This window comes from Symsagittifera roscoffensis, chromosome 9, assembly GCF_963678635.1.
Source record: "Symsagittifera roscoffensis chromosome 9, txSymRosc1.1, whole genome shotgun sequence".
In the NCBI taxonomy this organism is placed as follows: Eukaryota; Metazoa; Xenacoelomorpha; order Acoela; family Convolutidae; genus Symsagittifera; species Symsagittifera roscoffensis.
Window position 1 is genome coordinate 49,853,643 of NC_087070.1, and position 71,767 is coordinate 49,925,409.

The 71,767-nt window shown below is 37.7% G+C and overlaps 3 protein-coding genes across 3 annotated transcripts; 2 read left to right on the forward strand and 1 right to left on the reverse strand.

The window, feature by feature from the left end:
• Positions 1-12,655: 12,655 nt before the first annotated feature.
• LOC134854523 (double zinc ribbon and ankyrin repeat-containing protein 1-like) lies at positions 12,656-15,395 on the forward strand. The gene is made up of 2 exons (XM_063870819.1): positions 12,656-14,567; positions 14,782-15,395. The coding sequence occupies exons 1-2, from the start codon at positions 12,657-12,659 to the stop codon at positions 15,049-15,051; spliced, it is 2,181 nt and encodes a 726-aa protein (XP_063726889.1). The 5' UTR covers position 12,656; the 3' UTR covers positions 15,052-15,395.
• A 4,374-nt stretch (positions 15,396-19,769) lies between these two features.
• On the forward strand, positions 19,770-46,646 carry LOC134854048 (multiple epidermal growth factor-like domains protein 11). The gene is made up of 12 exons (XM_063870118.1): positions 19,770-20,127; positions 20,515-20,616; positions 21,549-21,652; positions 22,069-22,161; positions 34,536-34,780; positions 38,658-38,786; positions 39,698-39,958; positions 40,545-40,698; positions 43,339-43,425; positions 44,784-45,043; positions 45,624-45,776; positions 46,046-46,646. Exons 1-12 carry the CDS (start codon positions 20,021-20,023, stop codon positions 46,535-46,537), a joined length of 2,187 nt encoding a protein of 728 aa, XP_063726188.1. The 5' UTR covers positions 19,770-20,020; the 3' UTR covers positions 46,538-46,646.
• An 8,745-nt stretch (positions 46,647-55,391) lies between these two features.
• LOC134854520 (uncharacterized) lies at positions 55,392-70,485 on the reverse strand. Its single transcript, XM_063870817.1, has 8 exons — positions 70,119-70,485; positions 69,623-69,773; positions 67,345-67,481; positions 66,715-66,880; positions 64,347-64,501; positions 57,123-57,272; positions 56,026-56,190; positions 55,392-55,662 (listed from the first exon to the last, which is right to left on the reverse strand). Exons 1-8 carry the CDS (start codon positions 70,278-70,280, stop codon positions 55,528-55,530), a joined length of 1,221 nt encoding a protein of 406 aa, XP_063726887.1. The 5' UTR covers positions 70,281-70,485; the 3' UTR covers positions 55,392-55,527.
• Positions 70,486-71,767: the final 1,282 nt, after the last annotated feature.

A 71,767-nucleotide genomic window follows, 5' to 3' on the forward strand; every position in this document is an offset into this window, starting at 1 on the left:
GAGGACTGGTGCCTACCAAAAGACATGGAAGGTCTTGAGTACCTGGTGGTGGAACCAGCGTGCGAAGTGAATGAGAAAGGCACTAGAGAGAAAAATGATGGTAATGAGAACTTGAGTTTGGACGACAACGAAAAGATAGAAGTGGAGTCGGATGCAGGTTCATTTGTAGAAGAAGACTGGAATGACCCAGAGCAAAACGAGGTACCGAAGTGGATGGAGCCGGATCGACCAACACCACCGGAAACCAGGACTGGCAATCGTAAACGAACAGGTATGAGGTACAATAGGTACGGGGATGACTTCTTGATCGATAAGATACAGCCAGACAAGTTGGGCGATGAACTACTAAGCGCAGGCGAACTGGAAGCCGAAGAGGAATGGCAGGTCATTGACGATGGTGGACATTATCTGCAGGATGATTACTCGACGCCAGAATTGGAGACGGATCTCGAACAGAGTGAAATAGAAAGGAGGGAGAACACGAACTTGAGGATTCTAGAGTGGATGCGTGATGTCAAAGACGAGAGCCGCGAAGGACAAAGCATTCAGCAAATCGATGTATCAGCAGCAAATTACATGAAGACAGAGGACCCTCTTTTCGGATGGACAGCAACAGACAGGCCACTGGACATCCCTAAGGACAATTCAGACCCGACTACATCGACGGGGACGTCGATAAATATTTTTGTCCGGGGAGTGGGGGTAGGACTTACCCACACCGAAAATTTGATGATAAAGAAGCTCAAGGAAGTGAGGGAAACAAGCGGATTGGAACTGGAGGAAGAAGAACCAGAGCCTACCATAGGAAGGAATTTCAAAACGAAGTTCGAAATACCAAATGAATACTCAGAGAACATCATGATAACGGATAGCGACTTCATCCTGTCAAACAGGACCAGCGCGATCTGCATCACGGCGGACATGAGTTTCAAATCAAGATTGGAGGCTGACTTCAAAAGAGAGTACCAGAACGTAGAGTTTCTGTTCAGACAAAGGCCAGGACTGGGAGGCATAGCAGCGCTTCCACCGTCAGTGGCACAAGTCCCGGGCAAATACCTCTGCTTCCTAGTAACGAGAGTCAACGACAGAAACACAATTGATCCCGAACACGTGATATTGGCACTGACAAGACTACGTGACTTCATGATTGAAAGAGGAATAGTGGAGGTCTCGATGCCGGTGTACGACCCAAACAGGGGCAAACTGAGCTCGAGGGAATTGTACGCTATCCTACATGTGGTCTTTGCAGAAACAGAGATAATGGTGCATCTTCACAAGAAGTACTACTTGAGCATCGCCTGAGTCGGGTACATGGAGGTATCAGGTCGGGTGTGAGGGAGGAGTCTTGAGTTAGGTACTGGGGTGCGGCGCAGGTAAAGGGATCTTAAGATGTGATTGGCATGACAATTGAATTTTAAAAGAAAGAATTGATGGTGCTAAAACATAAAATGAATCTGCATGTTCTTAAGGGAAATCCAATCGAATTGCTTTAAGTGATATGAGAATGATAAGATTTTAACCATATGGGTAGAAGGGGGGTCTCTAGGTTAGGAACGTGACATGCTAAGTTTTAATGAGCTTTCTGTTTTCAGATCAAGTTTGAAAAACAAAGTTGAAAATCCAACTACACTCAAGCGAGAAACAGAAAGAGAGAATCTTGATTGAACACGCGATAATCCGAATCTACAGCAAGTACTTGCAAGAGAACATTTCTAGGTAATTCTTGAGTTGGTAAGGTAATTCTTGAGTTGGTAAGGTAATTCTTGAGCTGGTTAACATCTACCTACATATATCCCGAAGTTACAAAGAATGGCAGACCGATTCTGGAACTCCGTGCCCGCGGCCCTGAGGAAGCCCACTCTTGATGAGCTGTACAGGCGCCTGAGGGACTTGGACTATACCCAAATAGACGAGAGAATGGCGGTGATGCTGAATGCCATCCTCCAGTTGGAGGACCAGGGTGAGTGCAGGGAGTCTGCAACGGAGGCTGTCTTGATGATCGGCTACACCACCGAGGGAATATCGAACCAAGAACAGACCAGATGGTTGTCTTGGAATGTGGATGGAGGAGTAAGGGGTTTTGACTTGGCAAGGAATCCTGGCCTGAATAACAATACCGAATATGGCGCAGGGGAATTCCCACTACCGACTAGGCCAACAGTAGGGTCCACCAGCCAGAGCTCGAGTAGGGTGCCATCGATGTCACGAATGCAACAGACGACCGAGGCATATCCGGATCCAGGTGTTCTAAAGAAAGAGCTCGAGAAGACGCAGAAGGAAAGGAATAAGGCGAACCTCGATCGGGATCAGGCAAATCTGGATCGGGAGAAGGTTCAGCTGGAAAGGGACCAGGCGGTCAATGAGCGAGACCAGGCTCTGAGGTTGCTCGAGATACAAAAAGCTGAGCACCAACAGGAGTTAAGGGTGCGGGAGAACGCCGCAAATCGTGATCAACTGAGGTCGGAATTAGACAGAATAGAACAACGACAACGCGAGCTTGATGTACAAAAGGGAGCCAGGCCGAAGGAGCGAGTGGTCGCCAGCTCGAGGCCAGAATCACGTATGGAGGTGGATGAGGCCCCCAGAGCAAGAGCACGGTTCAACCTTGACCGCGAGGCCCGTGAACACATGAGTGAAGGGTTGGAAGTGTGGATACCGAATGACGCAACGTCTTCCTTGCGTAGCCTAGAGACGCAACCCATACGCCCACTGATGGATGTGGAACTGCCGGGATATACCCCAACCTCGACCTCGAGTGACAGTCAGGTGAGCGGCGGCTCATCGCGTCTGAGAGAACTGGGCGAGAGATTGCGACAAAGAGTCGTGAGAGTTCGGCAAGACCGGAGCTTCCCCCGACGTGGAGGGAGCAGCCGGTTAGGAGTGTCGTGATCTTGAGTTATAAGAAGAATACAGAGGGGAGGTACCACAGGCACAATCGGCTGGACTGGAGTACGGAGCAGAAAGCTAGGAGAGACTGCTTTCATGATGCGGCCTGGGTGCAATACATGGCGCCACCCCGGGTACCAGAAGGTGCGGTTCATCTAATCGTAGGGGACAGCCTGGTGCGGGTGTTGACCCGGATCCGATCGCACTGGCAGACGGGAATCTTGAGTTTCGCTGGAGCTGCCACGCCACAGATGTTAGCAACGCTTGACATGCTGGGGATGACCAAAGTATACACGGTGACCCTGATGATCGGGACCAACGATGTATCAAGGGGTGAAGCGAGGAAAATAACAAGGCTGCACGATAAGGTGAGCTGCCTTCTTGAGGAACTGAGGATTCAGATGGACCCCATCCTGTTGACGATATGTACCGTCCCCTACAATATGATGTTTGATCAGCACGCCTTGGAGATGAACGAAAAGGTGCGGAACCTAAACAAGGGGATAAGAGACATCCACCGGAAGAGTGTGCTCCCTGTCAGACTGTTGGACGTGGCAGAGCGCATGGAGAAAGAGGGATTCCCTGAAGACACCTCCAGTGATGGAATCCATTTTGATAGACCGAGGGGAGCAGAGTGGCTAAACGACGTCTTCCAAGAACATATAAATGCGCTGGAGGCGGATCTGCTAGAGACAGCCCAATTCACTTTAGGACCACCTCCGAACCCACCATTCCTGGCCTCAAGGGCCTTGTCTGGTCGCTTGGGACCGAGAGTCGACACTAGAGACAGTTCAAGGAGCAGCCAGACCAGATTGCAGAGTGCCACGCCAATGGAGTCTGAGGAGGTGACGTCATCAACACCTCCAAGCTCGGCGATATCCTCAGTGGTAGTGGCAGAGAGCAAACGGGAAAATAAGTCTATGGAGACCGCTCGCTTGAGATATCCCGAGAAGGTGAAAGAACTGGATCTAGAGAGTTTGGAATGCAGGCAAGAATTGGCGGAAACCCTGGGGATCGAACGAGTATCACACGAGGACTTGAATAGGCATCATTGCGTGGACTGGTTGAGAGCTCATGAGGCGCACTTCTCGAGAGCGAAGTTGATGGAGACCACAGACCTGACGGGAATTCCCACAAAAACGATCATGGGACCCATTAATTACAGACCTCTCAAGCTGCTGGGGAGTCCGGGACTTATAGCAGAACCTCCCAAGCACCGAACTAACATCGCCAGGATCAGGTTGGCAACCCCGGCACAGTTGAAGGTGGTAGACAAGCTACTCAATCCGGGAGGAACGGGATTGCCAGATGCCGCTTACGAAGGCTCGAAATTGGCGGAAGATCCCAGGTACGGGAAGCCCTGTGGGAGTACCCAGCTGGCCAAAACCCTGGCAGTGTATGATAGAGCAGACCCAGCTGCTGCGAGAGTAGTCATTGTGGCGGGATCAGACTTCGAAGGAACGTCTCCCAAGTTGTTCTGGCCGGAGACTTTGATATACTCTTTGCCAGGAGCTGAATTGAATCAGATGTTAACTCTGGTAGTGGCAATAAAGTCGGAGATGCCCTGCGAACCTGAGCTGCTGTTGTTTGCAGGGATGAATGATCACCTGCACGCGATGGGACTTCTTGAGCAACTAAAGGGCGATGAAATTCCGACATCGAGGAAGATATGGGAAGCCATTCAAGCGTTGTTTGCGGCGATGAATGAAGTGCAAGAGAATGTTGTCTCGAGATTCGGGTCCAAGACGAAAGTGGTGTTTACCACATCCCCTGGATACGCGAATATGCCACCCGCCCTACAGTTCGTGTACGCGGTCTTGATCCTGATAGCAGAAGGGAGTGAATGGCGGATTCTAATGGCAGCCCCCAATCGGGAGTTGGAGCCATCGAACCTTCGCAAGTCAGAATTGGCGGCGGCATGGGCGGATATATCTCATGCACTGAGGGGCTTTTATGGACTAGCCGACATCCTGATCGTATTAGACGAGGTGCTCTTGCATGAGATATCGAACTTTGCCAGGCAGCTCAAGTTCAGCCCAGTCATCGGGGACGATCACCCGGCGATAAGCAAATTAACGGCCAGCCTGTGGTTTCGGAGTATGGATGTGAAGATCACGAACTCTACCAGCAAGTCTAGAGGTCCCAGTAACGAGAGAAGAAATGTGGCCGAGACGGAAAAGCAATTAGGATCGTTGAAATATCGTTTGACTCAAGAGAATGGCTGGTGGCCATTTTTGACACCAAGGTTGGAGAACGCCACGAATAAGACAAGGGAGGAAGCACCACTCCTTGTGAAGCAAGTCTGGAGTTTCCTAGAGAAGCAACTGGAGCTGGCCGAAGTGAGAGACATGACGGCCGCCAATGAAGTGACGATCGCAGGGTTCTGGAGAGAGCACGCCACAGGCGAATTGAAGACTCGGAGGGATTACGAGATTCTCAAGTTCTTGAGTCCTTGCTGGGAGAAGGAATTCTTGGCAGGAATATTCGGTACCACGGCGACTATCTTTGGAGCCTTCGTGCAGGAGATACTGGGCATGCCCATCAGCCTGCTCTTGGCCCTGTATTTGGTCTACCCCAGATACTTGTTCAACATGGGTCCAGCATACATGTTTAGTCGGGGAGTGGAGACACTTCGAGTTGATGGGTACCTGGCACTAGTGCTCTTGACCCATGGGGAATTGGTGTCGTTTCATCGATTAATGGAATATGGAGAGCCTCTGTCTATGGGGAGAGTCCACACGAGCATTGAAACCAGCTCCTACAAGTGTGCCGCAGGATTGAAGACGTTGCTAGTGCAATACCTCATGATGCAAAATCGGCACATGACGGGTGAAGATGAGAATCCAACTTCGAGAGAAGAATGGAAGAAGACGAACAGAGGGATGCCTCTGCTGACGGACCTATGCCTGGCAATGAGGTCGGACCCAATGGGGATAATCCGGGGCCTAGAGGAGGTGGTGACCTGCATTTATGGTCCAGCAGTGACGTACGCGTTCCCAGACCCCCTGGTGACAACGTATCGTCACTCTGTAACGCACTTGAGCCTTATCAGTATACTGGATGGGACGGCGTTAAATTGGTGTTAGCAGGAGGTGCTCAGAGGGCGAATGAGCAACACGGTACTCTTTGGAAAGGTGAAAGATGCCGAGCTGATAGTGTACAACTTCAGGGGGCAAATGCAATGTAGAATGGGAGGCAAGCGAGAGGGTCCCATTGAAATGTATCCCAAATTCTGGAACTTGAACCCATTGACGGCGGACGGACGAGAAATCTTGAGAATTCCTGCCTGGAAGGAGTGCTTCGCACTGGTGAAGAGGGAGCTGGAGACCATAATGGAGAAAGAAATCCTCCCGGCCACCATGCCTGAGTTCCCAATAGTCAGGAGGATGACCTTAGGAATGAATAGTCCCTTGGTAGTTCCCTCCATAATGGCGAGGATGACGACGGAGGAAATGCAGAAGGATTTCACTGATGGCTGGGACCCCCTGTTCATTGGCTACACGGCGGCGGTCTACTTCCATACCAGCGAGATGAAGGTAAACTCGTGGACGACGCAAGCGAAAAAGAGTAGAGGTTCGCAGCCCCCAGGGTATGAGGTGCGGAAGGTCTTGAGAACTCTTGAGAAGGAGGGACTTGAGAACATGTTACCCATATGGGATGATGGCAGGATGATCGTGATGGAGGGGCACGTCGCACTGGTGGACGACATGAAATTTGCCACGAGAAAATATAAGGCGCCCTATGGCTTGGAACAGGTGGAAATAAGACAGGAAGGAACAGAACTAGATGCAGCAGGTCAACTGCACGTAGCACTGACGGAATACAAAAAGCTGGATCCTACGACACCATCACCACTGTCCGTGGACACACCTGGAGACAAGAGGAGCGGACCCGTCGAGGACCGATTTAAGAAAATTCTCGAGAGAAGGAGACATGAGTCAGAAGAAGAGAGTATGGATGAAACTCTCAGTGAAGCCGGTGAAGACATGGAAGTGGGGAATACGCCTGAACCAGGGCCATCGGGGGAGGAGCTCACCACTCAAGAGCTGTTGAAAGATTTGAGCGAGGAGAATTGGGCAGATACTGCCACACCACCCCTGGTTCCGTCTCCCCGGAAGGATCTGGAATTGCCATTGGCAGGTGAGACCTTCAATATGGGGATGTTACTCTTGAGCTCGGAGGAAAGGGAGAAGAACACGTTCGAAGGGAACAGGGACATATTCTTGGGATCTCTCGAGGGTGATGCTTGGCAGGAATTCCTGGAGGAATTCAATCGAGAAGTGGGCAGCGAGACGACGCTGGACAAGTTCAAGAAGGAACTGTGGGACGCAGTAGTGAGATTCGGGGAACCGCTCCTGATAGGAACGGGCCTGGATGAGAAAGCAAGAAAAGAGCTGCTGAACAAGCTAGTGGAGCTGAGGAACGCACGATCGAAGACTAGAAAAGAGAAATGTGAGGACAGCTCTACTCTGAAACAAAAAACTGTGGATAAAATGGTTGATGATATAAAAAGGGATAAGGTTGGGACTAGTAATATGATTAAAAGTACTAATATCCTTAAGGCTCGAGCAGGGGGAGGCAAGAGTTGGAAGGAGTGGATGGAGAGGTCGAATCAGTGATGATAGCCACAACACCCTCGAGCAGAGATGTGAAGACTCGCAAGAGGAAGAGAGAAGTGGAAGGATGGGGTAGTCCTTCAGTGGATGCTGTTTCGGAAGGAAACTTGAGAGAGACGGCGCCCATCGTTTTGGCTCGATGCAAGACGGCGGCATACAAGAACAGCTCGGAGCTCAGGAAACCACTTGAAGTAGAAAAGGAAATGGAGGTTTCCGCCAGTTCGACGTCAGAAGAAGACTTCAAGCCTCAGAAGGTAAACGTGAAGAGAGGTTCAACGAACGGACAGGTAGGGGAAGTGGAGATCGGCAAAGAATGGATCTCGAAGGCACATCAGGACATGGGCAAACAAGTGACGAGTGATCCATTGGAGAGGAACAAGACGAGGAACACTTCCCGGACGTGGTGGGTGGCCCTCGAAACATTGAAGGAAATGGAGGACTGCTTGAAGAAGTTGGACAGTGGAATAGCTCGCAGACGACGCAATTGGGCCACCCAGCAAAAAGCCGAGGTTAATAAGATAGAGATGGCGAGTCATCTGAAGAGGTCCTGGCAGAGTTTGTTGAAGGATCATTTTGAAGAGGCGATGAGAACATCCTCATCAGCACCGCCACTAATGGCGAATCCCTTCGTTAGAACTGCGGGACAATTAATGTTCACCTGGAGTCTGGTGGGAATAGAGTTGGAGACATTGACCTCGTATGACAGGCTGAAGTTGGGAAGCAAAAAGCTAGAGGTGTATCAGGCACTGATGCAACACGTGGCCAGGGACAATTCAGGCTTGAGCCTGGCTAGAAGAAAAGATGCCACATGTTTCTTGAGATGGATAATGTCAATGATGTCTGATAGCACCATCCTGGCATGCCACCAGAGAGCAAGTGGAAGTAAAACCATGGAGAGAAGAGTCTCAACGATCATCTTGAACGTATATCAGAGTACAGGAATAGAGAAAGAAGATGATTCCAGACTATCCTTAGAGAACCATCGAAAGCTGGACGAGGTACGGAGGTTCTCTAATAAGAAGTTCGAGGAAGAACATGATGTTCACCGTAACCTGGCCTCGTCAGAACAGTACTCGAGACTCAGTGAGAAGGGGGAATACCAATATGTGTCTGGAGTAATGGGAATAGCCTACAATCCCTTCTTAGACTCGGAAGCTGGAGGAGCCCACAGAAACCATGAGGTAGCGGAGCTACTGAAGTTTTGTCAGAAAGAATAATGGAAATAGACGCGGTGGAAAAAGAGGGGCCGAGCCTGGGCCTGATTCTTGAGAAAACACCAGAGGTGATAAGCATACCGCGCTCAAACAAGAGAGTTGAAGTGAACATGGGCGGTGGAAATGGCTTGTTAACCACGAACTTGGGAGTGATATGGAAGCTACTAACACCCTCCTGGTGTCCACATCCCCATGCGAGTCTAATCGAGGAAACCACCGAGCGAGTGAGGTTAGCACCAACGGAAGATGAAGATCTGACGAAGTTGAGTGTGCTACATAAGCTAATCACGCCCCAGATGTAAGAGCCAAGCGAAAGGACGAGCGACCCCGGGTCAGCAAAGAAATTGGAGCCGGGTAGCTGTCTGGATTCGACGTGTGGGAACGGAGAGCACATCTGCGATGGACGGTCATGCGTCAGAATACTGTCGTTTCAAAAAGAAGACCTGGTCACTTGGTTCGAAGACATCACAGAAAGGGAGAAAAGTGAAGTGCAAATAATAGCGGAATGTTACGCGAGAACCACGGTGAATATAGCGACAGCTCTCGGATTCTTCTCGAGAATGTGTGGTCTGCAGGCACTGGAGAGACTGGAATCTGAACATCATTTAGTGACGGCGTTGAGCGTAGAATCATGGCCCGGGGTGTTGCAGGTGACTCAAAAACACATCCGGAGCTGGAAAGTTGGTCTTGAGGCGGAAATGGGATTTCCCATGAGCGAAGCTTATGGCTTGCCATTGAACGCGAAATCGCTGATAGGGTCAATGATGGCCAACTTGTGCGGAAGTCACTACCCGCTACACATGGCGATGGTGGAAGTGTCCAGCCAGAGAATACTGGTGGACAAGGCCTTCTCGGTGCCCAAGTGCGTGAGGTTGGCTCGGATGTCGCATCACTCGCACAAGTTGTTGAGAAAAATCAAAGGGACAGTACCAAAAGAATTGAGAGATGACTTAAGCGAAATTTGGGGAGAAGATCTTCTGAAGTTGGAAAGAGAAAACACAAGCGATCACGAGAGACAAAACGTGATCGGAAAACCTGTGGGAAGTACTCCGAACCTGGAGGATAACGACGCGATGCACGAGAAAATGATGGAGCTTGAGCCTCTCTTGGAAGCCTCAGGGGAGCGTAATCTCAGGAGCATTGAGATCTCTCATGGGGAATGCCCATGCCACTGTTTGGCACAAACGGTGTGGTATCCAGATCACAAGAACCTTTGCCTGGTGTGGGATGTGGAAGAGATTCGGTCGATCGGACTACTGGATCACCGGCAGAAGGTGACGCTCTTAGTAGTGAGTACGATGTTAGCTCTGAGATGGATAGAAGAGAATATAACGAAGTATCGGGAGGCGACGACGCCAACGGCTGAGTCAATATACGCGATAGACTACAGCAGGAGACTCGAGTTGTTTGAGACTGCGTGCAAAGTATTCGCCATACCGACGGAAGTCAGGCACGTATGGAGTCGCTTGAGGTACTTTCCATGGTTTCGGGCGACACTGACGTCTTGGTTGTACATGACAACGAAAGATCACATGAGAAAACATCAAAAAGAGTATCGACAGTTCCAGGCCGAGATTGGGCCGGAAGCTTTCAAGAGACCCCTGCTAACCCATCGTAATGCGATCACGGCAGGATGGAAAAGAGTGGGTAAGATGTCTAGAGACAATACCAAAGCGAGGGAGTCGATACTAGAGGAAGACCTGGCGAAGAACGTGAGCTTGAGCCTGCACAACTCCTTTTGCTTGAACCGAGAAGCTAGGGTGAAGGCACTACCCAACCAAGCAAAGAGGTTGCAGGAGCAGAGAGAATGGATGCGATCCTATGAACAGCTGAAGGCTTGGGAGGAGATTGTGATTAGTTCCGATGATGAAGAGGAACTGTTGAGACAGTTTGCCGCATCTAGCACTTCAGGATGCAATACCTCCAAGGCGAAGAGTACAAGATGAATGGGCAGATCGGATGGATCTTGAGTCTTGAGAGGGAAGGGGGGCTTGAGCGTGGATTCGAGTGAAACTTGGACTCACGAAAAAGAAATTTTAACAAAGCAAATATTGTTACTAATATACTATATTTATTATATAAATCGAAATGCTGCAATGACAATTTCCTGATTGAATAGGACAAAAGAGATTTTAAAATGATTGGCTTGAAAAGCGAAAGTTCAAGGGTGCAGGTGTATGCAGATTTTGGTTGCTGTTTAGCAATAGTGTGAAAATTTTAAATGGCTGTGAATTTTGGGGTGTAGATAAGCTTAAATCTGCTGCAAACTTCTGTAAATGACCACTGGCACTGTATCTTGAGCAACACTCGGTTTTTCTGGGACTCACTGGCAGAGGACAGCGCGCGATGAGGACATCGATCTCGAGTCCGGGGAGTATGTGCCAGTCGGTCATATTTGGAAGTTTGACCTTGAGAGGAGCAAAAAACACTTGATTTTGGAGTGAAATTTAATTTTTCAAAATTTCGAATGGAACCTGTCATGCACGATTTTCTCGCGAGAACTGAAAATCAGAAAAAGAGATCAGAACAATTTCAGAACAATTGAGTCGCATACGCGGGAAAGTTGCAAGAAAAAGCAGTAGGAAATTGCTATTCGCAATTTCCATCACTATAATAATCGAGAGTAGAGCTGTCCCATCTGTGACAGAGACGAGAGCATTCCCTCGAATTGGATTATAACGACTGGAGTATTATTCGGAACTGGACTAGAGTGAACCTTCGGTGGAAAGGTGGACAGCTTGAGTGTCCTAATGGTTCACAAGAAAACTATTGTCTAGAGAGTAAACTCGTTCTCATTGTTAAAACTATAAAACATTAGACTCATTTAGTTGCGTTATTTAATTCTTGAGTTAATTACCGACTGGATTATTTCCCACTTCTTGAGCGTGCTACTATGTGAGTACAAATTTAAATTCCTAGAGTGTGTTTTATAATTGTTATGTTGAGGTAAGGCGAGTTTGAGGTTGATCCATCTGAAATGGATCAAAGTTCCACTGTCTAATAAAAAAGTAACTTAACGGATTGTTCCAACCCGGTTTTTAACGGCGTTCATGTATTTTGGGTATCTAGAGACCTAAGTATGGGGACGTTTCTAATTCTAGAGTGGGGGGATATTTTAGTAGTAGCCTTTAAGCTGTAACGGGTCGTAGTCTCAATGTCACAAGCGAACCGAACTGGCTCCGACCGTTCTTGAGGTAGAAAAACACAAGAGATAGTGTCCCTGACCCTTGAGCCAGTGGTTATAGGGCCTATTTTTCTTAAGCCTCATGTGTGACTGCAGTAGACGAATGTTACATCCTTCAGCCTTCAGGATTTGTCCAATCGTTCAAATAACGTTCTTATTCCTTCTAAATCGCCAATTCGGAAGGTTCGCTGCTAAAAATTCGAAATCGCCAAATCTGCATTTTGGCACATTCTGGTAGAATGTCACACTCCGTCGCTGTGTAGTATTTGGGCGAATGTAATTTGAGCGTTCTGGTCGAAGCCGGAGAACAGTAACGTTTTTGTCGACCCGATGTTAGAAAGACCGCCAAAAGAACTGGCTTGGTAGAGACGGTGAAAAGCATGTAGAGCTCTGTTTAGACGTTGGCCAGTCGTCTTAGAACCTAGCTTTATTTTCCGTCGATATGTACTTCCGGGCGAATGTTACAAACGAGTAGAATTAAGGTAACTGACGCCTGCCAGTCGTTAATAGGTACTTTTTCTACGCTCCGTCGCTGTGTAGTATTTGGGCGAATGTTACAATGAATTTATCAGAAATTCGGGCTAACAAATTCTTCTATTACAGGCTAGATCTAATTTTTGATCACAGATGCTCGTAATTTTTCATCGCTTACATGCCAAAGTGCTAAAACTTGTTTGGAACTCTAGAACTGTTGTCGGTGGTAAGTTGCTGCGAAGTCATAATAATGATTGTATATTTTTTCGCCTTTCAGTGCTCATGGTAAGTGGAATACCTGTTCCCTTGATTGTGCCTCTTCGCGTGAGGGGAAATGTTTTGGATGATCAAAAATCTAAGTTTGACATTGACACCTCCAATCCAATTGAACTTAAATGCGATTACTCGAAATTCACCATTTATTATTCCACGAACGGGGCAACACCTGACCTTCCTGGAGGCGACCTCTCAAAATTTACAAACAAATATGATAAACCGTTTCATCTACCGGTTGGTAAATACCTTGTCAAGGCTTTCGCGGTTAACCCACAGGGGCAGAGAAGCTCAATCAACGCGAAGCTTTTCCGTGTCAGCCAGGGTCTGAAAAATTACCAAGATCGGTCGCAAGATGATGATTTCAAGTTCATTAAAGACCTACATAAATCTGAACTAATGACCAACAACGAAAACTGGAGTCCTGATATGTCCAAAAATTGTTTCTATGAGAAGCAAATTATGATTCCAGATGACTTGACTACTTCAAGGCAGAACTTCATTCCTCGAAGCCTGAATCAAGATCCTCAAGTTGGAGCCTTCTGCACTGCTTGTGGGTTCAACGAAATGCGAGGAAGTAAGTTTTGCAGCCGCTGTGGCAAAAATTTGGGTTCTGCTAATAATCTGACAGGCCGACAGTTAAGAAGGGAGATTGATTCTACTAGTTGTTTAAAATGCTATGCGTCGGTTGCTGATAACTCCAGTTTCTGTCAAGATTGTGGCTGCCAGATGCCTAGAGTTGATCCGAGAAATATTGTGAGAAGCATGTCTGGATGGCCAAATGATTGCATGAGCAAATTCTGTTCAACTTGCGGGCATGATAATTCGGCGCTTGATTTGTACTGCTTCAAATGTGGACTGGATTTGGATAGTTCGATACCTCCAGCGTCGATGATTCCATTCGTTAAGTGCACTCTATGCTCCAAGGAGAACGAACAGAAGTCAACTTTCTGCATCGCATGTGGTTCAGTTCTAGTTGTCGCTCCCAGCATGGCAACGGGTCTCAATTCATTTTGCAATCAACAGTACAGCAAATCTACCTTTCCACAGGGTAAAAACTGGGAGCCGGTTTCGATACCGATGGCCAAAATTACATTGAGAAATTCAGTGGCAACTCAGACTGTTGGCCTGCATTATCCAACTGGAACCGAAACTAAGAGGAATGAGTATCACGAAAAATGGACTCAAAGAGAGAAGTATGCCCAGCAGAAGAAACCGAAAGGAAAAACAACCCAATCCGAAAGTACAGGAAGCGGTTTTTGGGAAGCCAATGTAGAGTTTCTCAACACGGCTGTGAGATCTTACGTCGAGAAGAATGCCGAAGCTAGAGTCAAGTTAAGCCAAATGAAACTCAAGGACCTTCAATCTTTCGCCATTGAAACTGGTTCCAGAAGCACAGAATTTGTTCTTAAATTTGAAGTGCGCAATGAGAAATCGGACTCTGATGAAAAGAAGTCTAAAAAGAAGAATGGGAAAAAACAGAACAAAAAACGCGATAAGTCTCCCAGTAGCAGCAGAAGTAGTAGTAAAAGTAGTTCCAGTTCAAGCGATGAAGACGAAAAAGCTTCTAGGAAAAGCTCTAAAAGCAACAAGGATTCCAAGACAGACAGAAAGATATCCTCTAAGTCCAGAACAGAGGGATCGGTCAAATCTGAGCGAAGTCGCGCTTCGTCTGCGCAGTCCTTGTCGAAACTCCTCATAGCTGCAGTGAAGAATGAAGAGGATCCTGATTTCTTAAAACAGTACATAGTTGAAGGAGCAAACGTGAACTTGATTGACCCCGAAAGTGGAGACTCGCTGTTGGGCGTGGCTGTGAAGCATGGGAACGCGAAAGTGATTCCAATTCTGGTCAAATTAGGCGCCGAGGTTGATCAGATATCGGGCAAAGGGGAAACGCCTCTGCATGCAGCAGTAAATGAGGTATGCATGAGTTGTCATATGGCACCATGAAAAAGCATTTGTCTAGATTTTAGACTCGATTAGATTGGTAACACAGCTTAAATTATTTTTAACAAGTTTAAATTATATTGCGAGTGTTGTATTAGTTTTTTAATTTTATCTTGGCTAGACTAAAGTTGGATTCTGCTTTGTGATAAAAATTCATTCAATAAATTCGTTTTCGATGTTTCTATAGGAAGATGTCGATTATGAAGTAGTGAAGACTCTTCTGGAATCCCGTGCCAATCCAAGCAAACGAGACAGCAAAGGACGAACAGTTCTGGATGTTGCAACCAAAAGAGAAGTCGACAAAAAGATTCTCAAGCTGCTGAAAGCTGCGAGTGAGAGGCCGGGATCAGCGGCTAGCGTGGCTTCGTCAAGGCAGAGAGCCAAGAAGTCACATATGCTTCAAGGAGCTACGAAGCTTCCGGCGGGCTCCCCAGAAATTGATCTGGGACAGTTCTAAGAGGCGATGGTGAAAGTTGAAAGATGTTTAATGGACTTGTATTATATTGTAAATAACTGAACATTAAATGTCATTATACTGTAATTCTGTAACATAACGAGGGCTGATTTGATTCAATGTAAATTTAAAACTAATTAGAAAAAAAATCTTTTTTGATGGATCAAATGGATGAGAAGTAAACCATCTTTAACCTCGAGCATTTCCGGTTTTATCGCAGATCAGATCTTTTTGGGCCTCTAAATCTAATTTGTAAATACAATTCCTAATTCACAATTTTATTTCTATTTAGAACTAGCACGAATGTATTTAGATTGAATTGCAAAATAATTCATTTTGTGTGAATACATTTGTTTTCGAGAACAAAATACAAAGAGTGACTGAGAGTGAGTTTTTGCAAAAAAGAATGCGCTCTGTAATGGAAAAGTCGATGAACGCAGTGCATTCCTTTATATAGGTCGTGATGGGTTTCAAAAGATAGTCTTCTGGCTTAGATTTGATGAGTTCTGTTCATTTCCTGTCATAAAAGGAAGGCAAACTCCAGTATTGAACAGCTAAAGTGTGATAAACGAAAAATATGATCAACTTCTAATTTCTAAACTGCATTTTAATTGTCAGATCACCCAGCGGAATAAAAACTTTACCTAGTGATCTAGTTTTTACCCTTGTAATTAGGGTATTGTAGTTGGGTACTAGACTTTTCTCCCGTAAGTAACTTTGTTTGCAGGACTCATCTGGACCTTGGTGCATAATGAATTCAAGTTTCTTCGTGTCTCCTGCACACTTAACCTGTGGGTAAAGAATACGATGGGGTAGCAAATATACTGGGTTCGAACCTGATCCGGACATACTTTTTTTTTGCAAATGGAAATTTTCTGTTTCAAATAAAATTGTCGACCTAATATTTATCTGCTGATGTTTTGTCAGTAAACAAGTTTCATTGTAGTTGCTTCTACTGTTTTATCGTTTCAAAGAGCTGGACGAGTCGAAATTTGGTTTTTACATTGTTTGTAATTTTAGCAAACTGATTTGTTAACTTTGCCTTGTGCATTTTTTTTCGGCTCAATGGGTTTTTGTTGACTTAGTGACCTCCTTTTGCGTCGTTTGAGGACCGAAAAAAAATTAATGTGTGTGTTCAGAGGGGAAATGGGGCTTAATTTTAAAAAATAAGTTTGAGTTGTTTTTTCGTCTTGAAAGGTTACTGCATTGTTTCGGCTTTGTTACCGCTTGGTAATTATAAATTCAATCAACTATCCGGCGCATCGGACCTAAAGATTGAGACTACCGGAACCTGTTTTTTGTTAAGTAGAGTCTGTGCTTTTTCTGACTATCGTCCGTCTGTTTGTTTTTGTTGGTCTATTTCCCTTAGCCCAACTTCAGCTTTCTTCCAAGTTGCTCTAAAACCAAGGCTTGAGACCACAAAGCCCAGCAGTTCAATTCCAGTCGAGACGTTTTTTTTTTGCAAACTCAAAATTTTTGGCTAATTTAGATTATTTTCTGTCTGCTTATTTTTGTCGGCTGATTTCCGATGAAAGGACTTTTGGGAATATTCGGTTTCTTTCAATCATTCCGAAAGTTTCTTGTATAGTTTTCAATGGTAGAGGTAATTTTTTTTGGATATGTTGCAGTTTTTAATGATAAGAATGATTTTTCCAGTTTATTTTTTCCGTATGATTTAAATCATTGTCATTCATTTTTGTATCGCAAGTGGCGGGAAGCTCAGTTTTGCCTGTCTCAAGTTGATTTTTTTATCAAAATAGTTTCAATCTTAAATTGATCATGAAAGTCAAAGATTTAAGACCATTTATTTTTTACGTTAAAATTCGAAAGTGGAGTTAGGCGCTGTCAGATACTTTCGGTGAACTGTCGACTTTTTGGGCGTGGGCTGAAAGCTGTCGGCCCATTTACCTAATAGTTTTTTTTATTAGTTTCTGGTCATATCATTTGATTTTGATTATGCTGTGACAATATAGTTTGAAAACTTCAAATCAAATAATCCGGCTGTTTTTAATTGACCTTTTCACAATGTTAGCTTTATTTTGTTCGGAATATACTGGTTACTCCTTGAGTAGCATGCTGCGTTTATATCTTTTAGGGCAAAATCATTGAAACCATGAGTAAATGCTCATTTTTATTGGTACTTTTTGATCAGTTTTGTTCATCAAACGATTTTTTAACAAACGCTGAACGTAGTTCAGACTCTTATTTAGGTCGTGATGATTTTTTTGAAGTCGTAGTGTGTTCAGGCTCAAATTTTCTTTTTCGCGGTTTGATTTTTGTAAATTTTAGATCATTTATTTTGTTAAAAAGAAGGCAAACTCCACTATGGAACAGCAAAAGTGCAAAGTTCACGGGAAATGTGATCGATTTATAATTTCGCAAGTGGAATTTAATTTTCAGATTTCCCAGATAATTACAAGTTTTAATTATTGATCTAGTTTACTCAAATTGGGTTAATTTTTTCCAAAAAAATGTTATTAATTAATTTTTCTAGAAATTCTAAGACGTTTAGGTCATATATTTGCTTCCCTAAAGTTTTTGCGTCCCTAAAACTTTGTTGGTCAGTGCAAAAGGCTGCTTTTGGTGTAACTTTTTCTTCAATTGTCTAGGTAGTTTCAGCGTAATTATTTATTAATTAAAAAAACCAAAATGACCTTTTTGGGATAAAATTTTGGGATAAAAACCATAATAATTCTGGCGAAGTTTTAAGCAGCTTTTATTCTCTTCTTTTTTCGTATAATCTAAACCCAATTTGAGATAGAAGTGTTTGAAATTTCCAATTTTATTTTTGTCCGGATAATTTAAATCAGCACTGTTTAGAGAAACATTATGAGATCCTAATTCCCTAATAACTATCTCGAATTTTTCGAGTCTAGCAACGCACAATCTAAGTTATGTAAGATAACGAGATAGGCCGTAATATATATAATAATGGTACCCCCTATAACACAATGACCTTTCGATTGAGCTCATTCTTTTCACTAAATGTATCTCTATCGGTGCATGCAATTTAATGCTTCTTTTTTTAAATTCTGATTGGGAGGTTGAACTATATCTAAATTTTGTTTTGACACTCACGGTAAAAACTCACACTCCTAATACAACAAAAAATTTTGGATGATATTTTAGTAGCACCATCTACACATCATTCACTTTGTGGTGACTTTAACATTAATATTTTAAGAAAATGCAAACGACTCTCTGAACTGGTAAGCATATCAAATGGAATCAATCTTCTACAAAATGGAAAACAAGCAACCAGAGAAAGTAAGACGCGTATAGATATGTTTTTTTTTCAATGTAAAAAAAATCAGTAAGCATCTTCAAAACGTTGGTAACTGATCATTATGGAGTAATTTTAAACGCAACATCACAAACATGCAAAAATGAATCTTTTATTACCAAAATGCGACCATGGTTCAAGCTTGAATCGGAATCTTTTCTGAAAGAACTAAATGAGTCTTTATATGAAAATTTATTCGATGTTTGAAACAAAAATTAACCAAATTAATTGCGATGAGCTTTTTTTGCTGTTGAACGTAAAGCTCAGAATTAACATTGAATCATTTTAACATTGATTTAACATTGAATCAGTAAATTTGAATCTCAAAGCTAATTGGGTCGCAAAATGCTGAGTCAGAAAAAAAGAGCATTTTATCAAAACAAATAACGATTGGAATCCAACATCAACAGCAAAGATTTTTTCCGTCTGTATAACGATGTAACATTTGCTACCAAAAACAACGCCCTGGAAGAAAAGAACATAAATGTTGATGAATTTAACGAGTTTTTTTGCAAATTTTGGAGAAAAATTGGCGAGGAATTTTAATACTTTAAAAGAATTAGGAGTCAGAAAGCAAATTAACTCAATGTTTTAGCAGACATAACGCAAACTGAAATTTCAAACATAATCGAATTGCTAAAAATCAAGTTTAGTTTGGATACATATGGAGTTAATCACTATAACTTGAAAAAGATTTGTCCAGTTTTGACAAAACTTTCACAAAAATGTTTGGATAGACAAGTCTTTCCAGACAGTTTCAAAGAAGGCAATGATCTAGACCCATCAAAGTACTGGCCAATTTTTCTTTTACCAGTTTTGGGCCCACAAACGACATTTTCGGTTTGTTTTTCCAAAAATTTGCCTGCGGGGTTTGTAGTGTGTTGGAAGACCTAAAAGGTCAACGAACTTTCGAAAATCCGCCTTATCCTCTTCGAAAAAATGCTGGATCGGCCTCTGAATCAAATTGCGTTTTCTAAATTTTTGCGTTCAAATTAGCTTCTGAAATTTATAGGTTGTCTGGAATTGCTTTGAATCTGTTCTCAGCTGATTGGTTTTTTTTTGCTCTCCATGTTTTTTTTTATAACTGCAACTAGAACGAACAAAGATATTTATCTCAAATTGCAGTTCTTGCAACAATGCATCATTTTGTCTTTTGTCGTTAGAGTGACGACATAGTTGTTCAATTTTTTGCTTGTTATTAATCGTTAAAAATTAAAGATCTGATTATAAATAACTTAAAGCTATCAAATGTTTATTATACGTTCACTTTGATAAGCTAAGCATTATTTGTTTTTTTTTAAAACCAGCTGTGTAAACCATTGTGCAAGAAAAATGGCTGCTTGACAAATTTAGAGTTCAATCTAAAGTTAAATCAGTTTAAACATGTAAATAAGAAATAACTTTTGCTCAAATGTTCTCTGATTGCTAAAAATAAACATTTTCAACTATTGTCTTCAAATCTAGATATATATTTTTTGCTCTTTCGAATACAATTTTTGAAAACTCATTTCAAGAATGAAGTTTTGCTGATTATACTGAATTGCTTGAAACAAAATTTGTACCAAAAAATATTGAGTACGAAAAAATAATCCACTTGAAAAAATTTCAGGCTTTTTACAATATTTCTCTATAGAAGTATTACCTCTTAATTATAATTGAGAGAAAGCAAACCAACCGCGCTGTTTTGAAATGACATTGTCGTTGGTTAAAAGTTTGGTCGTGTTTGGTGTGTTGATTGTCGTAGTTAGTTGTGACGTTTCTGAAGGAACCTCAAACGCATGTCAAAAAAGAACCAGGTAAGTGTAATCACCTTTTTTTTCTGGTGACTCTTCTGGTCGACCTCTCAATAGGCTCCTCGTTTTGTACAGCTTGCAAAGAAACTGCTTCTCATAGACTTTCTTTTGCGCTCTTAGCTTATTGTTTGAATACTTTCATTTGAACTTTTTTTGCAATATTGGAGGATCTAGAATATGGATTTTGAGATAATCATTATTTTATTGGTAAATATTTAAATAGAGGCTTCTCATTAACCAGGAAAAGCTACAACATGAATCATGACAAAAAAATTTCCGAAAACTGGAATATCGGAAGGCAGTTGCTTAGAGTTTTTTTCTCATGTCACCCAAATGATTGTAATATTCTTTTGTTGTGTTTTTATATTTTAGTGTCCGTTTATATTTTAGTGTCAATGAGGAAGAGAGAGTATGCGAGGATGTGGCCTACACAGAGAGATACAAAGCCAAATGTTGGAATCTTTTCAAATGGTTCTCATGCACCAAAACTAGGTCAGACTGTTTTGCCATCTAGATCATCATCACTTCATTACACTTGCGGAGCGAGTGTATTAGTACGAACCTTCTTTTTTTCCAACCTAAGTTGCAAATATTGGTACCACTTATGGGGCATTTTTACAGTTTTCTCATAGCATGTGCTTTGACATTCCAATAGTGATAAGTTAACACCGAATGAGTCAAATGAAACGAAAAAAGTGATTTGTTTCAAACAATATATTACGAAAACTCGGTCTTAGAAATTTTCTAACTCAATATATCTCGCAATTTTTCGAAATGCATAATTTATACATAATTTATGCATAATGATTTGTTTCATGCAAAGTTAGTGTGGACGCCTTCAGTTTGTTATATTCCAAATTATTACTTGCAAAATTGAGTCTATTTGTATTTGGTGCCACTTTCACTGAATCGCGTTTGCAATTTATTAGCATATGTAGCTGCTTTCTTCGTGGCTAGTGTTTGTCGGTTGTTAAGCTCGGGTGGCTGAGTGGATAGTGCGTGAGACTCTTGATTGCAGTAGGTCGCAGGTTCGAAACCTGCACGTAGCAGAATTTTTGCTAATTCGAGGCTCATTTCTACTTTTTCTTATTTCACTTGATATCGCTGCTTTTCGGTCGTGTTCTGTGTCAAATATTATTGTATTTCCTATCTCTTGTCTACTTTTATGGGTAAATAGCTTGGTTCCTTTTACTTATTCCACCCAAAAATCAAGACCCAATTTTTTTCTACTTCGTGTAGATCTGATGATTTTTTTTGAAAATATGGTTCGAACATTTTTTTGGCCGATCTAGTTCTGTTAATTATGAAAATTATCTTTATGAAAAAGTTTTGTTTCTTGGATTGTTGATGAATGTATTTTTTGGTACAAGTTGGACACCATAATTTGACTTAATCGACCTGAACGAGACAGATTTTTTATTCAGAACTGCTTATCACGAGGAGTGTAGAATGGAACCGGTGACCACGATTGTGATCACGTGGGAGTGCTGCAGTGGTTATCAGGAGACAAGTAACCGCCGATGCAGACGTAAGTTTGTTTCCTGGGTGGGAATTTAATCAACCACTAAAAAACAAAAAGATTTTTCCATAAGTACTAATTTACGACACGCATTTTCTTAAACGAAAAATTCGAGTGGGCAGTGTTCCCAAAAATGCAATTTTCTTGGGACAAAAAGTACCAAAAATTGCCCAACTTTAGGAGGAACTCAATTGAGTCGACGTAAAAAAGATTGACAACATCCAAACTACCACCTTGGGAGAGTACTAAATCTGCTCTTGTTCTGATTAACTGTTTTTCATTGGAAAAAGGATTTTAGCCATACTCTCAGACTCGTAGATGAGCGACTGTAAATTGTAGTTGAAATGGAATGAGATTAAATTGTGATGCTTTAAGGCTATGAAGATTTTAAAAGGAATGAAAAATCTAGATTGTTCTTTTTGTAGCCGTCTGTTCGAGCGGATGTGAAAACGGAGACTGCATTGCACCCGACAATTGCAGATGTCACGATGGGTTTAGAGGCATCAGTTGCGACAGCTGTGAGTTTTCTACTGACCACTATAGCTTAACAGTTTTGTTTTACAAGCTTTAGTTTTACGAGGCAGAAAGAAATAACTCGACTATCTTAAGATTTCGAAACTTCTCTTAATGACAATTTTCGAAAATAAACTTATAGATTCGCATCAGTATTTAGTCGAAAACAAATGCAACCTCAATTTTGAACAAAAAATAGTACGCGGCGCAGTTTTTTTGTGGTTAATTAGTGTCGTGCAGTGTTTTGGGGAGACTGGAACCTGTGTTGGTCGACCATAATAAAACTAGAAGATTGTTTTTTTTTAAGAACAACTGACCTCTCAAACAAATTCATGCACACGCTAGCTTAACTTGCGCTGTCTTTTAACTTACGCTGTTCTTTAAATTTTCCTGATGAATATTCGGTTTTGTACTGACCACTATAGCTTAACATATTGAGTTTTCTACTGACCACTATAGCTTAACAGTTTTGTTTTACAAGCTTTAGTTTTACGAGGCAGAAAGAAATAACTCGACTATCTTAAGATTTCGAAACTTCTCTTAATGACAATTTTCGAAAATAAACTTATAGATTCGCATCAGTATTTAGTCGAAAACAAATGCAACCTCAATTTTGAACAAAAAATAGTACGCGGCGCAGTTTTTTTGTGGTTAATTAGTGTCGTGCAGTGTTTTGGGGAGACTGGAACCTGTGTTGGTCGACCATAATAAAACTAGAAGATTGTTTTTTTTTAAGAACAACTGACCTCTCAAACAAATTCATGCACACGCTAGCTTAACTTGCGCTGTCTTTTAACTTACGCTGTTCTTTAAATTTTCCTGATGAATATTCGGTTTTGTACTGACCACTATAGCTTAACATATTGAGTTTTCTACTGACCACTATAGCTTAACAGTTTTGTTTTACAAGCTTTAGTTTTACGAGGCAGAAAGAAATAACTCGACTATCTTAAGATTTCGAAACTTCTCTTAATGACAATTTTCGAAAATAAACTTATAGATTCGCATCAGTATTTAGTCGAAAACAAATGCAACCTCAATTTTGAACAAAAAATAGTACGCGGCGCAGTTTTTTTGTGGTTAATTAGTGTCGTGCAGTGTTTTGGGGAGACTGGAACCTGTGTTGGTCGACCATAATAAAACTAGAAGATTGTTTTTTTTAAGAACAACTGACCTCTCAAACAAATTCATGCACACGCTAGCTTAACTTGCGCTGTCTTTTAACTTACGCTGTTCTTTAAATTTTCCTGATGAATATTCGGTTTTGTACTGACCACTATAGCTTAACATATTGAGTTTTCTACTGACCACTATAGCTTAACAGTTTTGTTTTACAAGCTTTAGTTTTACGAGGCAGAAAGAAATAACTCGACTATATTAAGATTTCGAAACTTCTCTTAATGACAATTTTCGAAAATAAACTTATAGATTCGCATCAGTATTTAGTCGAAAACAAATGCAACCTCAATTTTGAACAAAAAATAGTACGCGGCGCAGATTTTTTGTGGTTAATTAGTGTCGTGCAGTGTTTTGGGGAGACTGGAACCTGTGTTGGTCGACCATAATAAAACTAGAAGATTGTTTTTTTTAAGAACAACTGACCTCTCAAACAAATTCATGCACACGCTAGCTTAACTTGCGCTGTCTTTTAACTTACGCTGTTCTTTAAATTTTCCTGATGAATATTCGGTTTTGTGACTGTTGTAGATTTTGAAGATATTTCTGCAGTCCAGTTTTGCAAAACTACAGAAGTTTTGCTCTTAACTGACTATAGAGACCTAATTTCGATAAGTTGTCTAACTAAAGATGTACAAGGTGACATGGTTTCTTTAAATCATCGACTTCACACAAATAAGTTAGTAATTAATCTAAAACAGTTACAATACTTGTTAAATGCTTGTTAAATAACAAGCAAACCGGTGTCAAAAATTTAGGTGTTTATTTTGCTTCAAAACTTTTGATTTCGTTAACATGAAACTCATTAAGCAGCGCCATTTAACCTCAAAGCTAAAACCCTACATGCCTGACAGTAAAATGACAAATTTTTACTGTGTCAATGTTGTTGTTCTCTTTCTCCAGTGCGGTATTTTAATTCACGGATGTTGCAGCTACCCGCATTTTGACTCAATTACTGAAATTCAACTTTTAAAAGAAAACGATACAATCATAGTCATGGTATTTTCGGCAATTGAAATTTTTTTTAGCTTCGGAGTTTCATATATACAAACTGCTAAAATTTGTGCAAGGTATTTAATGGATTTCAATCAGAATGTTTATTCCGAGTGAAATCTAAGAGGTCTGATTGGAGCTTACTCTGTGAACTATTTTTAAACCAAAAACAGCTATTCTGGATGAGATTCCGGGCGTGCTTACATTAAATTTTGATCTGGCGTTTCTTTATTTGATCCCTGCAAAAACCGGAAAAAAAAATTGTAAAAAAAGCTTTTACCATAATTTTGAAGCCTTAAAGAAAAACATGGAATGATACGATAGGTTTTCGATTTATAAGGTTGAGAAGCTACCAAAAATACCACAAGCTACAAGAATACCACATTACGCTATACGCTAATTTAATCACTAATTTTTGAATATTTAGGAAAATAATTTGAAGTCTTCGACTATTGATAAACGTTAAGTTGGGCATCAGGTCGCTCTAGCTATCCATTTTTTATTTGAAATTTTAGTTTTTTTTTCCAAATAGGTAAGAGCGAAACAAATTATAGCTAATTAAAACAGCCTTAAAACTTTTTTATTCATTTTTAGGATGATTTTCTTACTACTTTTTCTCTCATGTTCTCTTTGTGTTCGTCAAAGACAACAGAAAAAGTTTAGGCTAAATACCAAAAATCAAATACAAACAATTAATTTACATATATGTTTTGAATTCATTTTCGCTTTTCATTTGAACCGCACAAATAAACATTTTTACTTAGCAATTAAAACTTTGGAATTAAGTTTTCAAAATCTTTAAAAATATTAGTACTGAGAGACGGACTCATAGGTTTGACAAAGACTTTTTGAAGCTAGGAACTTTAAAGTCTCGAAGTAATGGACTCTTTCGTTTTGTAAAACACACGCTCGCTGTTGATTTGGCTAAAAATTGACATATTCAGCGAAATTTTTACCCTCGATAGCTATAATTTGAATCAAAAAAAGCTGAAGCAAAAAAAGTGAGGCGGTGTTGGTGGGTTGTTGAAGAAAGAACAAAAGTATAATGTTATTCGCAAGGTAACGGATAATAACATTTAGGTTTTAAGCATTGCCATTATAACGCAAAAATGTGGTACTGTTTTAACAGTAATTTATGTTCCATGTTCCACCCACATCGACGAACAAAATCATTTTAAAAACATTGTAAATGTATCTCAATTCTCTAATGCTGACACCAGAAACAAAACCTGAGGATGTGGTGATTTGATTATTATTATAGCTCGAAATACTATACAATCGGTTGAACTGACAACCATTTTTTCGGGAAATAGTTTATTTTTTGCTGAACTCGGACAAACCCACGAGAAACTAACATTTCAAAAATTTGCTCGTTTCTTTTTTATTGCAGCTACCCAAACAGTGGCTGAAACTTGAAAATCCAAAAATTCATAAGCCAATTATCAATGTTATTCATAATCAAATAACAAAAATATGGAGGGTTTTGATGGAAAAAACATCAGAAAATACTTTGAAGAGCTGCAAATAATTTTTGTTGAGAATCTTAATCATTTTGTTCCACTATATCAAAAACAATCCGAAGTTAAAACACTTAAATTCAAGGTAAGTTTGTAAAAATTTTAATTAAAAGCAAAGTTGAAATTTTCTAAAACACAAAGTTAGAAAAATTGGTTAAGGCAGATAGCAAAAAGTTATCTCGGTGAAAAGTCACAATTTGGGCAGATTTTTTTATAGGCTACGAAAGTTTCTCTCAACCAAGCAACTTGTAACAACTTTCAAAACTTTCGCGCATTATATTCTTGAGAATGGAGTTTTGGCTTACGCAAAGCAGACCAAAATAGATTTTCTAGATCAAAAAGTGAAGTGCTTGTTCAGAGCAGATATATCTTAAGACTATGTCAATACCAATCATTCCAAAATCTAAGATTGAAAAAAAAGTTTTTTGGTAAGGAGCTCCATTTTATGAACTAGTGAAAACTGTGTCTAAAGTTTCAGATTTGAAAGCTTTTTTGAAGTTTTGAACGAGCTCATTACAAATAATTAAGTGAACAAACTTCCCAAGATGCGCAGTAGAGCAATAAGACTACAAACAAGAGTACACAGAAATGAACCAATTGTTGTTCGGCATTATCCTAATTTATCATCCTATTTATCTTGAAAACATAAAAAATTCCTCCTCCCAGAAAGTAATTTCATGCAATCAGATTTTTTACACGGCTACATCCTGGATTACGAAGAGCTTTTAAGAACTGCATTCTATCATGCAAGTAGGATCCATGATTTTTTTGGTAAAATTTTCATTTCTCGTTTTTTAGGCGAAAACCAATGAAAATTGAAATGTAAGTAGTCACATGATATAATTTCAAACATTTAGATATTATATTTCGCCCAGTATCAAATATTTACTAAATGAATTTCCGCTCTGAGACACCTGTGAACGAACCTGTAGGTCCAATGGTGCTCTCCTAGGCAGTAAATTGTTGGCGTGGCTTGTAAATTTTGTAGCTACCCACAATAGAATTACCTGAGTACAATTTTATTTTTAGTATCCTCATAATTGCAATAATGTTGATAATTTAAAATTGATTGCTAAATCACTCAGTTTCTGAATCGCATAAATTATCAACTGAAAAATTTTGACTTAAATTGTTGCTTAAACTTTCGTAAATTACAATTCCAATTCGGTTTGAAATTCTGCATGACAATTTTTGCAATTCGGTTCGAAATCTGACACCTAGTGTCAATGTTCGAGTTAATCTCAATAATCAACGAGAATTTAAATTAGGGATACTTCAAGTTGGTCGGGTCTCTAATGCAGTAACGGCTGCCGTAATACATTTTTTATCTAGCTAAATTGAACTGATCGATCTTCCTGTTCATGCCTTGTTTTTTCTTTGCTTTTTCCGACGTTCATTTTTTTGAGAATTGTTTTTATTGAGAAATCTCCAGCTACGCCAGATTTCTATTAAGTACTAAAAATACACTACACTGCTGATATGATTCACCTTGTTCATGAATTATTCAAAATTTTTACCACAAAGCAATCAATTTTATATACTCTAACTAGGATAACGGGTTACTGTGCAAGGAGCACATAACGTTCCGGCCATAGTCTTAAAAAATGCTACAAAAAAGTTTTTAAAATCGAGTTGGTGTCGTTTTTTCTGCGTGGTTTTATAAAAGGATCTGAACGAAAAACTAGAGCTTAGGAATATTCGACAGTCATAGTAAAATAAGCTATTTGGAAAACGATTTTTGTAGGAAATTGAGTAGAAAAACAAAAAATGAAAACATTTTCAAGCTTGTGACTCCGAAAAGGCGCTTGAATACTAAAAAAACTTCATTCGAGTAAAACTAAATTTTTCCTGCTCAAATTGAGCTATTGTAAGCTTTTAAGCTATCAAAATAAGCCATTGCAAGCCTGCTGGCTCGCTCACTTGCTCGAAATTAGACAAATGTTATATCCTCCACTCAACCTGATAATTATTCCTGTTTGATAAAAATAGGTTTTATGAAAATGTATCGGATCGGGTTTTTCTATTATTATTATTTTAATTTTATTTTTTTTTGTGACGCTTTGGAAAAATTTTTCACTTTCAAAAATAAGTGCGACCACTACCCTGTGTGCCTGCATAATCCCTTAGTCTCTTTTTACCTTAACCCGTTTACCACAGCCTTCGGAAAAGTGTGAGGGGGGATTTTTTACTCATATTTTTGAGTTTTTTTTTTTAATTTTCTGGAAAACTACCCTTCCAAATCAATGGATAGAACAGGTTGTGGGACGCTCCCCTGCCTTAGCAACTGCGCCCAATTTTTTTTACACAGAAAGTTATGGCCCCCAGAAAAATCAACTTGTTTCGGTTTACTGATTATTTGCCCTCCCAGTGGTTGGTTTTTCCTTCAGGCAAAATTTAAAGTCTTAGATAAAGTTTCAGAAAGAATTGCTTATACCTTCGCTAAAATAAAGCTGCCATGAGTTCAACTATAAAAAGAGGTTTCTTCTGGGTTGTTTTGTTGTTTTGCGATAAACGTTATCTTGCGAATTAATTCAACTCAAAAATTATTCCAAATTGAGTTTAGGCAGTTAGCTGATTCAGATAATGCGCTAGTAGATGTGAATCATATCAATTTGTTTTTTTTAATGCACATGGGGAAAGTTTTTGAAAATTATTGTCAAGTCAAGGTCACCGTAAAAAGGCTGACGAAGCAGTCAAGGCGAAGGCTTAATACGAGAAACTTTGCTATCTTCGAATCTAATGTAAAATTTGTGGTAAGTGAAAGTTAATCTTTGTTTTGGGAAATAGATCTTTTCCTTTTGCTTATTAGCATTTTTTTCACTGCGTGTCAGTCCTTATTTTCAGCGTGAACCCTTTTTGATATGTCCGTTTTCTTTGGTCCGATTAAAGTTTTTGATATTTGTAGTTTTATAACTACAATATAATTTTTTTTAATTTTCTTTTTGCCCAATGAGAATACTCATCTGTTCGACTGCTTTGATTTGCTGTACTGCATTCACTTGTTTTTTCCGATCACTGAATTCTGTTTTCTGGTGTGCTTTACTTTTTTCTGTTTCTTTTTTGTTTTCCAAGCAAAACAGGTACGACGAATAATCATCGGAATAGGTCAAGGGATACCACATAAAAGCTTTTTCAGTCGTGATTTGAACTACCTTAAAAATTTTCAACAATATTTTTCAGTGTTAGGTAGAAAAACCGGTTCGTAGTTTTTGATTTTTTGTCTAATTTGGAGCGATCGAAGCAAGTGAGCAAGCCTATAATAAGCTTATAGCACTAGTCTTATAATTCAAATTAATTCATGAAATCTTACTTGATTTAACTTAGTTTTCAATTTCAGCGCCTTTTTGATTATGAGATTGAAAAAATAATCTTTTTCTACAAAAAATGAAAACTTTTCGAAAGAAGCTTTTGCTTTTTTTATTCCGTTTTTTAAAATAAAAACTCTGTGTATGATGAAAAATTATGTCACTGTACCCAAGTGACTTTTACTATCGAATATGTAGGCTTTCGTTCAAATCCATTATCACGAAAGCACGAACAAAATCTAAACTGTTTTTTTGAAATTTTTTGTTGTGAACGGAATTTCCTGTGCTACTTGCGCAGCAACCGCTAGTTTGTTGCTGTTTTGCTTTTCAGTGGGAACATACAAATTGAGCGACTGAATTCGAAAGTATAGTTTTTTGCAATGGTTTTTCTTACTTCCTTTCTTGAGATTTATTCGTACTATTGTTTATTCGTACGAGTTTGAATTTATCATATGATTTTAATTAAAGAAGTAAGATTTCGTACCTTTTTTTAAAGCCATAGAAACTATAACTGATTTTAATTGAATTCAAAGTTTTTGATGTGCGCCGTGATTCCTACTTCATCCGCCATTTAAAAATCTCTATCAACCGTATGTATTATTTTATGAACTACTGAATGAGCTGACGATTTCGAAAATTGAACAAACGTGGTCAAGGTTGAAGTCTAATTCGGAAATCAGATGCTAGGTTTTCATTTGATTGTTTTCCTGTATGAATTTCGAACATCAATGGTTTTTCAAAACTCGTTGGAAGCTTTCTTCTCAATACTTGCTATTTTTTGCTTTTTATATGGTAGCTGATACTTCGCTTCTGCGTTCCGTTAGAGTTAATTACTAAGTTTCCTTCAATCTCACTTGTGGTACAGAAGAACATGCTATTCGTTTTTTTGCTATGTTTTTTTATCATGTGATTGCCGGTTTATACAATCAATCCCTCCTGAAGTAAGATGAAGCAGGGCGGGCTAGGGCTAGTAAGGCGGTACAGCTTTTTCTCAAAAAGTTGTTGCCATGTTTTGCTTGCTTCAAACCTACGTGTTGCAAGCTGCTCGAAGCTCCGGCTCACCTCTGCAGAAGCTATGTTTCTTATCAAATCAGGATAGTCAAATCAGAATTTTAACTAACTATCTTTCTTTTTTTTCTGCCGCGCCCTCGCCTAACATTTTGCTCTGATTCAATCTCAAAATCAAGAAACTAAATCAGCTCAGCGAATACGCCATGTTGTACCAATTAGTTATTAAAATCTTAGCAATCTTAGATTTAAATAAGTTATCGTTTTTTTTTTCAAATGTAGATCTGTTTTCACTAGGGCGTCAAAAACAAATCACAGTTCATTGTTTATGAATCATTAAGATCAGGGGCAGTATAGGGGAAGAGACGATCACCCTTTCAAAAATCAGAAATCCTCGCCAGCCAAAGCGCTCTATTTCCTGAATTTATGGTGTCTACCTCTTTAAACCCAGGTTATTTAACCCCCATTTTCTACACCCCCTACTTTATAACCCCGTAACAAGATAACCTAACAACAATTTAACCCCCTTTTAATACCGATAATTTGTTTCAAATTAGGTCCTTTTTATAAGTACAGGAGTAGTCCTCTAGCATCTCAGAAATAATTGCATTTCGATTAGTTAGTGAAATAATCCCTCACTCATGCATTTAAAACAGAGATAACCTACATGGTGCTAATTGAAAGCAACTCAAGAACATTAAAAATTGTGCATAAAATCATACTGTTTTACACTTGAACGATTGTCTTACCATTCTATGGGCTATAATGTTTGGAGCGTCCTTCCATTTTACTTTATCCTCCAAAAACAAACAAATATCAGGGAGCGAGTATTATTCTAAACTTAAGAGCAAAAACACTACTAACTGGAATTAACAAACGCAAAATACCAGACTGATGAATGCCGAGCAACAGCAAGTACGGATGGCGAAAAGTTTATTCAAACGAGGGGTGAGCATAATCACGACATATCTACGAAAAAACCTGATGCTCAACTAGTTTTGACAAGTATCAAGGACCTGGGCGGGGGTAATACATCGACTGTCGCAGACTCCACCGCAATTCAGTCCATAACAGCAATTCAGCCCATAAATTAAAATGTTTAACATTTTTTTGAGAAAAGACGTCTCCTTGCGGCCTCCCGGAGACGTTAAAAAACGCATTGGCTTGAATCGCATTTGAAAATGCTGTCTCTAGCAATTTAATCCCGGAACAATTGCTCCTTTCCTTTGGTGGGACGCTAGGTTGGGACTAGGGGCTGGTAAACCCTTTAGACAATGCGTTGTATGCCGACAGTTCAAAAAAATTGACAAATTTTAGATGGTTCGAAAAGTTAGTTAAATTATACTTTAAAATGATCGGCATTTAAAAAAAATTAGATTAGATTGATCAAATTTTTGGTCACAACCAGTTTTCATTTGATAATTCATTTAAATTCAGCCAATTGATCTATTATTAGCAAGATGATTATCAAGTTCACTTTTGGAGAAATCTAATCTTTTTTGGTTAATAACTTGAATCATGCCGATCGGATTAGTTTGCAAGTTCAAATCAAAGTCTAGACTACCGGCAAGGTAATTTCTGTTCAAATCTAAACTGCATTTAGCAGTTTGCACGTTATTTCGCTTTGCGTTGAAAAAATTTTCGCAATTAAAGCTCTGATGTTTACCGACGCTATGGTTCCGAATTCTTTTCAAGTAAGCTTCATTTTGATTCTAACAATTGGTATAAAAAAGACATTGAATTTTAGTGGGGTTTTCTATTTCTGAAGCTATTTGAGAGGGGGTTTAGAAACCAGCGGTTAAAAAACGCGGGAGTGATAAGATGGGGAACCGATTTTTTACCTTGAAACTTTGGTACTATCACTTTTTGGCTAGCCTACCTAAAAACTTTTCAAAAATCAACTTCGTTTATCTAAAAAAAATAGTTTTTGATTTTTCTTTTAATTTTTGAAATATTTCGAGGAAGTCCTATTCATCGAGGATATCATCGTTTAACTCCTCTTTCTCGAAGAAGTCCTATTTTAACTACCATTGTTATAACATATTTCATATTCATAGGTAAACTAAAATATTTGGTTATAGCGTAATTCGAGGTTTATATAAGTATGTAAGGTGAGAACAGAGCAATTTTTGGACATTGGGGTAGCCGTATTTTTAAAAAAATTTGTCAAATGCTGCTAGTTTTAACTCGGCGTGTTGAAAACATTTCAAAAATATACCTTGCCTCAAGAAATAATTTGGTTCATCCGTGATTTTCATCTGTAATCGCTTCACCTCCAAATAAACCGACTTGCGACGCATTATCCAAATTCATTCCAAAACTATGAAAACAAATCAGCTACCAGGATATGTTGTATCAATTACTCATTAGAATTCTCAGAAATGACTTCGTAAAATATCCGAACCAAACACAAAAGCTTTTGAAAATAACAATTATCCGTTGAAAAATCTCTTAAAAGCTTGGTTAATTACATGGTACGAGAATTATTGCACAACTGCATAGACGAAAATTAGACATCGTTTTCTTAACTGCAGAATTTTTTTTAACGTGACTTCAAAACCGTTTACCGTTCCTTGTTAGTGAATCTAATAGATCAGGAGCTGTTTAGGGATTAGAAATTCTCAGCAGCCAAAGATTTTTTTCGCTATGTTACCGAGATTCCTGGGTACCATCAATTTTGGGTGACAGGCATTTAAATTTTCCAAAAATAATTTTGGTTTACCTTAAAAGAAAGTCAATAAAGTTCTCAGAATTTTCTAAGCTTTTCCCTCCTAGATAATTCCCCTTCTAGAGTATTCTAGATAGAGTACCATAATCTAAAAATAATTGGTATTCAAGCACAGTCTTGCAAAATCAGTGGTTACTGTGTGATATGAGGTTTTGTTACTTTAAAGGTGGGATAGGGCGGATTTTGAGCATGGAAATTTTTCTCAATAACTTGTCAAACTTGTGCTAGTTTTAGTTACGCTGGTCTCTAATTATATATAGCTCCCCATGCATATCCGCTCTTATTTTTATCACAAAATCAATAAAATAAAAGAAAGTAAATCAGTTCAGTGACGAGGGCTTGTTGTAACAGTTATTAATTAGACATCTCAGAAATGAATGCGACTTTCATAAAATCAACTAATCAAAAACTGTAGCTTTTTTGATGATCAATTTTCTGTTGAAAGGTCTATTAGATCCTATTAAAGACCTGGTTTGTTATCGTATCACAAGAGTCAATGCAAACGTGATTAGACGAAAACTAGCCATCGTGCATCAACAAGAAAATCTTGTTCTAATGTGGCTGAAGAAATTTTCAAGGTTCGTTGCTTACGAATCGTTAAGATCAATGGTTGTTCAGGGGAAGGGGGCGTCCACCCTCTCAGGATTAAGATATCAAAGTGGCTTAACTAAAAAAATTCCTAAAGGGCTGGCCCCTGAATCGATTTGCATCGCATTTGCTCCAATTTCATTGAAAAAAAATCATAATAAATCACTTCAGCGACAATGACACTTGGTAAAACTTCGTCATTAGAAATCTCACAAATGATTGTTATTTTTTTAAATATGCAAGCTAAATAAAAAAGCTGTTCAGAAGTTCTTCACATCTTTTTCTACCATGGCGGCAAAAATGTTCACAGATTGCTTTTTTGAAAATCAATTATCTATTGAAGTAACAGTTAAAGTCTATCAAAGGCCTGGTTCTGCTTTAGAATCATATCTCAAGAGTCATTACTAAAATGAATAGAAAAAAATTAGTCACCTTTTTTCAACTGCAGGTCTTTTTCCACTGTTCACAGTTTATCGACATGAATCATTAAAATCACGGGCTCCGGTCGGGCGTCCGCCCCGTCAGGAAAAAGAAATCAAATTAGTTTTACTGCAAAAAAATCAATGAGTTTTCTAAAATTTGAAGAGCAGGCCATGATTATGATCACCATATTTCTTCATGATGATTATAAGTTTTCGAGAGTCTCTTGCTATAGGAGTCCTCAACTTGAAAATATGAAATTTTCTTAAAGATTTATAAGAAACCTAAACATTTCACAAATGAGTATTCTTGTTCGCAAGGAAAGAACTCTTGGTAATTGGAATCATCTTATTTCGGTTGTTGGTCGCAGTTAACATGTCTACTCCTAAAGCGATTTAGGGGGCAGGTGTTAACTTGATCCCGATGCAGGGCCGGATTCAGGGAGATCAAAAAATCAATTTCGTCGACCTAAAAAAAAGGTCGACCAAATTTTCGAAATTTTTTTGAAAATCCGCCCCCCCCCCCGCTCATAAAAATCCTAGATCCGCCCCCTGTACCGATGTTTAAGATCTCAGCCACCCTGTCAACTTGATCTCGGGAGCCCAATTTCTTTTTAAAAAAAGTTTAACAAACATTTTTTTCAGCGTGTCAGCCAGGTTCTTTTGGACCCAGCTGTGCTAACAGTTGCAGCTGTGAAAATGGAGCCGATTGTGACCCAATCGACGGATCTTGCACCTGTGCAGCTGGCTATATTGGCCACAGGTGTGAACAAGAGTGTGACGAGTGGAAACATGGGCTGGATTGTGTACAGGATTGTGTGTGTTTGAAGAACCAAACGCAGTTTTGTGAAAATACCAACGGAAGATGCACGTGCAAGAGTGGTTACCAGGCTAGTGAAAATGCTATGTTTTTGCAGACTCTTTTTTGATTTTTGCTGAAGTACTGTTTCCAAAATGGGCTCTTTTCCCTTCAGACAAACATAATTGGTCGGCATACTTCATCTTTTAAGACCACTCGCTACACCCAAAATTCATGCTCATGCGATTTGGGGGATGAAAAAGAGCTCCAAAATGCTAAAAATTATTGTCACCAAAATTCGTTATACCAGGGTACGACATAGGGGTAGCGGATCATGTCACAATCATTGGTAATGTTTTGTACTATTTCACGATCTCCAATTGGTCGAATTGTCTTTAAATTCATACAAAGGCGCCTCTGGCGCCACTGCGACTTAAATTTGAGGGGCAAATCGCTTTAAAAGGGCCCAAAAATGGCATTTTAAGCCTGTGTTTCATACTGCTCGCAGCGTAAAAATTTTGTCAAACTAGCGTCTTCCATAGTGTTGCGGGACCTCTGAAAATCAATTTAGTTGACCCCTAAAAACAGACAAAAATTTTCTGAAAAAACTCTAGATATAAATAACATTATTTTTCGTTCAGAGTAATTGAATTTATCGAGTTTTTTTGGTTGGTTTCGGCTAGCTCTACACTCTATGTATGTTATCTATCGAAGATGATGCGAAACAAAAACTTATTTCTCCTCGTTTTCTAAATCAGTTTTTTCTGCTGTTGCCAGTCTTTTTTTGTTGCTTAACACTTAAACTTGCAAACTTAAAAGCGACTTCGACATCTTAATAATCACATCTCAAAGACCAAATAACCAATCACAGGGCTTCAGTATGATACTCTCTTGATCCTCTCCGAGCTTTTCTTAAGATAGTCAAAATCGAATGAAAATAAAACACCTACGCTTTAATTCCATCCAACTTTTCGAGTTTGCCGACTTTTATCTGACATAATTTTACCTCTGTTGAAAGTTTAATGTGTACAATAGCCCATAAGGTGTACATATAAGCTCATAAAGCCTCTAGCTGTATTGCCAAATTTTGTGAATTTTCGATTGTGACTTATATATTTGCCTACCGTAAATTTAAAAGAGAGCCGCCTTGATAAAATTGAAAGTTTTTTTAAAAAATATTTTGGCCAAATTTATAGTTGCAACTTGGGTGTTCATTTTTTGGGTCTGAATAGCGAAAACAATCAGAACCGACACTAAAAAAATGGAGACATGGATAAATTTTTTTAACCTTTCCTTTTTTTTACTAGCAACCTTGCGAGCGTTTGTTTCTTAGTACGAACCTTCTTCTTTTCTAACCTAATTCGCAAATAAAAGTGTTCATTAAACGTGTTCAATTACTTGATGGAATTTCTGCTATAAGCACGATCTGTAGCATTGGAAATTTTTTAGCATCTGTTCTTTGCTTTATTTGCGGCTAGTGATATATTAATTGTTCGTGGCTGAGTGGTTAGTGCGTGAGACTCTTAATTTTTGAGTCGCAGATCGAATCCGAGACGAAACGCAAAAATCCGAGACGAGACATCTCGAAGTAGTTTTTACTACTTCGAGGATTATTTCTATTTTTTCTTATTGCAGTTTATACAGCTGCTTTTTGTCGTGTTCTCGCTAGTGCTTGCGAAGCGCAGCTTCGCCTCGGTGTAAAATCCAAGTTACGACTAAGAAGGCTCTGCTATGATAACTCATTTGACTTTCTGCGAGCTTTGCTTGAGGCAGTCAAAATCGGCTGGAAAAAAATTGACTCGACGCTATAGCTCCTTTCCGCTCTAAGAGATGGTTCGTAATGGAGAGCACATTGATTTAAAAACCTCGCCTTCAGTAAAAATCTTCTTAAAATAAATAAATCAATAAATTTGAACAAGACGCTTTCATATTCAAAAGGAGTTAGTATTTGCAAGAAATTGTGAAATTGATTTATTATTGAACCTTAGCAACGTTTTGGATACAACAGGCCTAGATGTACCGCGGTTGCCTTTGTAACCTCAAAGCTGGTGTTAGAACCCCGGTCGAGCTCGGTTTTTTCAGTATGTATGAAAAAGAAATATCTTTTCCTCGAGAAATAAAATTGATCGACTTTCGTTTGTCTACTTACGAATTGTCTACCTTCGTTTGTCTACCTATATCGCGGATTTTTCTTACTGTAAGCAAGTGTTATGGTAGTTGCAAGTGTTTTTTGATTGTAGTTTCAATGGGACTTGAAATTTTAATGAATTGAATTTTTATTCGCCTCAATTGGTGCCTGCTCAAAGATTGTCGCCTTTGTTTCCGCTTCATGAATTTTGCGTTTTTGCTAATTTTAAATTCAACTATTTTGCTTGGCGCATTTTTTTTTTACTTTTTGAGCTTTTTCAATTTTTCTCAGAAACTATTCCACTGATTTTTAAAAAAGGGATTGATCGGAATACCACTTAATTCACTAGTCTATTTTTACTCTAGTATACAATCCACAGCCTTCGAAAAAGTCTGTGGGAAAATTTGAATTTTTCTTAGATTTTGATATTTTTCTCAAAAACTGCCCTGCAAAATTTGATAACTTGGTTTCAAGGGATAAAACGGGCAATGGAAAGCTCTCCAGCACAATCGGCTACGCCCAAATCCTTTTACTCAAAAAGTTATGGCTCTCGGAATACTCAAATATTTGATTTTTTGACCCTGTTTTGATTTTTTTTTCTCGAAAAGTACCCTTCCAAATCTGCGAGTCTGAGTTTCATGAAGATAACGGGTGGTGGTAAGCTTCCCTGCATAAGCGCTCGGAACAGTCAAATTCTTAATTTTTTGACCGTTTTTTGAAAACTCCCCTGCCAAATCTTATATTTTGGATTCAGTCCATAGAAGGGATCGTGGGAAGTTCCTTTACATACGCGAATATCAAAAAAGTTATGGCCCTTCGAAAAGTCAAAGTTTTGATTTTTGAACCGTTCTTGAAACTTTGACTTTTCTCGAAAACTGCCGTCCCAAATCTGAAATTATGGGTTCATGAAGACGCTTCATGCGCTAGTGGCCACTTCTAATTATTTACCTGAATTTTTTATTTTTTCTTATTTTTTTTTCGAAACCATGATTTTTTCTGAAAAGCTACCTTCTCAATTTTGAGTTTTTGGGTTCAATCTAATTTACCAGTTGCATGATTTCTTCTTCATAAGCGGTTGCGCCCAAATTATATCTACAAAAAAGCTATCATTCGTGGAAAATGCTATTATTTTCTTGTTGACCATTTTTTGGAAACTCTTTGACTTCTTTCATACGTATCTTGCCAATTCTGATATCTTGCCAATACGTATCTTTACAATTGGCTACACCCAGTTCTTGTTAAAATTTTTTCACCTGAATCGAAAACTTTTGTCGAAAACTAACCTGCCAATTCTCAGGTTAAGTGTTCAATCGAGAAACCCGGTTCTGAGAATCTTCTCTGCTTAGACGCCTATTTTTGCAGAAAAGTTAGTGATTTCGGAAGGTCAAATTGTTGAACGTTTTACTGTTGTTTAGAAACTGACTTTTCTTTTAAACTACCCTGTCAAATTTGGGTAGTTTAATCGGAAAAACCGGTTGCGAGGAGTTTTGCTTCAGAAATGGTGTCACCTTATTTTTTGCCAGAAAAATGTTTTCCATGGAAGTTTTCAATATCTAAAAAATTTTCACTCTTTCACTTATCTTAGTGGAGAAACAACTACAGTTTTGGACAAAGTCCATTTTTTTTGTTAATTACCCATTTCATCCTGCATCAGTATAACAATTTCACAAAATATCAAAAACGTGCCTACAGCTGGGCCCCTTCGAAAATTTTGGTTCACCTAGTTTTTTTAAACATTTTGAATTCTTAGATTATAGATTTTTTTTTATTTTTGTGTCGTATAGCAAGTGGTGCGAGGGCTTCGCTTCGCCTCTGTGCATATTAAGTTGCTTACTCCTAGGGTGCCCTGTGTGACTCATTGTGTCCGGAGGGCTTGACTGGGGTAGGGTGTGAACAAGTGTGTCCGTGTCAGAATGATGCCATCTGTCTGCCAGAAGAACAGGGATGTCAATGCACTCCCGGATTCTCGGTTAGTGCTCTCATTCAACATATGCTCGGTTCCTTTGCTTAAATTTCAGTAGTCTGAAAATGGAATTCAATTACACCTCAAACATTTTACAATTTTTTTGCAAGCAATGCAAATCTATTTAACCTAATTGAGATATAAAACATTTTCAAGAAAAAATATACTCAAATGCATAAAAATAGCATCGGAGTGAAAAATTGCATCGGGTTTTCGTTGAAACAAAAAAATGGTGTGATGAAAAATAAAAACAATTTCATGTTCTTATTACCAGGAAATTGTGTGGTAGTAATTCATGCCTGCCTAGTAGAAAGTCATTTAGATGGGCTTTTTTTACAAATTAGATTGAATTAATAGCAATTGAATCGGATGTGATTTCACTTTTGAAAACTTCCTCTCGCATAAATAATGAAGAAACCAACCGGATCAGGGGCGGGCGGATGCCACCCCTCAGGGATTCGACCCCCTGCCCCCCCCCCTGGTACTTTATATGAAATCCATGTTTGGCCAATGGACCCTAAAATTTTTCTAAAGGCGCCTCTGGCGCCACCAATACATACTAACTTTGACGGGCAGCGCGCGCCAAAAAAACGCTTAATTTTTTGTCAAAATTTTCCAAAAAGTGCCCAAAAACGGGTCCCAAAAAAGTGCCCTTTTTTTGGTCGGCCTAAAAAAAAAGGTCTCAAAATTTTCGAATTTTTTTTGAAAATCCCCCCCTCCGAGACCGGATACATATTTTAAAAAAGTTGCGGGTAAAATTTATTTCTGAATTTTGTTAAAATTTTCAGAAAAACTTAGACAAATTTTTTTTCTAGTGCTAAACGGTTTTAACCTTATCTGGTAATAATGGTGATAATCTTAAACTATATTGCAAATTTTTAACTAATTAACTCAGCTTCAAACTCAATTTTTTTCAGGGCGAGGTTTGTGCCGATCCTTGTGAGGAAGACTCGTGGGGGGCAGACTGCACAGAAAACTGTCTGTGCTTCAATGGCGGAGATTGCAATCCCAAAAACGGCACCTGTACCTGCTCCCCTGGATTTTTCGGAATAAATTGCCAGCGGGAATGTGATCTTGGGTTCTGGGGTGATCGGTGCAGTGGAAATTGCTCTCACTGTTCTTTCGGAATGCCCTGTGATTTCAGAAATGGGACCTGTCTTTGCAACGAGTTTCAAAAGGCAGAGATGTCATGATTTTTCAGGGATTGAAGTAATATTCCGAGCTAACTTAAGAGAAAAAATTAAACGCACTTAATTTGAAATCAGTTGCGGATTTAGGGGGGAGGGGACGGACGTTCTCTTCTCTAAGAACTTGATTTCTTGATCTTTCAACTATAGGCGGCAATTTTGGTCGACAAAATCTTTTTCTGTAATCGCCGTTACCTCAAATGTACTCTTAATTAGCCAGGAACAGACAGCGCGCAAAGTAATGCGATGTTTTCGTGAAAAATTTTGATAAATTGCCCTAAAACTTTTTAAAAGTTTTGTTGGCAAAATTTTTTGGCAAAGTGGGCCAGCGGTGTCATAATGCTTTGAAGAGCTCCAAAAATTAGTTTGATAGACCAAAAAAAAATCTTTTTAAATCCGTCCATTCTTAAAATGTTAGGCGTTCTTAGTTTGTAAGAAATGATTGTATAATTTCGTATTCATTCTGAAAGATTTTCTTGGGCTAAGATTTTGACGGTAACCAAGGTTTTCAATTATAATACCAGAAAGTTAATAATATCAAAATGAAACCTATATTTGACATCTCAGTCAAATCTAGGGGGATAATTGTGAAATACTGTCGTGTCCCGAGGGTAAGTATGGACCAGCCTGTTTCCATAACTGTCTGTGTCAGAATAATGCCACCTGTGACATGGTGACGGGTAGCTGTGAGTGTCTGGCATTGGGTTTCACCGGGCCCTACTGCTCACAAGGTGAGTCATCAAATTTTTGAATTTATTTGCTTCAAAATTTTTTTGAGTCTATTACTTATTGTGCCCAAAATGGTACACTCAGCTTAGCCCAACTTCGACTTACTTTTTTGAACGGATCATTTTCTGGCTTTTAGTATGTTTGGCCAATTGATTGCACGCGGATGAACGATTATTTGCTAAGTTTTCGCGTTTCAACACATCAAAGTTTTTTGATCTGGGCACCTACCGGTACAACATTTTATAAAATAGGGGCTATTGAAAAAGCGATGAAAATTTTGAGTCTACAAAAATGAACTTCGTGGTTTTTGTCCAAAAGAGTTTGAAACAGTTGTTTGGGCGATTTTGGGCATTTAGCCCGAATTAGGAAAAGTGTTTTTTGATGTTTTCTTAAAATTACAGTGAAACTTTGCTATACTAATTCAACAACTCTAAACCGGTCAGGAGAATCCTATCTGTAATCGGCAGACTAATTTTTTCCAATCAATTTTTTCCCGATATTGGAAGACGTCTCAAAATAAAGTTATCTATGCTGAATTTTTTGGCGTATGTGACCAGTTTAACTTACCGCAGGGAGCAATAATGTGATTCTTGATTTTTCATTATAAAGTTTGCGATAACAAACACCGTTTTTTCAAAAATCACAGGTTACTAAAAAAAATCCCGTTTTCAGTTTTTTTAAAAAAATTTTCTGGAAAATCTAAGCACAAATAATGGAAGGAACATTTTATATTTCAGGCAGAATCTGTTATATGGCAGCACTGTTTTTGTTAATTTGGAGTTCCCAACATTTTCAACGAACTATTGCTGGTAGATTTTTTCAAAATATTTTAAAAAGCTATGATTTTTTATGCTTTGCACAAAGTTTCATAATAAGTAAAAGGTTTGTTGTTAAACAAATGATAGAGCCCAAAATCCCTAGCTCAATAAAAAAAATGCATTTAATTAGTTGTTACAAGTTTTTCAGGAATTGTTGGTGATGTTTTGGCGTCATTTGAAATAGATTAAAAAGCCGAAAGTCATAAATTTTCCTCTTTCCTCAATCTTTGTTTTGAAGATGGCTTTTAGGCGAGTTTAATTCTTGCACCGCTGTGTGGTTTTTCGAGTCGCACGAAGGCCCAAAAGCTTACTGCATGAAGGGAACCAGGAACGAAAGTAAATTTGAAACTATCTTAAAATCTATAGTGTTTTTTCAAAAGTTCTTTGTTTTATCCGGCTACCGCAAGTACTGTGCCAGATTCAGCAATATAGTCCGATTCAGCAATATAATTTTTTTTCGCTCCGTTTTTGAGATTTTTCCATTCCTCTCAACAGAAAAGTTTTCTAAAATAAGTTTCAAAAGGCAGAGATGTAATGTTTTTTACAGGGATTGAAATGAAATTCCGAGCTAATTTAAGAGAAAAAATTAAACCTACGTAATTTGAAATCAGGTGCGGATTTAGGGGGGAGGGGACGGACTACCTCTTCTCTAGGAACTTGACTGTTTGATCTCTCAACTATTGGCGATTTTGGTCGACAAACTCTTTTTCTATAGTCACCGTTGCCTCAAATATACTTTAAGTTAGCCAGGAACAGACAGCGCGCCAAGTAATGCGATGTTTTCTTTAAAAATTTTGATAAATTGCCCTAAAACCTTGTTTTTGACCTGCTTTTTCAAAATTTTGTTGGCAAAAATTTTTGGCAAAGTAGGCCAGGGGTTTCATTATGCTTTGAAGCGCTCAAAAAATTAGTTTAGTAGACCAAAAAAAATCTTTTTAAATCCGTGCATTCTTAAAATGTTAGGCGTTCTTAGTTTGTATGAAATGATACTTTTTCCTATTCATTCTGAAATGTTCATTTTCAGTCAGGTCATTTTACAAGTATCAGAGTTTCATTTTTTAGACCATTTTTGAAGAAAAAAATGGAGGAATTCAACTTGATAAAATCTTTTTCTGGTGTCCTAGACTAATTGCTCTTTCGGTTCCCCGTTTGCTGTTTGAGAGAAGATAGGTAACAAACGTCAATTCTTAGATGTCGTAAATTTTGATGAGGGCAGCTATCTAACTTGTTCGTGACCTGTCATTGGGTCGACAAAAATCAAGAGAAAAATCCGCCGCAATTACGTTTACCGGCTAGATAAAGATTCTGTGAAAAGCATACATGATTGAACTAATTTTAAAAAACATAATATGTTTCATCAACTACAAGGCCAGTTCATTGGAAGACGAAAGCGTAGGTGAAGATCGCGTTGAGCCTATTATTTATCCAGCAAGCTTTTAAAAAAATTACCGTTGAAAGCAGTAGCGCGGAAAAATTTGGCAACCAGAATTGAGGGGGGGGGGGGTGGTTTGGCGGTCGCATCTCTCAATTTTGGATGCAAAATTATTCCTACGGGTACTTTGGTATAACTTTACGAGATCAAATTGGTCGAACTAAAAAAAGTCGAACCAAATTTTCATATTTTCTTCAAAAAACTGGAACGCCCCCACCCCCCAACCGAGAAAAATTTTTGCGCACGCCACTGGTTGAAAGCATTTATTTACAATTTTCTTTTGGATTTCATACATAAAAAAATTTAGTTATAATAAAGGGTTCATTACTCTCACCCATGTTTAACTTCAATCATGATAGTTAAATATGCGTCTGTGTTTTTTTTTGTTCTAGAGTGTCCTAATGGGACCTTCGGAGTCAACTGTTCCCAGGAATGCAACTGCACAATGGACTTTTGTGACTCAGTGGTCGGGTGTGTCGGTTAGTCATGTCAACTACCTCAACCCCTTCATATATACACACATACACACACCAACACACACAAACCGGTTGCCAAAAGTGGCAAATTGTCGTTACAAGGTACAAAATTTGCATATACTGAACCGTTTGGTATTAGTTGTTTAATGGGTTGAAAATTCTTTACCGTACCATAGGAGAGAAATATTTATCAAGATCTACCAACTATAGTCCACAACCATCCATCGCCTATTTTTTACCAATCATGATCCCGAACCAACTGCCATTGTAGTGTACCTATGATTGTAGCTGAAATCAGAGAAACTGATATATCATTGTTGATGAGGATTGTGCACCGTACGTACGCTTCCAACTCATACATCATACATTGTTCATCAACATTATGCAAGACCAGTAGCGGATTTAGGGGGGGGGGGGGGCGGACGCCCTTCTCAGGGATTCGACCCCCTGCCGACGCAAAGGGTCCCCCCTTTGTACTAATTTGAGATATCCTTTTTTGGCCTTTTTGTTCAAAATTTTGCGTGCGGCGCAGAAAATTTGACCAAAACGGTCTTTTTAATGCTTTTGGAAAATCCGAACCCCCCTCGAGAATTTCCTAGATCTGCGCCTGTGCAAGGCGACAAGTGTGTAGCCTTATTTAGAAAAAAAAATCATTAGACATTGCTACACTACTTGTTCCTACCGTTTGAAAAATGGGGAGGAACTTTGTATTCGGGTGTGTTTTAGTTTTTTTCTTTTTTTTTGTTTTACACGCAAAATCAGCTACCACAAATAGTCATCGGAGAGAATTGAGCGATATATCATTTTAAAGCCTTTTCAGTCGTAATTCAATTGACTTTCAAGAAATTTTCCTAGTGTTGAGAAAAACTGGTTTGAAGTTTTTGATTTTTGTCTACTTTCGAGTGAGCGAGCAGGCTTACAAGAGTTTATTTAAATAGCTTAAAAGCTTATAATTGCTTAGTTTAAGCGGTAACAACTTAGTTTTTAAAAAAGTATTTAAAAATTTTATAGATTTTTGATTTTCTAGTCATTTTTCTACAAAAATTGTTTCCCAATTCGCTTATTTCACTATAACTGTCGAATATGCTTAAGCTTTACTTTTTCGTTTAGATCTTTTTATTACACCAAGCAGAAAAAACTAAAATTAGAAAAAAACTTTTGTTGTATTTTTACTGACTATGGTTTTTTTTTATTAGCAGGACCAAACCGTGGGGGTCTGACTATGGTCGGAACATTTAGTGCTACTTGCACAGCAAATGGGTATATGAATCTCAACGTTTGTGTACTTTAAAAAAATTTCAATTTAGAGTTCATGAAAATTAGTCACGATGTTTTGATTGTCTTATCTTATCTTTTTCTAGAAATATCCAAAAGAGATCAACAGTTTGGCGAAGTGTCTTCAGATGATATTCCGTGGATGGTCGTTACTTGTATCTTGGGCGTGTTTTTCGTGCTACTCGCTGCGGGTGGTGGATTTTTTGTATGGAAACGCTTCTCCAGAAAAATGAAGCCCAAAAAACCCCCTGCTGGTTATCCACCCGAGAGAAATGGGTTTGTGAATCCAACGCTTGCCAAGAAAGAAGAAGACAAGGAAGCAGGGATTTACATAAGTTCGAACTCGGTGAGTCTGACTGCTCTCCATCTATAGCCAGCGATGAGGCGCAGTGGTTCCCTGCTCGTTGCTAGAGGTTGAATTGAATATAGCGTGCATTTCTGTGGCAACAACCGAGGTTCCGCGTAATGCGCTAGCGGTCTTTTCAGCATATTCATCGATTGGTTTAAAATTAAGAGTGACGTAGTATGTACTCACGACTCTCGAACTTTTTTGCGCATACAATTTAACAGCACAGCTTCAGATCGGTTGTGAAATTATTTAAGGTCAACCAGGCAAAGTAAGCAAAAATAAAGTATCCGTAAACTCGCTTGTTTCGACCATCTCAATTTTTTATTGGCTTTCGACTTGACTTTTGGCTTTTAAACTTGATTTTGAGTACCGACGAACTCTGTAAACGCTTTTTTTTTCGATTGCACACCGATTACTACAATAATATTGAAAAATCTCACTATGTCTCTCGTTCTGTGTCGAGAACAAAAACCCGCTGAAATTTAAGTTTACTTTTCAAAAAAGCCAGCACGATAACGGTATTTTAAGTCCAGCTGTGTTCTCGAAGTCGACTATTTAAGCAACTTCTTGTACCTAGGAGATCGTGGCATACAGCAGCGCAGCCTCTGTTTCGGGACAAGATGATCCATGCACTAGTAGTGCACCACGACCCGAGGATGATAAAGAATACTCTTTGACAGATGATGGGACCAAAATGCAGATGGATAGAGACAACTCAATTAATGAAAAGGTTATCATTTTCAGCACGAATGATAGTAATTTTCAAAACTGCGTTGGCGTCTATTTCACAAAGGGGTCTACAGCGGTTGGTCATAAAAAGTGAATCCGTGCTGCTCCTTTCCTTCCTAGAAAAAAATCTTTTTGGTGTTTTTTGGTCGTTCGTATCTCAATTTATCTCAACCGGGGCTCGGTACTTCGACTCTTTCAAATAACGATTCGATAACAGATCAAATATTGCGTCTTTCAAATTTATGTCTGAATATTGACGCTATGTTTCAGAATTCCCTTAAGGGTCCTTCTCAGATTCAAAAACAGACGAGCTGTGACAATGAATACGCGGATATTAACACGCTTGACAACGAGGCCCCGAAACATGACGATCAGACACAAAATCATGCGAGTTCTAATGAATCCGCCCCTGATTTTGACAATGATGATTACCAGGGAATCGAATCTCACTACTCAAAAATACAACTTTTGGAGTCTAAGACCGACAAAATATCATCCGAGGTTGATTCGGAAAAAGAGGCCTATGTAAATCCCTGCAGCGAAACTGATATGGGGAATTATGATGCTTATAACATCGTCAGCCCATTGCATAATGACATGTATGTCGAGCCGAATAAAGAGAAGTCAAACGCTTCGAAAGACGAAAGTTCGACAAAAACTGAACAAGTTACTACTTATAAACGAACGAATGAAGGAGGGGTTTGTCATGACACTGAATACGTTGATGGATTGAGCGATTATGCTGATTTGGGTGACAATTGATGCATAAAAAAACTGAAAAAAATGTGAAATTTTTGTCTTGATGAAGTTTTTTTAAATTCAAACCCTTCTAAAGTAAGTTAGTTGCTTTGTATATTAGTAGTTCATTTTCAACTTAACCGTTCATGTATAAAAATTGATGTAATTTTTTAAATTGTGAATAAGGTTTTTGAAACAATTTTTTTCAAAATCCTGCTGCATTTAATTTTTTTTGTGAAAGTACCATTTGATATATTGGACTCGCTAATTTTTACCGCCTGTTATTAGACTGGGCCAAATTTCCTGTTCTTTTAAGTTCAGGTGTGAAGATTTTGCAGTGAAACTTGTTAAGGGTGTGATCAAAATGCCCAGTGAAAAACGCCAATTGTGGAACTTTTATCGTTAGGTTTGAATAGTTGTTGTTCAAAACTTACTACTGTGTAATTTATCAATTTTTGCTATAGTTTCTTCTTGGCTTTCAAACGAACGTATTTAAGTGTCGATAACTTTAAATACTCATGGAAAATGAATACTTTTAAAACTAAACGTATTATTTTTGATCTCACCACTGAAAGTCGTCTGGTGTGTTTTAGTTTTCTCTAGTTTTATTCCTTTAATTTCAGGCAAAATCAGGTACCACCAATGATCATCAGAATAGATCGAGTGGTATACCATAATTGAACCCTCTGCGTCCTGAACCAACAGATATTGAAAATTTTCCAAAAAGGTACCTCAAGGCTTATTTAAGCCCCGCAAACCGAATGCGGCTCCGGCACTGAAATCAATTTTTCTTGTTTTTGGTGCCTTCGTGAGAGTAGAAAATAAATTAAAGTTCACAAAAGTATCTGCCAATTTTTTTAAATTATAATTGTCTATTCATTTTTTAGAGAAAAATGGTGTTGCATATGTATGATTTACTATCACTAGGGTATTCCAGAAATTTAAAGTGTCGTTTGGAACTTCGGCGAACAAAAATCGACAAACAAGCAATCTTTGATCAATTTAAATCTGACTATACAACCCTTTTCAAAACCGTTACTAAAATTATGGTAGCTTGCCTCTTCATTCTAAAGTTTTAAATAAACAAGACAAACCAAACCGGCTTTTTCAAGGACAAAGTTGCTTAAAAATTTGAAATATTTTGATGTTTTTTCGTTGGTTTTGCAAGGTTTAATAATTTTTTTAAAAAAGTTTCTGTAAACTCAAAGTTTTAAATGTAACAATTTTTTTTCGAGTGTGGAATAAAAATCGAGTGTTTGAAAAGAGTGTTTTCGAGTGTTTGAAAAGAGAGAAAGAAATTGGTTTTTGATCCGACTATTGAAAATAGGGAGGAACTTTGTATTTGTGTGAATTTAGTTATTTTTTTCTTTCTGTTTTCCACGCAAAATCATGTACCATAAATAATCATCGAAAAGCATCGAGTGATATATCATATTAAAATTTTGGCAAAAAGTTGAAAATTATTTGAAATTTTTTCAAAAATAGATTTTTTTTCATAAACTGTTTTCCATTTGACCTGTTTTACTATGTTTCTCAAAAACGCTTAAATTCGATTTTTTCGATCAGATAATTTTACACAACATGCAAAAGAAAGTGACATCATTTTGAGAAAAAGACGACACCAACTTGTACAGTAACCGGCTATCCTTGTTTTTCCTTGCACTGTTTTGGTTTTTTCTTTTTGTGCTGAGACTGAATTGATTTTTAAAGGTCTTCGACTTTTTTAATTCGATTTTTTTTTTCATCGAACTGATAAGGTTTTTTCAATTTTGTTTTCTTCTGTTAAATACCGGTCTGCGAAGCGTCTTGTATTTTAATTGTCCCGAAGTTCAGTAAATTTTTTTTATGTTTGTAAACTGGATTTGTGGATGGTTTAAGAAAAGCCTGATAATAACATCTTGTTGATTAAGTTGAGGAGACTTCCGATATAAAATACAAAATGTGCGATAGCTGGTTTGGTTCACATAAGTTATCCCTATATAATTTGAATGGATCAGAACACTGGTTTTAAAAAGAGATGTTTTGAAAGAAAAAACATTTTTTGTTTAATCTGTACGAAATATTGGGAAGACTTTAAATCACCAGTGGATTGAGAAGGAAGGCTGAGGGACCCTAAATTTTTTCTGAAAGCTCCAACATTGATTACTTTTGAGTGGGAAGTGTGCGCCCAAAAAACGCAACTTTTTGGTGAAAGTTTGCCGAAAAATGCCCAAAAACGCCTTTTTGGTCTGTTTTTTCAAAAGTTTGCTCGCGTTGTAGAAAAAAAAGCCAATTCAAATGTAAATTCGGTAAATTTTTTAAAACTTTTTGGGGAATTCTTTGTTCGCATAAAATCAAGTGTGAAGATTTAACAGTGAAAACTGTTCAGGATATGAGGATCAAAATGCCCAGTGAAAAAAGCCAATTGTGTTGTTTTTATCGTTAGGTTTGAATAATTTTTGTTCAAAAAATTTTGTGTTTTTATCAATTTTTACTTGAGTTTCTGCTTGGCTTTCAAAAGAGCGTATTTGAGCGTAGATAATTTTAAAAAATTACGGAAAACGAAAACTTTCGAATTTAAACGTTTTGTTTTTGATCCCACCACTGAATGTTTTCGGATGTGTCTTAGTTTTCTCTAGTTTTATTCCTTTGATTTCAGGCAAAATCAGGTACCACCAATGATCATCAGAATAGATCGAGTGGTATACCATAATTGAACCCTCTGCGTCCTGAACCAACAGATATTGAAAATTTTCCAAAAAGGTACCTCAAGGCTTATTTAAGCCCCGCAAACCGAATGGGGCTCCGGCACTGAAATCAATTTTTCTTGTTTTTGGTGCCTTCGTGAGAGTAGAAAATAAATTAAAGTTTACAAAAGTATCTGCCAATTTTTTTAAATTATAATTGTCTATTCATTTTTTAGAGAAAAATGGTGTTGTATATGTATGATTTACTATCACTAGGGTATTCCAGAAATTTAAAGTGTCGTTTGGAACTTCGGCGAACAAAAATCGACAAACAAGCAATCTTTGATCAATTTAAATCTGACTATACAACCCTTTTCAAAACCGTTACTAAAATTATGGTAGCTTGCCTCTTCATTCTAAAGTTTTAAATAAACAAGACAAACCAAACCGGCTTTTTCAAGGACAAAGTTGCTTAAAAATTTGAAATATTTTGATGTTTTTTCGTTGGTTTTGCAAGGTTTAATAATTTTTTTAAAAAAGTTTCTGTAAACTCAAAGTTTTTAATGTAACAATTTTTTTTTCGAGTGTGGAATAAAAATCGAGTGTTTGAAAAGAGTGTTTTCGAGTGTTTGAAAAGAGAGAAAGAAATTGGTTTTTGATCCGACTATTGAAAATAGGGAGGAACTTTGTATTTGTGTGAATTTAGTTATTTTTTTCTTTCTGTTTTCCACGCAAAATCATGTACCATAAATAATCATCGGAAAGCATCGAGTGATATATCATATTAAAATTTTGGCAAAAAGTTGAAAATTGTTTGAAATTTTTTCAAAAATAGATTTTTTTTCATAAACTGTTTTCCATTTGACCTGTTTTACTATGTTTCTCAAAAACGCTTAAATTCGATTTTTTCGATCAGATAATTTTACACAACATGCAAAAGAAAGTGACATCATTTTGAGAAAAAGACGACACCAACTTGTACAGTAACCGGCTATCCTTGTTTTTCCTTGCACTGTTTTGGTTTTTTCTTTTTGTGCTGAGACTGAATTGATTTTTAAAGGTCTTCGACTTTTTTAATTCGATTTTTTTTTCATCGAACTGATAAGGTTTTTTCAATTTTGTTTTCTTCTGTTAAATGCCGGTCTGCGAAGCGTCTTGTATTTTAATTGTCCCGAAGTTCAGTAAATTTTTTTTTATGTTTGTAAACTGGATTTGTGGATGGTTTAAGAAAAGCCTGATAATAACATCTTGTTGATTAAGTTGAGGAGACTTCCGATATAAAATACAAAATGTGCGATAGCTGGTTTGGTTCACATAAGTTATCCCTATATATTTTGAATGGATCAGAGATGTTTATAAAGAGATGTTTTGAAAGAAAAAACATTTTTTGTTTATTCAGTACGAAATATTGGGAAGACTTTAAATCACCAGTGGATTGAGAAGGAAGGCTGAGGGACCCTAAATTTTTTATGAAAGCTCCAATATTGATAACTTTTGAGTGGGAAGTGTGCGCCCAAAAAACGCAACTTTTTGGTGAAAGTTTGCCGAAAAATGCCCAAAAACGCCTTTTTGGTCTGTTTTTTCAAAAGTTTGCTCGCGTTGTAGAAAAAAAAGCCAATTCAAATGTAAATTCGGTAAATTTTTAAAAATTTTTTGGCCCAATTCTTTGTTCGCATAAAATCAAGTGTGAAGATTTAACAGTGAAAACTGTTCAGGATATGAGGATCAAAATGCCCAGTGAAAAAAGCCAATTGTGTTGTTTTTATCGTTAGGTTTGAATAATTTTTGTTCAAAAAATTTTGTGTTTTTATCAATTTTTACTTGAGTTTCTGCTTGGCTTTCAAAAGAGCGTATTTGAGCGTAGATAATTTTAAAAAATTACGGAAAACGAATACTTTTGAATTTAAACGTTTTGTTTTTGATCCCACCACTGAATGTTTTCGGATGTGTCTTAGTTTTCTCTATTTTTTTTATTCCAGGCAAACTGAGGTACCACAAATGATCATCCGAATTGATCGAGTGATACCATAATTAAACCTGCGTCCTGAACCAACAGGTATTTGAAATTTTTCAAAAGGTATCTCAGGGTAAAAGTACAGTTCGGAATTTTTGATTTGGCCCATTTTCAAGTGAGTTTGCTCATGAAAGTGTGTAAAAATTTTTAAGCCCTGAAAACCGAATATGGTTCCGGCAATAAAAACATTTTATCATGTTTCTTCTAGTGCCTTTGTGAGAATAGAAAGGTATTTTTAAGTTAAAAAAAATATCTGAAGAAAATTTTTTATTTTACTTATCTATTCGGTTTTATAGAAAAATGGTATTGCATATGCTAATTTCTTGACACTAGGGTATTCCAAAATCTTAAGGTGTCTCTCAGAACCTCGCCGAACAAAAATTGACAAACAAGCAATCTTTGATAAATCAATTTTGGCTATGCAGTCCTTCTCGAAACCGTTACCAAAGTTTTGATCGCTTGCCTCATCATATGAAATTTTATTGTACTAAGAAAAAAAGAAAAAGCGGCATTCTTAGGGACAATCATATCAATTTTTTTCTTCAAAATTTGAAATTGTTCTTTGATGACTTTTCATTTGTTTTGGTCGGTTTAGTAATTTACAAGAACTTACTACAAACTCAAAGTTCTTAATGGAATAATTATATTTTTTGTTACGAGTGCGGATTAAAAACGATGAAGAAGTTCGCAATTGAAGTGTTTAGAAAGAAAGAAAAAAAATGTCTATTTCCGACCATTAAAAATAGGGAGGAACATTGTATTCGGGTGTGTTTAAGTTTTTTTTGTTTTCCACGCATAATTAGGTAACAAAATAATCATCAGAATGGGTGGAGTGATAATTCTTTATAAAGTTTTTTCATCGAGATTCGAACGACGTTAAAAATTTTTTTTCAACGGTCGAGAATAGTCGGTATGAAATTTTTGACTTTTGGTCTAATTTCGAGCAAATATGGTGACCGTGTATGCTTACAATAGGTTATTGAAGCTCAATGAAAGCCGTTGAAATTAAGTTTTACTCAAGTAAAGGTAGTTTTTGTGCAATTTTGGTAATCAAAGACTTTAAAATTCGAAAACTTTTGGCAAAAAAATTTGAAACGTTTACGAATCTTTTGCAAAAATTTTAATTTTTTTTTTCGTTTTATAGTCATTTTTCTTCATAAACTGTTTTCCAATTGACCTATTTTTCTTATGTCTCCCAAAAAATTTTCAAATTCTATTTTTTCGTTCAGATATTTTTACACAACAAGCAGAAAATAGCGACAACAATTTGAGAAAAAAACGACACCAGCTTGCACAATAACCGGCTATCCTTATTCTCTCCTTGCACTTCTTTGGTTTCTTCTTTTTCTGCTGAGACTGAATTGATTCTCAAAGAAGGTCTTCGATTTTTTTAATTCGATTTTTCTGCAGTTCTTATCATTGAATTGATAAGGTTTTTCAATTTTGTTTTCTTTTAAATACCGGTCTGCGAAGCGTCTTGTATCTGAATTGTCCCGAAGTTCAGTTAACTTTTTTTGTTTATATTTGTATTCAGGATTTGTGGATAGTTTCAAAAAATCCTGGTAGTAACAATTTGATTTTTTTTCAGGAGACTTCCGAAATGAAGTACAAAATGTGCAATAGCTGGTTTGTTTCACATCAATTATTATCCCTACATGTTTTGAATGGAACAGAACCCTGGTTTTAAAAAGGGATGTTTTGAAAGAAAAAGCATTTTTCGTCTACTCTCTATGAAAAAAATTGGGAAGGCTTTATATCACCAGCGGATTTGGGAGGAAGGTTAACGGACCATGAAATTTTTCTAAAAGCGCCAATATTTATACTTTTGAGGGTGGAGTGCGCGCTAAAAAAACGCAATTTTTTGGTCAAAGTTTTAGGAAAATGCCTGAAAACGCATTTTTGGGTCTGTTTTTTCAAAAGTTTGCTTGCGTTGCAGAAAAAAAAGGAGTCAACTTAAAATAAAGGTTGGTAAAGTCTTTAAAATCTTCTGGCCAATTTTCTGTTCACTTAAGTTCAGGAGTGACAATTTTACACTGAAAATGCCTTGTGAAAAATGCCAATTCTGTTATTTTTATCGTTAGGTTTGAATAATTGTTGCTCAAAAACTAACTGTTGTTTTATCAGTTTTGGTAGAGCTCCGCTTGGCTTTCAAAAGAGCGAATTTGGCCGTAGACAACTTCGAATATTCATCGAAAATGAATTATCTGAAACGTTTTATTTTTGTTCCCACCAATGAAAGTCGTCGGGTGTGTTTAAGTTTTCTCTAATTTTTTTCCCTTTGATTTCAGGAGAATTCTGGTAACATAGATGATCATCAGAATGAATCAAGTGATATACCATAATTAAACCTTCTGCGTCCTGAACCAAAAGGTATTTGAAATTTTCGAAACAGGTATCTCAGCGTAATAAAAACGGTTCGGAATTTTTGATTAAGCCCAATTTTGTGTGATCTCGCTTATGAAACTGCGTAAAGTTTTTTAAGCCGTGAAAACCGCTTGTGGCTTCGGCAATAAAATCAATTTTGCTTGTTTCTTTTAGTGCCTACGTGAGAATAAAAAGTTATTTTAAAGTTCAATAAAATAACTGCAGAATTTTTTTATTTATATTATTTATTTGGTTTTACAGAAAAGTGGTGTTGCATTTGATTTTTCCTATCACTAAGGTATTCCAAAATCTTAGGGTGTCGCTCAGAACCTTGGCGAACAAAAACTGACAAACAAGCAATCTTTGATAAATTCAGTTTTGGCTATACAGCCCTTCCCAAAACCGTTACCAAATTTTTGATCGCTTGCCTTTTCATTTGAATTTTTAATATACTAAGACAAAGGGGCATTTTGAAATGTGTTTTTTGATGATTTTTCGTTTGTTTTGGTCGGTTTAGTAATTTACAAGAATTTACTACAAGCTTAAGGTTTTTAAATACATTTAGACAGTTATGTTTTTGGTACGAGTGTGGAATAAAAAAGATTAAAAAATGCAACTCCACGGTTCGGAAAAAGAGAAAAAAAATTTGTTTATTTTTGTTCCGAACATTGAAAATAGGGAGGAACATTGTATTCGGGTGTGTTTTAGTCTGTTTTTGTTTTCCACGCAAAATAAGGTAATACAAGTAATCATCAGAGTGGGTCGAGTAATAAATCACATTGAAGCCTTTTCAGTCGAGATTTGAACGGCGTTAAAAAAAATTTTCCACGGTCGAGAATAACCGGTTTGAAATTTTTGATTTTTGCTCTAATTTCGAGTAAATATGGTGACCGTTTATGCTTACAATAGCCTATTGAAGCTTCATTTAAGCCGTATAAGTTTAGTTTTACTCAAGTGAAGGTAATTTTTGGAGTTTTTAACGCAACTTTGGCAATCAAAAACTTGAAAATTCAAAAAACTTCTGCAAAAAAAGTTTGAAAAAAACTTTCGAAATTTTTTCAAATTTTTTTGATTTCTTTCCTTTTTCTAGTATTTTTCTTCAAAAACTGTTCTCCAATAGTTCTATTTCACTATGTTATTCAATTTTTTCTTAGTTTATTCCATTCAGATCTTTTTTATCAAAGCATGCAAAAAAAAACTACACCAATTTGAAAAAAAAAATTAAGTTTTTTTAGGACTGTGGTCGGAACCTAATTGCTACTTGCACAGTAACCGGCTATCCTTGTTTTCTTCTCGCCCTGTTTTGGTTTCTTTTTTTTCTGCTGAGACTCAATGGATTCTTAAAGCATGTCTTCGATTTTCTTTGCAAGTTTTTTCATTGAACTGACTAGGTTTTTTTTTCAGTTTTGTATCAAAAAGGGATGCTTTGAAAGAAAAATTAATATCTATAAATCACTACAACAAAACTTGGGAAAACTTTAGATCACCACCGGATTGCGGGGGGGGGGGCTGACTGACCTCAACATTTTTAGAACAATCTGAAACAACTCAGATCAGAGTTTTAATGGTTAAGAGACAGAATCGAAAAACTTGAACTCACGATTTTTTAATTCTGCCAGACTTTTTTCATTTGGTCAGATTTAAAATTAAAGCTGAGTCGAGAAACATTTTACACGGTATAAAACATTAAAATTTTCTTTTTGTGCACAGATGTCTACAATTCAGTCAAATAAAGTTACTAAATAATATTCCGATCATTTTTGCCTTGAATGATTGCTGAAAATGGTCTGGGGCTGAAAAAGTATGCTTAAAAATAAGAAAAATAAGCGTCCTGAAACAATTTCGAGCATGCACAAACAGAAAAAAATTATATATTTTTAATCCAGTGGCGAATAAACATTCGTTCACTTTTTGTTCATATAATTTCAACTTCGTTGGTCTATTTTTCAATTCAGTGTTTTCGCTTTTGTTTACTTGATCCTTCGATTTGCATTCTCGTCATCTAGTCGGGGCCACACTTCTTCATACTGCATTTCAAGGTGATGTGTCCGGATGTTGAGAGACAGCGCTCCTCCGGGCATCTGTGGACGGAAAGGGTCCGGAACCTGGATTGTAAAACGAAAAAACCGAACCTCATTGGTAGCTATTTACTACATTTCTGGGACTGTTTATAGTCTTGAATTAAACGAACAGCAGCTTTTTTGTCGAGCTTTTTACTTGTTCAGATTTTGACTTCAAACCGAGATTGTGCCTCTGTTTAAAAAGTAAATGGCTTTCAAACTCTTTGGTTTTTTGTTCTGAATGGGGTAATTGTGCCTTTTGTACATCGATCACGGATCGTCAGAAGTCTCGAACAAAAAGAGCTTTCAGTGGAGTAGCAGAAACTTAGCCACTTCACCAGCGCTTCTCGTAAATAATTTTTTGGTGTTATGGAGATAGGCAAAAAGATTTTTCCACTGATTTCTTACCCCCTCGGCGACAGTGGGTATGAACAGGAGGAGTTCTGCCATGTCCTGCATGAGTGCATTGACACTGCTGGCGTCGCTCAGACTCAAATCAGAGAGACTCTCCTGGACTGCCCCCAGCAACTCGCCGGCCTCGTCCATCGTGTCATGTGCGAACTCCAACAGGTCCTAAACTTTACAAACTCTCGCTCCTGTTTATTATGCAATGCATGACGTCTGAAAATGAGCATAATCTTTCTAATGACGATATCCAAGACTGATTCGTTTAAGATGATTATTTATAACAAATAACATGATGAATATGGACCTATACTTGAAACATTTTATGATTTTTTACATGAGATTTAGTGATACACCTGAAGTCGAACTAAAATGAATGAAGCTATTTTGTAAACGACTGTTGTATTAATTTTTTAATGAGAGAGTTCGCAATCCTTAAAACATGTAGGAGTACTTGTTGGAATTTTTTTGTTTTGAGCATTTTTCAGTGTACCAAGTTTTTTCATAATTACTAAATTCAAGTTATGTGCCTTATTGAAACTTTGCTATCTTTTACTTAGCTAAGTTTTATTTTGAGAATTTTTTGTTCGCTTCTTTTTCCCTCAGTTTGACATTCAGGGTCAGGGGCGGATCTAGGGTTTTCTCGAGGGGAGCGGATTTTCAAAAAATTTCGAAAATTTTGTCGACCTTTTTTTTAGGTTCACCAAATTGATTTTCTGAGCTCTCCTAAAATACTCTAAAGACCTATTTTGACCAAATTTTCTGCGTTACAGGCAAAATTTTGAAGAAACAGGCCGAAAGTTTTGACCAAAAAAATTGCGTTTTTTCGGCGCGCGCTCCCCCCTCAATATTAGTATATATTGGCGCCCTTAGAAAAATTTTAGGGTCCATCACCAAAATTGAGTATCTCAAAATAGCAAAGAGGGGGGACCCTTTGGGTTGGCAGCGAGTCATATTCCTGAGAAAGTAAAGCGTCAACCCCTCCCCCCACCCCCCCCCCCCCCCCCTCCCCCCAATCCGCCCCTCTTCAGGGTCATTCAATTTAGGGCATTTAGTTCTACATGAGCCTGGAATCTCAAAAGACCCCGGATGTTTCAAACCTGCAGATTTTCTTCGATCTCGGCGTCGATGTTTTCCAGGGAATACATGGTAGCTCCTCTGCACAGGGACTCCACCTCCTCCCCCACCTGACCAACTAGCTGAGGGGTAAAGGGGGTGGCATCGAAGAAGTGTTGCTTCAGACCAGTCACCTGAACAAAATGGGGTTGCTTTTCTGTCCCCCCCCCCCTCCCCACTTACTTGAGAAAATTTATTTGCTCAATTTCGTTCATGTCTTTTGTTCATACCATCAATTTGATGCGTACACGTAATGCAAGAAAGCTAAAAAAAAGAAAAAGAGCACGAAAACAGTTGGAAGACAGTTCGCAACATGCGACAATTCGTTACAAGGCAAATTTGCAAGTAGCGACCGCTTCCTCCTACTGCGCTCAGCTTCGCTGATATTCGGCACGAATGGTATAGTGTGGTGAATCAGTGTTTGCCTCTCAATCGACTACTATCAGTTATTACACGTTACGAATTCTCCCCCGTTACGAAGTGTTGCCCGTAACCACTTGTCGCCCGCTACAAATTTCCAACTCGCGATACTCAACATGAGCCTTAAAATTGAAAAGAAAAGATTTTGCTTGAGCGCAGCTGTGTCAGAGATAACTTTGACCAGAAATTCAAAGTTAGATATTTAGAAAATCAAATTCTTTTAGAAGGATGGGCTCAAACAAAGCCTGACAAAAAAGTCTTTACATGATGGTTATCAAATTTAACTAGCACATCAGAGTGATAAGTAGTATGTTGCATAACTTTATCCCAGGCGCAGAGGGGTAGGAGAAAGGGGGTGGGGGGTAAACAGGGAATGGAAAGAAGCAGGGCAGGGGCGGATTTAGGGGGGGGGGGGGGGGGGGGGGGGTGGTACTTTTTCAGAAATCCATTTTTGGCCGACCGGCCCTTAAGTTTTTCTAAAGGCGCCTCTGGCGCCAATATATACTAACTTTGAGGGGGAGCGCGCGCCAAAAAAAAACGCGATTTTTTTCAGTCAAAATTTTCCAAAAAGTGCCCAAAAACGGCTTTTTTGACCTATTTTTTCAAAAATTTGCCTGCGCCAAAGCAGAGTCTTTTTACCTGCTTTAGGAGAGCTCGAAATATCAATTTGGCCGACCTAAAAAAAACGTCAAAATTTTTGAAAATTTTTTGAAATTCCGCCCCCCCCCCCCCCCCCCTCGAAAAAATCCTAGATCCGCCCCTGTCTAAAACAAATATTTTTAGTTTACTTCAACCTTTTCTTCAAAATATTTTCAAAACCGATGCGAGAATTGATCTAGTTTTGGTTAGTTTGATGTTTTTTTTATGTGGTATATATGCGCAAGTAACTCAAATGTTTGTGGTATATATGTGCAATTTCGACCTGAAAAGTACTATGAATAAAACAATTTTACAAAACGAGAAAGTGAAAAGTGAACTAGAGAAAACTGGAACATATGATTTCTGCTAGTTTTTCTATATTTAGTTAATTAAAAGTGTCAAAAACCACACGAAAACAAACTATTGTGGGAATTAAGTTCTTGCTCTCGTGTTTTAAATGTGTAAAATGTCTCGCTTGATTTTAATGTTTTTAATTTGAAACTTGAAACACATGGGGATTCTTTAGGTAGAAATTCTTTCAAAGTGTATGAAAACAGTTTTCATTTTCGGTTAGCGCACTGATTAACTCTTTGCTCTGTACTGGTCTCAAAACCAAACATGCTCAGATCAATTTTTCTCGACACAGATATATAAATATATATATATTTTTTTCAAATGGAGCAGGGTGTAGAAGTATTATAATACGCAACGTAACGTCGTACGTATTTATTGAAAAAGATGTAAGAAGAGCAATTTCGATTTTTTAGGTCACCACTGGCTAAACGTACAGATCAGCCTAACTATCATGTTGACCTTGGTACAACTCATTAGTGATACGAAACATAAAAACGTATTATACGTTTGTTACATGATAGTCTCCAATACACTTCCCCCTTCAACTCAACGGAGTTTTGTCGTCCGAGAGAGTATAGTCCTACATAACGCGGGCAGGGAACATTTTTTTGTTTTTATCTAAGAAACATAACACATTTTTCCAAGATAATTTATTAGAGGACGCGGTTCTAGTAACTGTATGCCAAACTGTATTTGGCTTTCGACCGATATGTGCCTCAATTGGATAACACCCAATTTACTGGTGCATTGTTGTCTCATGTTAAACATGATTGCGTTCAGAGCAGTCTTCAGCGTAAGCTTTTGAAAGAAACAGGCCATTAGTCGCTCACGCTTTGTACGAATCCACTTTTTGACTTATCTCGTTTCTTGGTGATTACCAAACAGTGCGAATATCAACTAAATAAATTTTAGCACGAAATTCACCGGTGGTTTTTTGCTAAAGCAGGAGCCTTGACCTGTTTGGATTGCCCTCTTTATTGCATGTAGAGCGATATAGTTCTCAAAAAACTCCTTAAACTCACACGTGCTTCCTGTAATTATTTGGATGAAGGAAAACTTTGAAGAAAAACTATTTTCGCATATTTAACAATACGCGTTCGCACACCATACCGCGGCTAACGGTCCCGAAAATCTAATTGCAATTCTTTGTTCGGTTCTTCCAACAATTCTTATTTAGTAACGTCCACCACCCTTCTGTCTTCCATGAATAAAGTACCGTTAATCGTGTGTAACTTATCTAAATACTGAGTGCAGTAAGAAGCTAGGTTTCGAATTTGCTCATTATTTTTGGCCTTAAAGGCGTTGATTCTATAGTTCAAACTTTCGTCCGTCTGTAGGAGAATTGCAAGCATTTCAGCTTGCAAAAATAACTCTGGCTGATCAAACAAATTAATCGGAAACACCTTGGGAGGAACTACCGTAGAATCAACCAAAACTGCCTCAATGAGTTGGCTCTGTGGACATTAACCGTAGGTATTTCACGGGTCTCCTGCCCTTGGCTTTTGTCAATTTCGTTAGAATTTCGCTTAAATTTCGAGAATTTGTAAGCTTAAAATTTTTACAGTATTCTGTGCGTTTTGCAGTGAAAACTTTGATCAAATGACTGTTTCGAAACTCGTCGATCAGTTTCTTTGCTGCACTTTCTTTACAATGACGTCATTCCCGTTCCAACTTTGTGCTGCCCAAGACGTTTTTTTGCCTGTCTTTTCACCAGTGTTATCATTAGATGATGAAACTAAAAGACTATTTATTAACTGCGTTAACTTGCGTAACTACAAATGTGTTATGCAATTCTCATAGAGACGGACAAAAATTTGAATTATAGATTCACAGCCTTGACGGCCGAAAATAATGAGCAACTTCGAAACCTAGCTTCTTACTGCACTCAGTATTTAGATAAGTTACGCACAATTAACGGTACTTTATTCTTTGAAGACAGAATGGTGGTGGAAGTTACTAAATAAGAATTGTTGGAAGAACCCAACAAAGAATTGCAATTAGATTTTTTGGACCGTTAGCCGCGGTAATTCCGTAGCGTACTTGGATAAATAAACTACCAGTCCAGTTTTTTCCTGGGATGTGCTCTATTTCTTAGTCAAATGGTAAAAATCGGTCTACCCACCGTACAAGGTGAGTGTGAAACGTTTTTGTAACTTTCTTCCGACAAGCAAGATATTAGAGCTTGATGTTCCCTTTAAACGAAGCCCCAAACAGATAAGTTTGATAATGAGTTACTGCCCAAACCACCGCCAAAATCTCCGGTTTCTTGATATTTCAATTAAATCCCCTTCACTCAAAAGTCGGGATGCTTAGGAAATCGGCTTCCACCCGCCAATAAGAAATTTCTCCAGTCCTGTCCTTAGGTCTTGCTTCGAAGTGTCGACCTAAACTCTAGTTATTTTTGAGATCAAAATTGTGATTTTGGACAAGCTCTTTCATTTTTTTCAATTTAGCAAAAATTGGTTCATTCGTAGGTCCACATTCAAAGCATTAACGTTTTTTCATTAGAGTCGAGAGCAATTCTCTTGTAACATTTCAGTTTTGGAAAAAAAAGTATGAACTGATTGATAGAGCCAAACAACGATCTCACACCTGTTATGCTCTCGGGTCGTTTTATCTTGACAACTGGTTCAACTTTCCTTTCCAGCGGTACGATGCCTTTACTACAAAATTTGAAACCCAGCCATTCTAAATTTTTTGCAAACAAAGGACATTTGCTTCAGTTTGCGGTTGAAATTTCATCATCTAATATTTTCAGAATATCTTTGATTACCCGCCAATGGCTTCTTCAGGCCCCCGGATCGCGATTAGTGTGTCAAATAAATAAACTTGCGCCCCTTGTGAAGGTCCCAACATCGAGTTTATTACCCGTTGAATTTCAGTGGTCTTGATTCCCAAGCCGTATAAACCCGTTTTACAACGGTATGTACCCGTATTAGTGCCTCCGACAAAAGTTAAGTTGCATTGACGGCTCGTCGCCTCACAAAGTAACATTTGTGTGCTTGCGTATTTCAGATCTATGTTTGAAGACCAAATTGGACCTGTTTTAGTGCATCTCAAGTTCAACGCTACAGTGTCAACCAATTCGTTCATATTAGGGCTCTGAAAGCGATTTTTGATAGATTTTTTTGTTAATCAGCTTTGAATTCAGCGCTAAATTCACTGTTCCATCTCCTTTTGCGGTTATTACTGCTAGCTAGATAAAGAAAATCTTCTGTTCTTTTACCTAGCTTAACGATGTGTCCTTATTTTAGTATGTTCACGATAGTTTCTTCTACTTTTAGTAGCACGTGAATTGGAACATGTTAACTTTTTACTTGTAACTTTGCAGTTTCCTTATATTTTTTTTTCAGGTAAATTCTTGAAACCTCGCAAAAAAACATTCAATCTACTCACTTTGCGATGGCAAACACTGGGCTTTAGACCCGCTCTCTTATCCAAAATTTTCAATCACCATACTCGACATTGCTTCTGGCGTACTTCGAAGCTCAGCAGATGCAAGAAATTGTTCCCTACAATGTCTCTTTGACCACCCTCGGTAATAAACAACTCTGAGCCCGTGGCAATCCTATCGGAAACACTCCAAAATCTCCTTCATTTCTCGACCTTTCGTATCACTTTCGTTTCGTACTGGGTAAATTCCTATTGTTTATCCATTTGGTTCAATCCCCCACTTTTGCAAGTTTTCGCGAAAAGCCCAAGCCTACTGCAATTGTTGTATATGATGGCCTCTGCCGGGCAGTTCCCTCTGTGATTTAATTTTGTCCAGTTTCATTTCGTCATTTAGCTTGTCTTTGAGAATTGACGTCGTTTACCAGTTCTCTCTTCTTATATCCTGAGTGTTGGCCGCCCGTGGAGTTGTGACGCCCTATGTTAAATCTGTTCCCGCATATTTTGAGAGGATATCGCTCACCCTTTTATGCATCAATTCACCTTTTTCTCTCTCTTACCAATGCAAGATGTAATGCATCAACCGCACTCGACGCATCCATGTATAACTGTTTACGAATCTCCACATTCCGCATATTGAAAATGAACACGTCTCCTAACATTGACTCCTCCGTTGTGCCAAAGTCGCATCCCAGGCAAGGTCCCTCAATGCTCCAAAGAACTCCTCCATTCCCTTGTTCTCTCATTGTTATCGTTCAAACAGAACAAACCTACAATTGGTGACATTCGGTTCTCTTCGGAAAGCATATACTATAAATTTTGAAACTGTGATTTTATTATCAACAATCTTTCAGTGGGGGTATTTCTGATAGAAAGACTTTTGGCCTTAATTCCCTCTTGTCGGCTACTCCCCAGGTGCTGCCGCCTTTAAATAACTGTGTTTCCTCATCCTTCCGACAAATCTCTTCCTCTCTCCACGCTCTGATTGCTGTGTTCTTACGAGCTTCTGTCTCTGTCCTTGCTCTCGCTTTTTTCCCAATCGATACCTCCAAAGCAAGGGTATTTATTCCCTGGTTGCGTTTTCTCTGCAAAAAAACATCAATATCTATTTATTTTTTGAAATTACTACCAGTTGGAAATTTTGCGCCCTGTCTCCTCAAGGTACCAGCGGATCTTGAGAGGGTACGTGCCAAAATACACCTAGACCGCGGTAGCTCGATTCAGTTCATGACTGCACCATGCAAAAAAATTCGAATAGGTAACGTAATGTCGTGCGCTCTTATTGAAAGAGATGTAAGAAGAACAATTTCAATTCTTTTAGGTGACCGTCACTACTGGCTAAACGTACAGATCAGCCTAACTATCATGTTGACCCTGTTACTACTCATTAGTTATAATTACATTATAACGTAATATACGTATTTTACATAACAGTCAACACTACACAAGAAGCACAATATGCCTATTTTGGCGGATATTCATCAAAACGCCAAATCTTGAAGCCAAAATTACACCAGAATAAACAAATTACCTCAGAATTACGTAACAATTGCATAACAACAGTGACAATTTGTTGTTATAACTTCAGCTTGTTTGAATAGTAAACTAATTTTGAGCTTGTTAGCCATTCGGCTTGTGGGTTACCACCACCTGTTCCTACCCAGTCCTTGTGCAACCGCGCTGGGATAAAGTATCTATCATTTATGTTTCAATGGAGAATTTATAGTAAAAACTTAGAATTTCGAATGCTTTGAGATTGATTAGTCTTACCTGGTTGATGTAACTTAGTGCTTACAATTTTTGCACCTTAACATTTAGCCCAAAACAGTGGCGGATTTAGGGGGGGGGGGGGATGCCTCCACCTATTAGGGATTCGACCCCCTGCCGACACAAAGCGTCCTCCTTTTGTACTATTTTGAGATATCCATTTTTGGTGTCGGACCCCAAAAATTTTCTAAAGGCACCTTTGACGCCAATATACACTAATTTTGAGGGGGCAGCGCGATTTTTGGTCCATATTTTCCAAAAAGTGTCTAAGAACGCCTGTTTTTGGTTGTTTTTTCAAAATTATGCCATTGGTGCCGAAAACTTGACCGAGACAGAGTCTTTTTAGTGCTTTGGGAGAGATCAGAAAATCAATATGGTCGACCTAAAATAAAAAAGAAAAGTCGACAAATATTTCGAAATTCTTAGTTCTGTCCCTGTCCCAAAACCCCGAGTTTAGATTCCGAAAAATTTGCGCTTTGATGTTTTTTTCTTCTCGCTCATTTTGTTGATGACCAAAACTCGAGCATTCTAAATTCAAGTTGTTGTCGATTTTTTTTAAAAGTACGTGCTATTTTAGAAAAAAGTGTTTAAGTACCTTTTTTGTCTTTTACTTAACAAGTTATTTATATATGTTTTACCTCCATCAGGACACTTTGCAAAAACATCTCCTCGTTGCCTTCGCTTCCTTCGGGAGATTGTGAGTTGCCGTTTTCTAGGAACTGAGCCACCACACTCTCCTCGGGGAAGTCCAGAATGTCCCCTGTGTGGGCCACGAAACAACTGCCCCCACTGTCTGGAAAAGATAAACACAGATAAACATATATGAAAATTTATACATCTTTAGATACATATATTTATATACATCTGCAGAAATCTATTTCCGCTCTTGAACTTGAAATTCTGCGGGGGTCTTTTTCGGGGGGTTTTCTCATGATGAAGGGACCGAATGGTGGAAAACTTTTAAACAATCAGAATCGATAGACATTCCTATTGGCTAAATTGCTTTCGCACAAAACCGAAATCATTATTAACAAAAATTGAATTATAGCAGCACATAAAATTTTTGCTTTACAATTCTTGCAAATGTACAATTTATTTTGTGTTTTATTTTTCATTTTTAATAATCTGTGTTAGATTTTTTCCAATGCCGCTTTGATTTCGCAATAAATGAAAATTAATTTATCTGCTTTATTTCTAATCAGTCAATATTAATTTTAATGGCGTGGATTTATTCGCTTTCTTAGAGATTTTTGTGATTTTGTTCAGGTTTTTGAATACTCAATTCTGATTGGCTGAAATTAACTAAAAATAAATTTCCAACATTCGGTCCCTCCATCATCAGGGACCCCACCGACTTTTTCTATCCATCTCTTCTATGAAATAGTTTAAACAAATTCCTATATCAACAAAGAGTCGACAACTTCAGCACACAATGAGGCAACGTTGGCTCTCCTGGGTAATCCCATTAAACCTGAGCTGCAAATTTAGCTTTTTCGCATCAATAGCGCCAAGAGAGGGGAAACGAGAGACAGTTGCACACCGAGAACTACAAGCTCCTGGTCTATACGATAATTCAAGAAAATTAGTCCTATCGCTCCTTTATCCGAAGTGCAACGCTTCAACAAGCCTTTCAAGAAGTTTGCACGTTCGTCAACCTACATGGATGCAAAATTATCTGTGGCTCGTTTTACATTTCCCTCAAGCTGTTCAGCCCAAAAACATTTTTTGTCTATTTTATCAGCAAAGCCTAAAATTGTTGAAGCCTTTTGACTATGATCACTGAACAAGTTTTGATGCGATGGCAGCTGGAAGTAATGGTCCCGGGTTGACCTCCATAGACCGAAAATGCTAATCATACAATTTCATATACTTAGTCTATGGAAAAATGCTAGTAAAGACGTGGCCACCGATTACAAGCGTTCTCCAATTCTGTTGGAATAGACCCCAAGAAAGTTGACACATTTTGGTAAATGTTATTCCAAGGAAAATTGATATAATGACGTAGTTTTGGTTTCATTTTTGTACGTGATAATGAAAATTGGGGATTAAAACCTGCTAATTGAGACAAACCTCAGATTTTGAGGCTTAATTTGCGATTTAGTCTTTAGAACCAATTCCTTAAGAGAAACACTCAAATTGAGTCCAAAAATTTAGACTCAAATGAATTAACACGTGCTGTTATCTTTCCGATTCCTATTAGGACTTTGAAAGATTACATTAAATATGCGCCAAATCGACACAGGTTAAACTGGTATATAGGGCGGATTAGTATAGGGTAGATTAGTATTGGGTAGAATGGTATAGGGTAGTTTGGAATAGGGTAGATTGTCCTGCCACCTTTTATTGTTATTTTGGTATCGAAATTGGTATCTCTTCATAAAAAAGGAAAAAAATGGTATGAAAAAAATTCTAATCATACAATTTCCATATATGGAAATTGTATGATTAGCACTTTAAAAAAAATTTGTGAAAAAAAGCTTTGAACAATCAATTCAACTGCTGGAAAAACGTTTAAGCGTTTTTTGGGCTGCTACAACTGAAAACCAGGGGGTATTAGAGGACAGCCACATTCGCAATATCTGTCTAATATCAAGCGAGGACGATTTCGACATCTAGTTTGATCTCTCGCAGTTCGTTTTTTCAGGCGCTGACTTTAGAAGCGAGTTTCAAGACTGGAAGGTTATATGGTGTTTTAAGTCGACTAAAGTCGCAAGCTTGAATCAATTGTTTTTCAGAAACCCCGGAAGAATCATAGCTACACGCTTCTGAGGTTTATATTGGCACCAAAGGCACCTCTAGAAAACTTTTAGGGTTTGCCAGCATTCAACGTTTTTAACAACCCCAGTTCTGGGCTTTTGTTAATTCTCCGTGAGTTTATTAGCGACATCTACCTGACTTCTTTCTCTTCGAGTTTCTGGATGGTATCTAAGGAGGTTTTTATACGATTGTAGTTCAAAATCGGTGAGGAAGTTTGTGGTATGCTGACATGACAACAGCTTGGCTTACTGGTACTGTCAGCGGAAGTGGCCCCAGTCCTGATTGCGACCACTTCTTTCTCGAAGTCAACCACGAAGCTGTAGTTGTACATCGTCATTCCATCCTCGTCATGGCCACAATTGGGAACCATAGTCTGCCATATATGGTCACTGGACAGAAACATGTGTTCCAAGATCTAAATAGGACGACTAATATGATAAGCTAAGTACGAGCAATGTTTGGAGTTATTAGATGCGATTCAGGCAAATTTGACGGCGCGAATCGGTTTATTAGAGAGAAGCTTAATTAGTTTGTACTTTTTTTAGCCAGTTTTCAAGAAAATTTAGTTATGATGAGATAACCCTTATTGACAATCGAACTACTTGAATTGCCCATCTCCAAATAATAAAATTGATCATCTCAAACTCAAAGCTCCCTAAAGGTGCATAGGAAACTTGGTGGGTTGCCCTTCGTTTTCAATTATTCATGATTATGCGACTAATATTCCCAGTCTCAAAAATAACCATTTTTTGAAAAGCTGTCGAGAAAACCAGCATTAAAAAGAGCAACACATGTTTTGTGGAAGCTGAATTGGCTAAGAATGAAAAGTGTTCAAATACAAATCCTCCTTTTGGAGTAAAAATCTTGCAATGGCATCACCTCGAACCCTGGCTCCTGGTATGGCCTATGGCCTCCTCTGAGGTCACAGTTATGGCCATCATTCTTGCCCTCGTGGTCTTCTCTGGAATAATGACAGTACTCTTCATGACTTCCACAATCCACTTTCACCCACTTGTCTGAAAACAAAAAAGATTGTTCTCAAAAATCTCACCAAAAATATCAACAAAGTGTGCTAAAAGTGAGTGCTTGGGCATGCTATGTATTACATTGTTTAAATTGTTCTTAATTTTTTTAAAAAATATTTTATACTGCATTGTTAGAAAAATCTCGGATTGCTTTTGAGCGCTTTCCTCTGTCCTCCCTTAAAATTCTGAGATTTGCCTTCACATTTGAGTAAACAAAAGAGAGAAAAAACTCAGCTCTGCTCTCAGATTTGAGATGAAAATTGGTATGAAAATTATGCAGCTATTCCTAAATTCACCAATAAAAATCAATTAAAAAAAGAAAAAGACTCAATTAAAGACTCTGTGCTGAAAACTTTTAATAGCATTTATAAATACCCGCACTCAGTAAAAAGAGAAAATAATAGATTATTATGGATTTTTATTGTCAGTCTCCAGAAAATTAAAAAAAAAGAGATTATAATCGATTAAAAATGGATCATAATATTACTATTTTTCGAAACAAAAAAACCCATTATAATCGATTATCAATTATTTTTTGAGAAAACTATTTCTGAAGTTCTATTGAATTATAATCCAAATTAATCAAATGTAATATATTTTTATTCAAAGAACGTCATCGCTTCATTTCGTTTTATTTTTGTTTTGTTTTGTGTGCTTTTCAGTTGATTTCTTTTCTTAATATTTCCTGTTTACTGTTTACTTTCTTACTGTTTACTGCAACGACGGATTTAGAGGGACGCCTTTTTTCAGGGATTCAACCTCCTGCCAACCGAAAGGGTTCCCCCTTTGTACTGTTTTGAGATAACCATATTTGGTGACGGACCTTTACCTTTGGTGCCAAAAAAAAATAAATTTGACGGGGAGCGCGCAAAAAAACGCAATTTGTTGGTGAAATTTTTCCAAAAAATGCCTAAAAAAGCCGTTTTTGCCCTGTTCCTTCAAAAGTTTGCCAAAAAATAGTGTTTTAAGTGCTTTGGGAGAGTTCGGAAAATTAATTTGGTCGATTTAAAAAAAGTCGATAAAATTTTTGAAAATTTTTTGAAAATCCGCGCCTCCACCAGTCGAGAAAATCTCATATCCGCCCCTGGTTTACTGATTTCTCACTTCTTACTGATTTTTACTGTGTTTTCATGCAGAATAGCGAAATCATAATTCATTATATTTCGTTTTTATGGTAACATAATTTTTTGATAGAAAAAGGGATTATAATATATTAGAATGGATTATAATCTATCACAATAGATTATAATAAATTATAAGAAATTTTGAGAGATTTTCGGAAAAGTTATAATCAATAATAATTGATTATAATTTTTTAATTTGACAGCAAAAATGTTATCATTATAATGGATTATGAATCGTTTAAACATCTAAAGGTGGCGCTTATATTTATTTATAATTTGCTAAAAGTACGATTATAATATAATCGATTATTTTCTCTTTTTACTGAGCGCGGGTAATTTTTAATTAATTTATTTAATATTTAATGATAATTGTACACATCTGGCATTTTAGACTTAGACAAAAAAGCTATGAAAAGGAAAGGGCCAACAAAATTTTTTCTTGAAATTCAAGTTTCACAAATACAAAAAGAACATAAAATGTCAATACTAATACATATCAAAAAAAGTAGTTTAAATTAACAGAAAATGTCACATCCGAATATTACAGGAGAGTTTTCAAATGAACAAATTATGCTTGATTGACTTGTAAAATTTTTGGCCACCGAAATTTAACTGTTGTCTGCAAACAATTTTATTTTTCCCGCGCAATTCGTCTGCAAACAATTTTAATCTCACGTTCGTCTATTTTCTCACAATTGCAGTTTTGCAAAATCGTCTAATTTCCTTTTAAGTACCTCCGTTTAATTTGCTTCTCGTCTAACTTCTCAACCCCCATTTCATCTTAACATTTCCCGCATTATATTAAGCCCACCTTCAATCTTAATCAACTACTATGATTAATTACCTAACACCCCACTCCCCACTTATATTTTAGTGCCTGTTACGGAATCCGCTTACGATTCACAAACTGCACAGTTTGGCCTCGTAATGATCCGAAAACAATCTCAAATTCTCTCAAGGTTTCATAGGCAGATTCGTTTTTTGTAAGCCTCAATTTGTGCAATAAACCTCTTGATTGGTTCTCCAAATAGTTGGCGGCCATGTATGCCATTAATATAAGAATGATGGCACAGAGTGCACCCACTGCAAGCCAGATCCCAATGCACACCCCACTCCTCTTCTTCCTCCCCTCAGGCCTCTTCACCTCCACAAACCCACCCTGCAAAATGTAAAACAGTGTGAATTGAATAAACAAAGTTGTTGGCACATCTAAACGCGGGAAAAAGTGATTCGATTTTTTTGAAAAGTTTTTGGAACTGCTCATTTAAAAAAAAAGTTTTCGAAATTTTCAAAAAAAAATTCCAAAAGTTAGCTAATTATTTTTTTGCAATACTTTTTTTCGAGATGAAAATTTGCTCACTTAACAGTTTTGGAAGCACTGTTTAAATTATACTTTATTTTCTAATAGTTTGTAATAAAGATTAGTTTAAATTCATTTTTTTGTCAAGTAATTTCACAAAATTTCACTCGTAACATATTTTTAGCCTTTAAATGATTCGCTGACCTCTCCCCCATTTGTAACCCCGGGGGTTAAAGGGGGCACAATTCCCTCCACCCAAATTGGTCCATTCGAAGGCGCTTTTCCGTCTGCAGTCGTTTTCGAAATGTTTCCAGATTCATTTTCCGAGGGTTTTTGGTTCTGCGTACTTATCAAAGGGTACACCATGATTTACACAGGCCACGAATATTGTAAAATTTATCTGAGAATTTTCAAAATGATTCAATTCAAGGTTTGTTCAAGGTTCAATGATTCAAGGTTTGTTCTCAATTTGCAAGGTACCTTTTTATGTAGCTCGGAGTATTCCTTCGAGCTTGGTGTAAATAATAAAGAATACCAAACCGTGCCTTCAGATTTCAGTGCAGGTGTTTTCATCAGGATAAAATCACGTTATAATGATTTGTTCGTCTTTTTTCCTCGTGAACACCTGCTTTTTTGCTAAATTATTCATCATTTTGATTAGCTGTTGTCTTGAAAATATTTTAAACTTTTTTATGCGAGCTATTAACTACGGTTTAATTAGTTCCCAGTCTCCTGCTAATGTGTTTTTATTGTGAATAAAGACTTGAAATTATATGACTTCTGCTTTTAACCAAAGTAAATGACATCGTGGATTTCCGATGAGGCAAAAAAAAAGCTGAAATGTTTCGGTAGGAGGAGCGCCAGACCTATTATAAAAATCTCCAAGCCAGTCTTGAAGATCCAAGTTACGTTTTTTTTCCAAGCTTTTGATAAATGTTCCATGAATAATTTTTTTTTATTTCAGCCAGATTAAATCACAGAAGTTAGACGAACGAAAAAGTGTACAAATTAGATAAAAAGTCTCAACATACAAACAAGGAAATTAAGACGAAAACTCATTACGTAGTCAAAAATCAATAAATAGGCTATCAATTTATATTTTGACTGAATAGCTGTGAAATTTCAAAAGCCAAGTTTGTTTCGCAGATCTCGGACCAATTGTTGGCCAATAAAAACTCTGATCAAAGGCTCCAAGCTCGTACAATAAAGTCAGCAGCTGTAGTTTGGCAACCGATAATCCTAAAAACTAAATTTTCAAAAAATCGCAAGCGTATAAATAAAATAACATTCACAAAACTCTGTAACTTAAGTGGAGCTTAAAAGTTTTTACTTGCCCGAAGTTCACTTAAGCCTGATGGAATTGCTCTTTATTCTGGGGGCAATAATTTTCGTTTTCTGATTTTTGTTTCACTGTGATTTGTCTTGATTTTTTCGGTTGAACAACTAATTTATTGTCAAAAGGTTTCGTTTTTTTTTTATCAAACTCCCGTAGTTAAAAACTATTTGAGGCCGTATCTGCGCTTTGATATGCCATATTTACTGCTTTTTGTAAACGTATAAGCACAAAATTTCGTTTTTTTCCAAAAACTCAAAAGGAACGCTTAAAATAAGCAATACTTTTATCATAGCTTCAATTAAAGAAATTCTGACTGATACGCTATTAAACTAAATTGACAACTGGCCAAAATTGAATTTGTCAAATTTTCATTCTGATTTTCGAAACAAACGAAGTATTTCTGCTTGGGGTGTTTTTTATCCAGTCAATTTTTGGCGATCGAAAAAAGAGTTTTTAGCAACAAAATTTATACCCTCATTCGATATATTGGCTCAAGGAAACAAAATGTAATTTATAT

What these genes read in the sequence shown, in the direction of transcription:
- LOC134854523 (XM_063870819.1), top strand. Translation starts at nt 12,657, where the DNA reads ATGGTAAGTGGAATACCTGTTCCCTTGATTGTGCCTCTTCGCGTGAGG. An exon ending in TGCATGCAGCAGTAAATGAG is followed by an intron (nt 14,568 to 14,781) that starts GTATGCATGAGT and finishes ATGTTTCTATAG; the next exon opens with GAAGATGTCGATTATGAAGT.
- LOC134854048 (XM_063870118.1), top strand. Translation starts at nt 20,021, where the DNA reads ATGACATTGTCGTTGGTTAAAAGTTTGGTCGTGTTTGGTGTGTTGATT. An exon ending in CGGGCCCTACTGCTCACAAG is followed by an intron (nt 40,699 to 43,338) that starts GTGAGTCATCAA and finishes TTTTTGTTCTAG; the next exon opens with AGTGTCCTAATGGGACCTTC. An exon ending in TTTACATAAGTTCGAACTCG is followed by an intron (nt 45,044 to 45,623) that starts GTGAGTCTGACT and finishes TCTTGTACCTAG; the next exon opens with GAGATCGTGGCATACAGCAG.
- LOC134854520 (XM_063870817.1), bottom strand. Translation starts at nt 70,280, where the DNA reads ATGGTGTACCCTTTGATAAGTACGCAGAACCAAAAACCCTCGGAAAAT. An exon ending in GGGTTACAAATGGGGGAGAG is followed by an intron (nt 69,774 to 70,118) that starts GTCAGCGAATCA and finishes TACATTTTGCAG; the next exon opens with GGTGGGTTTGTGGAGGTGAA. An exon ending in AGATCGAAGAAAATCTGCAG is followed by an intron (nt 56,191 to 57,122) that starts GTTTGAAACATC and finishes TGTAAAGTTTAG; the next exon opens with GACCTGTTGGAGTTCGCACA.